Source organism: Equus przewalskii, chromosome 1 (assembly GCF_037783145.1).
Source record: "Equus przewalskii isolate Varuska chromosome 1, EquPr2, whole genome shotgun sequence".
Lineage (NCBI taxonomy): Eukaryota > Metazoa > Chordata > Mammalia > Perissodactyla > Equidae > Equus > Equus przewalskii.
The window spans coordinates 143,773,637-143,845,725 of NC_091831.1; positions in this window are offsets into that span (position 1 = coordinate 143,773,637).

Sequence of the window (72,089 nt, forward strand, 5' to 3'; positions counted from 1 at the left end):
TTAACAATGATAGAATTTGGAAATAAGAGCTGTCTGTTACTCTAGTCTACACACACAGTATGGAAATACAGAGTATAGAGTGCAGAACGCCTTGTGCTCTTCCTAAAGACCTCTTTCGCTTACTGGTTTAGGGTCCATGTGAAGCAGAGGGTGTGCTCTAAGGAAGAGTGCTCACAAAATTTGTAACTGCAAGCTTGACAGAAAAACCCAAAGGCACAAGGAATCTGACACATGTGACAGAAGGCAAGCTATAGGGACACTTTCCGGCAAAGCTGTGTATTGAGAAGGAGGCATGATCCAAGAATTCTACCTGAAATTTCTCAAAGAGGCATCATCAATATTGCAGTCTAAAAGAACCTTTTTTACTTGAGTTTGTGGAAAAGTTGGAAACTACAGAGCACTCTGGTCATAGGCCCTTTGCTTTGAGAGCTTACCTAAGAGAATCATGCAAGCCTACGCCATTCAGCACCATGGCCACCATTCTCTGCTTCCTTCTCAAGGAAACTCAGTCAGTGCTGCCCACCATTATCTGAAGTGGAATTTTCTTTCTTTTTTTTTTTTTTAAAAAAAACCTCCTTACCATTTTTACCTTTTGTGTCAGGACTATTAAAACTTTCCTTTGAGTATTCTTCACATAGTTTTAAGATAAAGAAAGAATAATTCCAGGTTATATTACCCTTTTCCGTGTTTTCTACAAGCGTGCCTGAATGGCTTCTTCCAGGTAGAAAGCTAACACTTAAGTCCCTTTGGGAAAGCAAAGTGTTCCAGTATACAGATAGGAACCCTGCCTTCTCATTCTACATGATTCTCTTACTGCTATCAGGGCACCAGGATTAGGAGGGTCCATTTCATGTGCTCTGGTGATGTGTGATACACCTTTATGGCCTGCCACACAAATGGTAGGAGACACCAGAAAGAGGGGGCAGACTGAGATGGTTGATCAGTTCCATCCCTGGGGCTGTAATCAGCAATCCTCCCTCCAGGCGCAGCAGATGTTGCTGGATCAACCACAGAGACAGGCGCTGGGCCCTTCATCCAGAGGTCTTCCCTCAGAATAAGTCCATGGGCTGAGGCCTTGTACTTGTCCTTAGGCTGCCGTGGAACACCTTACTCTTTTTGTAACGAGCTCCTTTGCAACTTGTTTGGAGCCATGCAAAGCAGGTAGTGTGCTCTAAGGAGAATAAGAGGACATTAAGGGATGTAAATTCTCTCCTGGACAGGAAGAACTCCTGTTCCCCTAGAAGCAGGAGGTCTATCCCTCAAAGCCATTCGGTATGGAGTTGACTCCCTTCTGCCTAGGAGGATATCTGGTAGAAAAGTATACAGAACCTGGAGTTTTTGACAGCCTTGTAAATAATAAAACAAGCAAGAGCTCTGTTTTGAGCTCACAAGGCTGTCAGGAGATTGAAGAGAAATACAGTACCCTAGAAGGTCGTGAGAACTAGGACTGGACACCGGGGAGTGTGTCGGGGAAGATATTGGCCACGCTGGAATAATCACCAATTCCAGAGCATAGGTGTGTCTTGGAAGAACACAAAATAGAGGGATGAAGGCCTTGAAACAACTCTGCAAAAAAGCTTGAATGCTGAACATTCATTTCTATGCTTTAAATTTATCAATAACATCTTGTAAGGCAGTTAGTAGTTTTAAATGAGTGCTCAATAATAGTAACATGGCTTCCATCTACCACCTTTCTCCCATTTTTCCTTTACACCCTGCTTCTAAGTACTTCCATTGTTGTCCTCATCACTAGGGCACCACTGTCCTTTAACCATCGACTAAGCTTATTCTACTTCTCTTCTCTCTTCCTCCTGCCCATACTATGTAGTCCCACACCCTTAGGAAAGGAGGGCAGACCCTGCGGTGGAGGTCTTCCAAAAGAGACAAAGTTACTTGGGAGGAGATTGCCTCCTCCAGAACTATAACAGAAGTTACAGTGGAATGCTGCTGGAAATCGCTGACCCCTGGCTCACTCAGTTGCCCTAGTCAATAGGTCATAATATATCACTTTCTAGTATTGTGGCTCAGTGGGTGCTAAATACTTGAGTTTGGCGTTCAGGAAAAGAATTAGGATTACAAACTTTGGTTTAACTTGATACGGCTTTTCAAAGTAGGACCATTCAAATCCAGGACAAAATAAAAATTATTAGAGTCCAAGGCCTCTTCCTGATAAGATTTGGGTCACATGGCACTCTGGGACTGGATCACAAACTTTCTTGTTTTGTAATGCTGCTATCATGATCTAAAATCTGCCTGTCACAGACAGAGCAAGGACTCACAGTACACTCAATATGGCTCAAGTAATAGGAAAAACTGTCTGTCTCTAGCTTTAGGAATATTCAGTTCCTTCATCCTAATTTTCATTGGGCTTAATCCATCACTAGCTTATTGAGTTCTTACACTTGGGTTTGTTTTTGTGGAGTCTAAATTAAATATCTGGATAAAGGTCACTTATATATAGTAGTTCAAGATCAATACCCTGATCTTTCTTGCCTAAGATCCTATCACTTTCTTCTATACTTCTTGGCCATGTTATCCAAATATACAACAAGCTCCTAGTCAAGTAGGTGCTATTAGGGGCTGTTTGTTTGGCAGTGAGTCTTGCAGATATCACTGCTGAGTCCAAAGTGTGGTGCTCTATATTGAATTGTCCCAAACTAGAAGAGTATCCTTCTCTTTAGGTTTTTAAATGAAAACAGATCTATCAAGGCTTCTATTCTTCACAGACCCTTCGTATTCCAAACAAATGGACTTAAAAGGTACATGGTCACCCCTAGGGTCCCCAGCCAGGGCTATCATTAGGCAGTGCTTTTGAATGAAAGGTTAAGATAGAAACTTTGCCCTTGATTCTTTGACTTGCCTGGCTGGCTGCTAAGAGAGGTTAGATGACTTAAAATAAGACAGCTCCCAGTTGATTTGATACCAAGATACCCCCTTACAGAAGGCAATAATCGATTTATACTGGCATGATCTTTGGCTAACTTTTAGAAGGAGTAGAGTATGGTGGTTAAGAATAGGAGTTCTGGAATCAGATAGTCAGGGTTGAAATTCTAACTCCATGATTTGCAGAAGGTTACACAGCTTAAGTTAACCTTTGTGCCTCAACTTCCTCTTCTTCCAAATAGAGGTAATAGTACCTAGGTTCTAGACCTCTTAAGATTAATGAGATAATTTATATGATGTCTTTTGCCTAGAACAAAATAGTCTTTATGTTGGCTAGGTTCTATTATCATTGAATCCAACAACTATTAAATTTGACAAACCAACAGATTAACATACTTTCTTGTTTTGATCTTACCAAGGCTTGGATATCCAGATTAAACCCAATATCACATAGCTTAAGAGAGTCAGTACATATCCAATCAAATGTGACTGTGGAGAGTGTAGGAATGTGCATTGTCCTGACATGTTACCATTTGGAGTACTTTCTGGTGACAGATATGCAGGAGGGTCAAGCAATGCTCAAATTTCTTTGTAACGTGAGATCAGGTGAAAATATATCATCTTAGGCAGTGGGGTTAGGACCCAGGCTTTCTCTTGTTCCTGAGGAACGCTTTTGCTGGAATTGAAGGTAAAAGAAAATTCTCCATTCAGCTAAGGCATTCCCCTGCCTTAGACAAACTTCAAGGAGCTACTAAGAAAGCCTCATCAGTCACACTGAAATATACTACAGAAGGCCACATGTTTCCATGCTAAGATGTTAGAATTCATTAATAGTTGTCTTTGATGGGTTGAAGTGGAATCATTAACTTGGCTACAGAAATCTAGCTGCCCTAGGAAAAGGTGACATTATTCACAGATAGGATTGAAAATGAAAACTTACTACTAGGTCAAGAAGACAAAGTTGACCAATTAGATGACAGGAAAAAAGCATAGCTATTTTCCTTCCATATAGTAGTTGATACACTTGGCATGTTCTTCTATATATACGTTGTATAACAAACCAATGAACCCAACATCCAAATCAACATTTCACATATTTTTCATATTTCTGTTTTTCATTCCTCCCCACGCCTCTACTCCCATCCTCACATTCCACCTGATAACCATTCCCTGAATTATTTACTTTTTAAATAACTGTCACCTATAAGCCTTAATACACCTAGCTTTTCTTGTTTCCGTAGTTGCTAAAATTGTCATAGTGTGCAGTCGTCTGGGACTTGCTTTTTTTTCACTTGATATTATGTAAGACTAATTTATGTACTTTTGCATCTGTAGTTCATTCATTTTCACTGCTTTGTAACATTCCGCAAATGTTTTTTCTTCTAGCATTTGGTAGTACTTTAGCTAGTTTCCTTATAGAAACAAGGTAATTCTGAGTAGGGAAAAGACTGAATATATTCAGTTCTAAAGGCAAAGCAAGTCCTGCAAAAAAATTTTGCCCTTCTGCTTGACATTTTCACCCCCCAAAAAACCCCACTAGTCTCTCCTAAGGCTCAGGATATTTTTCTCTGCTTAGGCAGCCTAGTCTGGAGCTATGTGATATGAACTGTTGGAATACAGCTTGCAAGATATGTCTCTAATTCTGTGTGGCTCTAACTAGTCTTGGCAAACCTCAAAGACCTAATGTGATCTGTACCATAGTTAATTGGAATATGGGTTGGGAACCTACCAAACCAGAGTGAGTCTGATAGAAGAGTGTGAATAGCCTTGAAGAAGGGAACAGCAGAGAGGAGGCCATAAAATTCTATATTGTTGAGTTTTTCCTGAATACTGCCTCAGAGGTCTGCATTAATTTAAAGCAAGCTAAATAAAAAAACCTATTATGTTAATAGCCACACCAGTTCACCTCAAGGAGTGCTACCATATATGATCTTGTACTTCTCCTTCGTTTACTGAAGCCCATCTTTGAACACTTTCCATGTCACACCTTGGCCACTGGTCAGTAGCCATCATGGTAGCAGAAAAAGTAGTGTATGTATTCAGAAAGTTGTCTGTTTACAGTGGAAAAAACTGACTTGGAGGGGCTGGCCCCGTGGCCGAGCGGTTAAGTTCGCGCACTCCGCTGCAGGCGGCCCAGTGTTTAGTTGGTTCGAATCCTGGGCGCGGACATGACACTGCTCGTCGAACCACGCTGAGGCAGCGTCCCACATGCCACAATTAGAAGAACCCACAACAAAGAATATACAACTATGTACCGGGGGGCTTTGGGGAGAAAAAGGAAAAAATGAAATCTTTAAAAAAAAAAAAAAAAGTTAATTATTAAAAAAAAAAAACTGACTTGGATGGAGAGGAAGGAGTTTGTATGCTAATTGGGCTGAAAAATTCCTTTATGAGAAAATTTTAGTCACCTTGGTACTAAACATGTAAGTTACCTCTGGTAATCTTGCAATAAGAGGTTTTTCCTTTTATGTCTGATTGGTGGGTATTATAAAATAGTGAACAGATAGACTAGTTAATTTAAAGATGACTGATGTTACATGACACCGTATCTTGGATTACCTAGATCTCTAGGGTTAAGAGAAATTTATAATACAATAAACTCCTCCAAATTAGGTGTATGTGACTTCAATACTGGCTCAGTATTTGAGCCAATGTCCATATCAACTGTATAGACCTAATTAACCAACAAGTGAATTGACATGGATACAAAAAACACATATTGATTCTCCCTCTCTCTCTGCCCCTGCCTAATAGTATCTTATTCTTTTGGGGGTAATATTCTGGTCGAAGTCATTTCTGAGGATTCAATTCTAACATTAAGTACCCTCACATGTCAGCCCCAATGTGGATATGCCTGGGGCACCTCAGACTACTGGTTTTATGAGGTTAAATCTAATGGTGACTAAAGACATCTGTTTGCCACATACCACATTACATATTCTTTTAATTGTCTCCTTTTAATCATTTCAACAGCCCATTGAAAGGTGGCATCTTCATTTTATTATGGAGGAAGCTAAAGTTTTATCATCAAAAGACATTTTTGTTAGCTTGATCATAATTGGTAAATTCTAGATTAGGGGTATGCAGACAGGGGACAGAATGAAAGGTAAAAATGGATATGGAAAAGTAGATGATATAAAATCACTGCTTTCTTATTTACCCTGGCATTGGCCCTGAGGTAAGGTAGAAGAATCTAGAATAAATTAGCTCACAAGTTAGACTCTCCATAAGTAGACTGTAAAATGGAGTTTAGGGTATGTGATGTTTATTAGGGATTGACATCTGGGAAAGAAAGAATTGGAGGTAGGATTGAGCAGAGGGAAAATGTTTATTGCAATTCAGGTGCAACAAAGCCTCAGCCTACCTGGTGATGGAGCTCTTAAGCAAGACACCTATCTAGAGACATCCCACATTGGACCAAAATGGCTGTGCTCCACTTGGTCACCAGCTATGGGCATCCCCAGGAAGGGCATGAGCTTGGGCGAGGTGGTTCTCAGCAGCTAAGGCAGATCTTGAAGGAGCTGACTATTGGAGGCTGTCTGGGACCACACTCTCTGTAGGGCAGGAAGCCCTTCTTTGAAGAGGGACATGGATAGCACATCTCCATGTCTACTACAAATGGACTATGGCACAGTGGATCCCCTCTAATTTCCCAAGATCAGGATTATACTATGCAGTTGTCTCAACTAACCATAGTCAACAGATGCCTACAGTGATTGTGCTGTTTGTAAATGTGATAGAGCCTTAAAATTTCACTGAAGTAGGTAACTGGGCAGAAAGAGCCAATATGGGAGAGAAACTGACAGAAGACAATGTCTTTTTTTAGAAGGGCCCTTAGAATCTTAGATGCGTGGTTTCTCCTTTGTAAGATCTCTTGAGCAAAATCAGATCTGTATGTAGATGAAGCCCTTAATGATTCAACCTGAAGACACTGCCCAGCGGTGGATGGAGAATGATATTTGAGGCACCAAGTATCTCTAACACAGCAACAAGAAGCCTGAAAACAGTTATCAAAAGAGGCTATTTCAAGAATTAAAATGTTAAGTGTAAAGAGTTCATGCAAATATAATATAGTTTACTTGTATAATCCACACAACAATGGAAGCATTTACTTTAAAAAATAGTATCTAGCTCTATAATAAGACCCAAGTTTAATTGTCTTTCTACTGGCCATATATACATATGGCTGCAAGGATAACCTGTTAGGCAAAGTATCTTGGGCCCATCCTTGAGGCACCTCATAAACGTGAGCTAAAAAGATAAACCACAACCTGCAGAGTGTCAAAGGCTCTCCAGACTATGATTGACCTTGGGTCACTGATAAAAACAGCAAAACTACAACTGGCAGACATTCTGGATTTCCAAACCTTCCTACTTTCCCCAGACCTACAGAATCCCAGCTAATAGGAAAATGTCAGCTTCAGTCAATGTAGCCTGCTTAGCATATTTTCTCTTTCTAGAGTTTAATTCAACACTACATATGATCAAATGCCATATATCAAGTTCTGTGCCAGGCTCTATAGAGATTTACTTTCTATAATGTAGCAGATAACTAATTCTCTAAGGGTTGCAATGACCAAAAGATGAGAAGCTGAAACTCTTACTAGGTGATTCATCTGACAAGTAGCTGGTTTGTCTTGCTCCAGAGACCTTGATAATTATGACGTATTCTGTGCAAGTATACCCACACCTACTAATATCTGACAGTCTGGATATGTGGAAAAGGAGATGACAACTGCATTCTAAACAGGGATTTTTTCACTAAATAAATACTAGACAAAACCATCTGTCCTCTAATTTTTCTACACTTCCCCATCATCAAGAGAACAAAAGAGGTACCCTTTTGCCAGATATGGTACAACGAATATCTGTGGCTCCTGAAAATGGCCTTAAAAGGCAATGGGGAAAAGAATGGAGCTTATCCCAGACATCAGTGCCTTAAAGCCACATTGGCTCCTTGTTCTGGATGTGTCTTCCCCAGAGCACCAAGTGGAGGCAGTCGAGTGGCTAACAAACCCCTACAAACGTCAACAAGGTTCGCATCTCCTGCTCTGATGGTTCCTCGGTCTATCACTGGTGCCCTGGGGTGAAATATCATAGAAGCCCTCTGTGACTGGGTAGAAAGAGGAAGGTGTGAGGAGGAGAACAGGCTCTCCTTCTCGGCCACTTGCTTCCAGAATTTCCCATAGGCCACATATTACGTGTAATTCAGATTCTGATGTAACCATGCATGAGACCACTCAAGCAGTACAGGCAACTTCACAGGACTTTGAATGTCAGGGTTGGAGGGAAACTTATTCTTTGTCTCTCAAGCCACTAGATCTAGCCAAACAAAATAACAAGTAGGTAACGGCAAAGCTGAGGGGGTTTTCCTCAGCTCCTTTTTTTTTTATTTTTTATTTTTTTTCAGATGTACATCATATTTCGAATTCTATATATGTTACATCATGTTCACCACCCAAACACTAATTATAGTGCATCCTCTCACATGTGAGCCTAATCACCCCTTTTGCCCTCCCCCCTCCCCCTTTCCCCAATGGTAACCACTTAGTCCAATCTCCAATGCTATGTGTTTGGGTTTTTTTTTTGTCGTTTTTATCTCCTACTTATGAGTGAGATCCTATGGTATTCGATTTTCTCCCTCTGACTTATTTCACTCAGTATAATACCCTCAAGGTCCATCCATGTTGTCACAAATGGCCAGATTTCGTCATTTCTTATGGCTGAGTAGTAGTCCATCATGTATAAATACCACATCTTCTTTATCCATTCATCCCTTGATGGGCACCTAGGTTGCTTCCAAGTCTTGGGTACTGTGTATAATGCCACAATGAACAGGGGGATGCAAGTATCTTTATGCCTTTGTTTTCAAGTTCTTTGGATAAATACCCAGCAGTGGAATAGTGGATCATATGGTACATCTATCCTTAATTTTCTGAGGATACTCCATACTGCTTTCCATAGTGGTTGCACCAGTTTGTACTGCCACCAGCAGTGAACAAGGGTTCCCTTCTCTCCACATCCTCTCCAACATTTGTCCTTTCCTGTCTTGTTAATTATAGCCATTCTGACAGGAGTGAGGTGATAGCTCACTGTAGTTTTGATTTTCATTTCCCTGATAGCTAATGATGTTGAGCATCTTTTCATATGCCTGTTGGCCATCTGCATATCTTCTTTGGAGTAATCTCTGTTCAGATCTTTTGCCCATTTTCTAATTGGATTTTTGGGTTTTTTTGTTGTTGAGCTGTATGAGTTCTTTGTATATTTTGGATATTAACCCCTCATCTGATATGTGGTTTGCAAATATTTTCTCCCAATTGTTAGGTTGTCTTTTCATTTTTTTGATGGTTTCCTTTGCCATGCAGAAGGTTTTTAGTTTGATGTAGTCCCATTTGTTCATTTTTTCTTTTGTTTCCCTTGCCCGGTCAGACATGGGACTTGAAAATATGCTGCTCAGACCAATGTCATAGAGCGTACTGCCTATGTTTTCTTCTAGAAGTCTCATGGTTTCGGGTCTTACATTCAAGTCTTTAATCCATTTTGAGTTGATTTTTGTGCATGGTGTAAGGGAATGGTCTACTTTCATTCTTTTGCATGTGGCTTTCCAGTTTTCCCAACACCACTTATTGAAGAGACTCTCCTTTCTCCATCGTATGCTCTTGGCTCCCTTGTCGAATATTAGCTGTCCATAAACTTGTGGGTTTACTTCTGGGCTCTCAATTTTGTTCCATTGATCTGTGTGTCTGTTTTTGCACCAGTACCATGCTGTTTCGGTTACTATGGCTTTGTAGTATAATTTGAAATCGGGGAGTGTGATACCTCCAGCTTTGTTCTTTTTTCTCAGGAATCCTTCGGCTATTTGGGGTCTTTTGTTTTACCATATAAATTTTAGGATTCTTTGTTCTATTTCTGTAAAAAGTGTTGTTGGAACTTTGATAAGGATTGCGTTGAATCTGTAGATTGCTTTAGGAAGTATGGACATTTTAACAATGCTAATTCTTCCAATCCAAGAGCACAGAATATCTTTCCATTTCTTTGTGTCTTCTTCGATTTCTTTCAACAATGTTTTATAGTTTTTGGTGTACAGATCTTTCACCTCTTTGGTTAAGTTTATTCCTAGGTATTTTATTCTTTTTGTTGCAATTGTAAATGGGATTGTATTCTTAATTTCTCTTTCTGCTACTTCGTTGTTAGTGTATAGAAATGCAACGGATTTTTGTACATTGATTTTGTATCCCGCAACTTGACTGTATTCCTTTATTATTTCTAAAAGTTTTTTAGTGGACTCTTTAGGGTTTTCTAGATATAAAATCATGTCATCTGCAAAGAGTGACAGTTTCACTTCTTCTTTTCCAATGTGGATCCCTTTGATTTCTTTTTCTTGCCTGATTCTCTGGCTAGAACTTCCAATACTGTGTTAAATAAGAGTGGTGACAATGGGCATCCTTGTCTTGATCCTGTTCTTAGAGGGATAGCTTTCAGTTTTTCTCCATTGAGAATGATATTTGCTGTGGGTTTGTCATATATGGCCTTTATTATGTTGAGGTATTTTCCTTCTATAACCATTTTATTTAGAGTTTTTATCATAAATGGATGCTGTATCTTGTCAAATGCTTTCTCTGCATCTATTGAGATGATCATGTGATTTTTATTCTTCATTTTGTTAACGTGGTGTATCACATTGATAGATTTGCGTATGTTGAACCATCCCTGCATCCCCGGAATGAAACCCTCTTGATCATGATATATGATCTTTTTAATGTATTGTTGTATTCGATTTGCTAGTATTTTGTTGAGGATTTTGCATCGATGTTCATCAGTGATATTGGCCTGTAATTTTCTTTTTTTGTGTTGTCCTTGTCTGGTTTTGGTATCAGGATAATGTTTGCTTCGTAGAAGGAGTTACGAAGCCTCCCCTCCTCTTCAATTTTTTGGAAGAGTTTGAGAAGGATAGGTATTAAGTCGTCTTTGAATGTTTGGTAGAATTCACCAGGGAAGCCATCTGGTCCTGGACTTTTATTTTTTGGGAGGTTTTTGATTGCTGTTTCGATCTCCTTACTGGTGATCGGTCTATTCAAATTTTCTACATCTTCTTGGTCCGGCTTTGGAAGGTTGTATGTTTCTAAGAATTTATCCATTTCTTCTAGATTATCCAATTTGTTGGCGTATAGCTTTTCATAGTATTCTCTTATTATCTTTTGTATTTCTGAGGTGTCCGTTGTAATCTCTCCTCTTTCGTTTCTGATTTTATTTATTTGAGCCTTCTTTCTTTTTTTCTTGGTGAGTCTAGCTAAGGGTTTGTCAATTTTGTTTATCTTTTGAAAGAACCAGCTCTTGGTTTCATCAATTTTTTCTACTGTTTTTTAAGTCTCTATTTCATTTATTTCTGCTCTGATTTTTATTATTTCCTTCCTTCTGCTGATTTTGGGCTTTGTTTGTTGTTCTTTTTCCAGTACCTTTAGGTGCACTTTTAGATTGTCTATTTTGGATTTTTTTTCTTTGTTGAGGTAGGCCTGAATTGCTATAAACTTCCCTTGTAGAACTGCTTTTGCTGTATCCCACAGATTTTGGCATGTCGTGTTTTCATTTTCATTTGTCTCCAGGAATTTTTTGATATCTTCTTTGATTTCTTCATTGACCCAATCATTGTTCAGTAGCATTTTGTTCAATCTCCACATTTTTGTGGCTTTTCTGGTTTTCTTTCTGTAGTTGATTTCCAGTTTCATACCTTTGTGGTCAGAAAAGATGCATGGTATTATTTCGATCTTCTTAACTTTATTGAGACTTGTTTTATGGCCTAATATGTGATCAATCCTGGAGAATGTTTCATGGACATTTGAAAAGAATGTGTATTCTGTGGTTTTTGGATGGAATGTTCTGTATATATCTACTAGGTCCGTCTGGTCTAATGTGTCCTTTAAGGCGAGTGTTTCCTTATTGATCTTCTGTTGGATGATCTATCCCTTGGTGTAAGTGGTGTGTTAAAGTCCCCTACTATTATTGTGTTACTGTCTATTTCTCCTCTTGTGTCTGTTAATAATTGCTTTATATATTTTGGTGCTCCTATGCTGGATGTGTAGATATTTACAAGTGTTATATTTTCTTGTTGGATGGTTCCCTTTATCATTATGTAGTGCCCGTCTTTGTCTCTTATTACAGTTTTTGATTTAAAGTCTATTTTGTCTGATATGAGTATTGCTACCCCTGCTTTCTTTTCTTTGCCATTTGCATGGAATATCTTTTTCCATCCTTTCACTTTCAGTTTGTGAGTGTCTGTAGGTCTGAAGTGTGTATCTTGTATGCAGCATACACATGAATCTTTTTTTTTTATCCACTTGGCCACCCTATGGCATTTGATTGGAGCATTTAGTCCATTGACGTTTAAAGTAGCTATTGATAAATATGTATTTATTGCCATTTTGTCACTTTTTCTTTTTTGGGGTTGTTTTAGTAGTTCTTCTCAGTTCCTTTCTTTTTCTCTTGCTCTCTTCCCTTGTAGTTTGATGGCTATCTTTAGTAATATGTTTGATTTCTTTTGTCTTACTTTTTTTCCTGCTTGTTATAGGTTTCTGGTTTGTGGTTACCATGAGGAGTGTATTTAATATACTATGCATATAACAGTCTATATTGAGTAGATAGACTCTTTAGCTTGGCCTCTTTCTAAAAGTTCTACTTTTTCACTCCCCTCCTCCCACATTATATGTTTTTCACATCATATATAGTCTTTTTAGTGTGTGTCTATCCATTACCCTCTTATCATTGAAATAGGTGATTTTAGTACATTTGTCTTTTAACCTTCATATTATCTTCACAGGTAGTTGATCTGCTGCCTTTGCTATACTTTTCCCTTACGAGTGATTTTATTGCCTGTTTTTTGTGGTTGTTGTTGTTTTGGGTTTTTTGATAATTTTTTTTATCTCTATTTATGGTCATTGCTTTCCCACTTAAATAAGTCCCTTTAGCATTTCTTGTAGAACTGGTTTCTTAGTGATAAACTCCTTTAATTTTTGCTTGTTTGGGAAGCTCTTTATCTCTCCTTCCATTCTAAATGACAGCCTTGATGGATAGAGTATTCTTGGTTGTAGGTTTTTTCCTTTTAGCACTTTAAATATGTCGTGCCATTCTCTTCTCGCCTGTAGGGTCTCGACTGAGAAGTCTGCTGACAGCCTGATGGGCTTCCCTTTATATGTCACTTGTGGCCTTTCTCTTGCTGCTTTTAGGATTCTCTCTTTGTCTTTAATTTTAGACATTTTGATTATAATATGTCTTGATGTGGGCCTCTTTGGGCTTCTCTTGTTTGGAGCTCTCTATGCTTCCTGAACTTGGATGTCTGTTTCCTTCCTCAGGTTAGGAAAATTTTCCTCTATTATTTCGACAAATAAATTTTCTGCCCCTTTGTCTCTCTCATCTCCTTCTGGGACCCCTATAATCCAAATGTTAGCACGCTTGATATTGTCCCAGAGTTCCCTTACACTGTTCTCATTCTGTCTAATTCTTTTTTCTCTTTTCTGTTCTGCTTGGGTGATTTCCTCTAGTCTTTTGTCTAGCTTGCTGATCCGTTCTTCTGCTTCCTCTACTCTGCTATCGAGTCCCTCTAGTGAATTTCTCATTTCGAGTATTGTATTCTTCATTTCTGATTGTTTTTTTTAATATCTTCCACTTCTTTGCTGATGTGCTCACTGTGTTCATCCATTCTTCTCCACATATCTGTCAGCATCCTCATTATATTTTGTTTGAATTCTTTGTCGAGGAGGTCGCTAGTTTCTGTTTCACTTAGTTCTTTTTCTGGGGTTTTGTACTGTTCCCTTGCTTGGAAAGTATTTCTTTGCCTCATCATTATGCCTCTTTCTCTGTGCTGTTTTCTTTGTACTAGGTGAGTTGGCTATGTCTCCTGATCTTGGAGAAGTGGGCTTATGTATGAGATGCCTTATGAGGCCCAGTAGTGTGCTTCCCTCTCGTCACCAGACGATAAGAACCAGGAGTGACCCCTTTGTGGGCTACTTGTGTTCTTCTGCTGTGGCAGGGTTGCTCCCACTGCAGGTACCCAGCGAGTCTGATCTTTCCTTCCCTGGCCAGCAGTTTGTAAATCCAGTTTGGGGGGGGCCTCAGCACTGTTGGCTACAAAGTCTATCAGCACACTCTTATTGCAATTGTCCTCTTAATTGGGTTGGTACCCAGTGTAGCTAGTTGCTAGGCTCAGGGGTGTAGTTGTGACAGGCCTGAGGCCAACAAGGCTGTTGTCAGTTCTCTTAGGAGTGCAGCTGAGTGGGGCTAGCCCTTGGCATGGGGGCACTCAATTGTTTCAGGCTTTGGAAGGTGGGGCTGATCCTTTTTATGGCTATTTGTGAAGCACAAGTCTTCTGCCACTGATAAGCCTCACCCCACTCTGGACCACATACACTGTCAACACAGTCCTGGTGCGTGCACACTTCTCAACCCCCTGGAGTGTATCCCAACACCACACTGCAGAGGCCCCCACCTCTGCCCCAATGTCCCCCACAGTTCACCTGGTCCTCACACAGGCCCTGCCCCACAGAGGCAGACACCCTTGCCTGCCTGTAGAGGATCAAGGCACTCAGTCAATGTAGGCTGAAAAGTAGCCTGAGGGCTTGCTGTTAGGTGGGGCCAGTCCCTAGGGCAGGTTGCCTGCCCTGGCTGAACTGGATTAAATCTGTGCTCTAGTGGGTGTGGCAGACCCCACAGTCCAAGGGATGCACCTCAATGGCCCCCACTGGTGTCCGTATCAGAACACCTGGACCAGCTCAGAACAATGGCCCCCACCAATGTCTCAGTCTCAGGAGAGGATCCTCCTCTCACCAAGATGCCCCCAGAGCCCACCAGGTGAGTCTTGTTTCACCAAAGGACAGTCAGCCATCTCTCTGGTGATTTTAGGTTGCTGCAGTGAGTGAGTTTGTGCGTGGGCCCTTTAAGATGTGGATCTTTTTGGCTTTCGGCCCATAGCTTTTCTGGGGGTGTCCTCACTGCAGTTAATAGCCTGAAAAGCCAGACAGTAAGACCCTTGTCTCAGTTGGGCTGAGTCCGAAGGATGGTTATAGCAGTATTGCCCCCACTCTGGACCTCACTCCTCCAGGGAGGGCTCGTACCTTAGTGTGGCTCCCGCCTGGCCAGCTGAGAAGCTCCACTGCTCCCAAAGGTGGCTTTTTTCCTCTCCAGCCGGAGTTACTGCCTCTTCTGCCTTTGTCAGGACTGTCCCTTGTTGTAGGGTTCTTTTTATCCAGTTTTCAGTTTTCAATCCAGGGTGATTCTTCCCGAAATTGTAACCTGGTTGTGTTCATGGAAGGAGGCAAGTTCAACATCTGCTCACAGCGCCATCTTGACGAGATCCTTCCTCAGCTCTTAAAGGCTGTAAATGATAGCCTGAATGACAGCTGAATCAGCCACATCAGCAATGTGAGCTTCCTTCCCAGTTCCTTTTCTTCCCAGCTAGAGTTGAAGCAGGACAGGTAGGAGATATAACCCAGAACAACATCCTAATTGTAACTGGGGTCCATTTTCTTCTCATTGCTGCACAGATGTCGAAGTCCCCAACAGTCTATGACATTTTCTAATGACAAGTACCCAGGTGATATGAACAGGTTCTAAGTTTCCTATCTTGTCTCAGGGGAAGGAGACTTTCTAACTGACCCTAAACCTTAGGATGCTGAGAGACTTGGATAGACCTTCAGCCCTTGAAGGTGCTACAGGTTGGGCAGAGGGATATTCCTTTCAACTCAAACAAGCTGCCTTCCTCAGGCATCCATGCCAGATTATTTCAAGGTGTCCTAAGCTCTGTGGGAATAGAACAATGGATATCTTGCCAAATTGGAAAAAAAGATCCAAAGTTTAGCTACAATTCCACAAAATAAAGAGACAAGTTAAAAATGATAGGTGGTAAGAACCCCTCCTGGATCAGAGGAATGTGCATGCTCACTGGACTGAGAATCCAGATGAAGCCCTGAATGTCCTTTACCAAGTTTTGGGAAATGTCATCATAGAGACAAGAACAGTGGGTCTTGAGCAATCCCTATCATTACTGCTTTTACTTACTCCTTTGAGAATTTACATGGGAATTTGCAAGATACCAGTGCCTTTCTTCCTGATTCATTTGTGTCAGTTTATCAGGAAAGCCAAGCAAGTTCCTGCACATTTCCCTAGCAGACAGTGTCCTGCAGGCTTGTTTGAATTGAGCAATCTAAGGGTAGAATTTCAACTCTTCTCTCACTTCTTAGATTTCTGTAATCAATCTTGGAGACATGAGGTACCTTTTATGTTGATTCCACCTTATGAGTATTGCCAAAGCCAAGGCAAATCTATAGTCCCCAGCTTCCTTCTGACAAAGGAAACCGTCATCCAGATTCTGCTCACTCCTACTAATTGCAATGAATTGTTTTTCAATTTTACCAATAATGTGGAAACCAGAAAAACAACTACATTCTCTACAGAAATTCCGTAGCTACTGGAGAACAGATTTCTATTTGCTTCCGATTTTCAGGAGAAGAAGAGCTAAACAAGGAACTAATGTTTAGCTGTTTGAAACTTAAAAAAGCAAGAATTTGAGAGGAGTCATTAGTGCCATTTCTAAGGTCATCAGTAGTCCTAAGGCTATTAGAGAAGGAAACTAAGAACCAATGTTTCACTTCCAGTGATACAGTCCAGGCATTGAGTTCAAGCTATGGCTGGCTAAATAAACTAGTGTGTGATTTGCCTAAACAAATGCATTAGAGTTAAACTTAAAAGGCTAGAGCAGGTCAATATCCACCACTAAATTAATCTCCAAATAACAAGCAATGACTGAGCAAGATGCAGGTAGATCAGGGAAGCTGGTTCAGATGCTTTTAAATGTGGACTTCCAGCAATGGTGCTGTGCATGCATGATTTGGTAAAGCACTGCCAGACTGAGAGAGCAAGAATCCCTAACATTGGTCTGTCAATATTAAAGACAGACTACAGCCATCAGAAAGACAGTGCTGAAGGTAATTTTCTGCGCAGACTGAGAAAGTGGAGATTATGACAAGCCTGACTCATTTTCACTAAATCTTCATTATGCAACTTCTATAGAGACAGGATGCACAGGGCCATCTGAAAATTAATATTGAAATAAGTCTGGGTCACACTGTTCTTTCTAGCAACATACTAAAGTGTCTTTAGAATAATGAAGTTCCAAAGTATCCATATGGCTAGGGTTTCAGTTCTCTGTTCTTGACCATGTAGGTCTTTATGCTCACGAGACCTTGACCTGCTACATTGGCCATTCCTTGCTGTAGCCTTTTAGGGGACGAGTTATAACCCTTTGGTTCTGACAAGCCTCAGGCATCCACTCCAGGGAATAAGCTGGAGTAGAACTGAATATGAAAGACAATGGCATTCCTTGCTAGAGTTTATTTATTTATGTATTTGCTCTTTAGACAAATATTTTTTATTGTAAAGTGCAGTTTTCCCTTATTAGATAGTTTTCTTTAAAAAGTAAAGTAACAAATGCACTTGGTAAAGAGTATAAACAGAACAAAAAATCATACATAGTGAAATTTAAATGTCTTTCCAAGCCACCTCCACAGAAGCAACTACAGGTTCTTGTTTATACTTCCAAGAAATTGTACTACATATACAAACATATTTTCATCTTTGTATACACATATATATATACACATATGCATATACATCATTTTTAAAAACATGCATTAGGATAGACATTGTTTTATGCCATGGATTTTTCTTTTCTATTTAACAATTTATAGTTTATGAAGTTTCTTTCACATCAGTACATATTGATCCTTTAGTTATTGCCAGAATTTAGATTTTTTCCAGTTTTATTGAAATACAATTGACATACAGTACTGTATAAGTTTAAGGTGTACAGCATAATGATTTGACTTACATATATCATGAAATGATTACTACTATATGCTTAATATCCATCATCTTGTATAGATATAAAAAGGAAAAAATATTTTGTTTATGATGAGAATTCTTAAGATTTATTCTTTAATGACTGTCATATATACCATACAGTAGTGGTAGCTATAGTCATCATGCTGTACATTTCATCCCTAGTACTTATTTATCTTTTAACTGGAAGTCTCTCCCCCTACCCTTGCCTCTGATAACCATGAATCTGATCCATTTTCTGTGATTTTGGGGTTTTGTTTTTGTGTTTTTAGATCCACATATAAGTGAAATCATGCGGCATTCATCTTTCTCTGTCTGACATTTCACCTACCATAGTGCCCTCAAGGTCCATCTATGGTGTCACAAATGGCAGGATTTCCTCATTTTTATGGCTGAATAATATTCCATTGTGTGTGTATGTGTATGCGTTTGTGTGTGTATATATATAGAGAGAGAGAGAAAGACAAACACACCACATCTTCTTGATCCAAATATCCATTTCCATGTCTTGGCTGTGGTAAATAATGCTGCAATGAACAGGAGGGTGCAGATATCTCTTTGACATAGTGATTTTGTTTCCTTCAGATATATACCCAGAAGTGGAATTGCTGGTAGTTCTACTTTTAATTTTTTGAGGGATCTCCATACTGTTTTCCGTAGTAGCTGTATCAGTTCACAATCCTACCAACATCCTCATGAGCATTTGTTTTCCCTTATTTTTTTATGCCAGCCATTCTAACAGCCACTGTAGGACAAGGAAGATAGGGAATTTAACAACATACTCCCATCACTCCTTGGTTGATACTCCTGAACTGGTACCTTTGAGTAGACTGAGCAGCATTACATGGCCTCAGAGAAAGTCCTAAAGCAAGAAATCAGAGTTCAACAGGGAACAGGCATGAAATTTTCTATCACAGCTGTGCTTCGATTTGCAGGGAATTTCATTGACCACAATATTCTGCTATAATCCTGCAGAACAAATGTGAAAAAGGGAATCAGACTTAAACATATGTTTGTTAGTTGGGAATATCTAAGCTCCTAGAGGCAACAGGGAATTACTAGAAATTTAAGGTAAAATTCTGATGTGATTTAGGCAAACAGAGTTCTGGCTCATTCCTTTTGTTCCTCTGCAGTGTGGCCACCATGCTCTGAAACTGGCCTAAGCAGGATTTGAAAGGGGCCATCACCATGACACTCTCACAATGGATCCTTCGATTGGGCAGGTGATGGTAGGAGAAACTCCTCTGCTGATTGTTACTAAAATTGTCTGCTAAAACAGAGTTCTCCATCTCCATTTGAATTCAGTACCAATTGCTGAGAACCTGCTATATTCTAGGCCCCACGGTATGTTCTGTATACATAGTATAAGAACTAAGTTACTTCCAGCAGGTGGCAGCCATATGTTGTAGAGGAAGAAGCTGAAGCTGTGTCACCAGGTGATTTCTCCCGGGTGACCCAGATTATCTTGCTTTTAGCACCTTTAATTTATAAAGGTGCTCCTTATTTCCTAGACTCTAAGAATCAAATGGCTTAATATATAATTATTGTCTAGTCTTCAACATAAGTTTGCTTTCAGTGATGGGACATCATAGTTAAACATTAAGAGATCAGAGGACTTTGTTTCTGAAGAAAATGATTTGATTTGTAAAAGGTTTTGAGCCAGCCTTGATGGCCTAGCAGTTAAAAGTTCAGTGCACTCCACTTTGGCGACCTGGGTTCAGTTCCTGGACATGGAACCACACTCCTTGTCTGTCAGTAGCCATGCTGTGGCAGTGGCTCACATAGAAGACCGAGAAGAACTTACGACTATATTCAGCTATGTCCTGGGGCTTTGAGGGGTGGGGGAGGAAGATTGGCAACAGATGTTAGCTTAGGGCAAATCTTCCCCAGCCATAAAAAAAAAAAAAAAAAAAGCAAAGAAGGTTTCAGGCTACATTAAGGTTTGTACAGCAAATGTTCAAGGGACTCCAGCTGATCTAGTAAGCAAGAGAGACAAAATGAAGTTGACCTCAGATATCAATGCTCTAAGTCAAACTAACTCCCAGCTTCTCTACCATGCAATATGGGTATATTCTTTCCAGGTGTTTATGGAGAAAATGATTCCAACTCAGTATCTGAACTCCAATAAGTCTATATCTCCCACTAAGGAGACTTTTGGTGCAGCCCTCAGTTACTTGGGTGAAATGCACTTATAGGCCCACCAGTGATGGGGATGAAGTAGGAAGGTGACAGGCAAGGGGAAAAATTCTTCCTTGGCTCCTTGATAGGAGAATGTTCTTATAGCCCGCCTACTCTGCCTATGAGTGGACTTGTACGATGCCATGCTGGCTGCCAGGTAGAGATTTGAGTGTCAGGGCAGGGGGAGATTTAGTAATTGTTTTCCAAGATGGCAGACCCAGTAGATGCAAAAGGACAATTCTTCATGGAAACATCTTAAGCATGGTGATAACTGGATGAAGATGAGTTTCCTTGATGTGAACTCTATACATGGAGCTCAAATGAAATATGGACAAGTAGAAGGGGTTAAAATATATGTTCAAGAGCCTAGCCCTGATTTGCAGAGATGCCCTCTCCCTCAGGCTATAATATTCTGGTAGCTGGTACCCAGGTAATATAAACAAGCAGAGTTTCCTCACTTTACATGAGACAAACAGAAGTTCCTACTGACAACAAACCCTCTTATCTTAAAACACTGTGATGGGACCCCAGTCTTGATTCATCAATTTCTCCTGGTTTAAGCTGTACATTGGGCAGGTAGATGGTCATTTTAGCACAACCTAGGGGCCTGAAGATGGTATCCTGGCTAACTCATACTAAGAGGAGCTCTCCAAGTGCTGTGGGCACTCAATACAGAAGGATGGGGCATTTCACACAACTTTAGGGCAAGAGGCAAGCTCCAAAACTTAACAGCAGGACTTCAGAGGCCCAGGATATGGACAGGGTAGCAATAGATAGTTGTCTCCAAGTCAGGACTTCATGACTTATATTGATGCTTATGTTTACCTCTAGAGGCAGAGATCTGATACTTCTTCACCCAACTTTCAGTCTTCTCATTTTGGAGGCAAGAGAAATGGACTAAGGATCCTCTGTGATCCCTGGAATTTCTCAGTCTTTTAGGCTGATCTGATAAGAACTGATTTGGGAGGCTTGATTCTATCTAAATTCATGCCTTTGCATAGTTCCAAAGGGGAACAATGAGACTTTTTGTGTTTCTTCAATGGGCAGTACTCTCTAGCAACCTTGTTGACATGGACAGCAGATTTGTGAAGTTGAGGCTTGGATTTCTGTAACCTGCCTTGGAATCACTGGGGGCTTTTAAGCTGATTCACAGCATTAACACTGCCCTAATTAAGGCAAATGTCTATTGCACTGGCTAGAAGGTGAAATCTATGGCTTTAGGTTCCCCACTTCCACTAAGGAATGTCATGCAGCTTTTCCCCAGAAATACTGGTTTTCTTTGCAGAGTCCCAAGAGAATCAGTGAAACTCTCCAGTTTTGTTGCCATAAAAGAAATCCATGTTATCAAGCCTCACCAGGATATTCTTTAGCTCTCCAACCAAGTTATCCTGTCTAATAGCACTGCTTCCTTAGGAGCTGACATGCCTGAACATAGAACAGAGATTCACTGCTGGCAATGCTATCAAGCACTGGATGTGGAGGTCAAGGTGCAGTGGATAAAGAATCCACTAATTTTTTTTTGCAAAAGACTGGTTAACTAAGAAACCAAAATTAAGAAGCTAGAACAGTTGTAATATTTGGAGATAAAGTAAGCGATGGATGTGGAAAAAGCAATTAACAAACAAAGTACAAGTGGATCAAGGCTGGTACAAGCCCTCTTCCTAACAGAAAGTGATGGGGATAGGGCTGCCTGTATGGATTAGTAGAGTACTGCTAGGCTATAAGAAGAGAAATTCTTAAAAGACCACTAGAGTTGATTTTTTTCTTCTATTATCTTGTGTTCAGCATCTTTTCTGTTATCCAATATTAAATGTTGGCTTGGACTGGTAAAACATATAGTAGGCTTCCAAATCTAAAGATTAGGCCAAAAGGAAAACAAAGGGTCAACAGAGGCTAAGCAAGTCCTGACTCAATTCTATTAATTCCTCATCACCTAATTTCTCAAGGATCCAGAGCATTTACAGGTTGGGAAATAGGAACAGACACAGGCTTGTTTGGGTGGCATTGAAAAGTAAGCCTGAGACAGGAACTTCAGTGCAGGTAATAATTTAGGAGATGATGCTAGAGGAAGAAAGCAGGGAGAGTGAAACAGTGAGAGAAGGAAGACTAACGAAGGGTGTCAGCAACTGGTGAAGTCATTTTTTCAGACATTATCTCCCTTTGTCATGATTCCTTCATGACTGAAGAAGGGTTTTCAATTCCCCCAGTAGAAAATCAGTACCCTACTCTAATCTTACTCGAAGTGAGCAATGTATTCCTGCTCTCTCATTTACACTGACCTTGACCCCAAGAGAGGTTCTAAGAGGAGGAAGAAAAGAGGTTCTCTAAGAACTGAGGTTGGTACAGTTGATGCTATATCCTCTCTTCTGTCCCCAAAGAATAGCAGCAGTCTTCTAGGTTCTGTCTCTCACTTCTCAGAGCTAGCAACAGACACCTGCCCTGAGGGTTCTGTGATATTAAAATGTCACTGCCTTGAATTTTATTGAGGTAACTAAATGAGCAGAAGGGTGAGTGTGAGAGAGAAACTGACTTTGAGAATTTGATTTGAGACTCAAATCCAACACCAAGTTCTAGTCAGCGATCTTAGGGAGGCCCCTTCTCTAATATGGTATCCTTCTTCAGACAGATTGCCATTCATTCTATACATTACATCCCTAACACTGGAGTGGTCTAGTTCAGGAAACTCCTAGCTCCTTTGCGTGAATTAGGAAAATGCCCTCTAGCTCAGAATTTAATCTTGGCATTTATGCTTGTGTAATATTCAAGCCAAGAACACCCAGTGGGGGAAGGGGGTCCCTAAGGCATTGACCCAAGCCAGGGCCTCTTAATGTTTTTGAAGTTCTAACTGTGTCAAAAATACCCTGCACAAAATGTAGACCCCATTTTGTAATGCTGTTTCTTCATTCCTTTATTTAAGTGCTTATATTTAGTAATGTTATTTAATAATATAGTTCAGAATAACTGGAGGATGTATAAAAGTCAATCTTGAGTCTCACCACTTACATACGGTACTACAGTATGAACATAAACCTATTGCCTCAGCATCTTCTGAAGCTTGAAGCCCACAGGGGAGCCAGTTAGAAAGGGAAGGTGGATGTAAAGTAGGAGAAATCAAGGGCAAGCTGAACTCACAAGTTAAAGCTGAAACCCCTCAAGGACAAACTGAAATCATTGTCAGTTCTTGTTGCCTTTGACCCTGGTGATGAGGGTGTCCTGCAAAATGCAGGGTCCCTCACAGAACTAAACACACATACTTGGCCCAGGAGTTAGAGAAGAGGAAGAAGAAACCTGGGAAAGGTAGAGCAGTTGTAGGCTCAGCTACCACTTCATGCCAAGGAGAAAAGTCAGCAGACCAATAACAACGTGTGTGAAATACGCAATGGCTGCTGCCTCCCTTCTGCCCTCCAAATATCCCAGGAATCTCCCTTGTGACCCACCCTAACTGGAAACACACAAGAAAATGAATTGTGGAAATATAGTTCAGACAAGCCAAGTTGACACATTATGAAGTCATCAAAGAATTTAACATCTTTATTTGTTTTCTTTTCTAGATCAAGTAGCATTAATGTGTTTTAGTGACAGATTTATCTGAGCTGGGGGTGTTTTCCTCCTTCTCCTCCTCCTCCAGGTCCTTGTCCTCCTCCCCTTCTTCTTTCTCGTCATCCTCCTCTTTCTCCTCCTCCTTCTTCAAAGAGGGGTCAAACTATCCTGCCTCTGATTCATATAATCTGCCTGAAGGAGAAAGTTACTTCTTGAATTCAAAGCTGACCTGTCCCTTCTGTTAGAAATCTCCTGAAGATAATAGACTCGATCTCCCCTCAGAGCCCCATTGATGTATTGAGGATAGTCCTTATCACTTTGCCTTCCTTATTATAAGGAAGCCTATTCCACACTCCTTCCAAATGAACAGTTCAACACACTAACAGAATGTAGCACAAGATCCTCTATCCAGGACTGAAATGATCCTATATGTAAGTCAGGAGTAGAACCCAGGACTTTATTCTCCATTGGAGCTTGGTCGTTCAGTGGTCCTCTTCATAAAATGGATACTCCCTGACCCACAGATACATGCATAAAACTGCCCACTGGCCTAGGCCTCACTCAAAAGTGCTGTCATCAGAGCAGTTTATTTGTGAACCCAGCATCCATGGTCTACATCTGTTCTGATATGGCTTCTGCAGTGCCACAAGATATAGCAATGGTAAGAGTTACTGGGGCCCTAAAAGGCATCCTAGTGTCATCTATTTATCACTATAGCCCTACTTTTCCTTGTTCTACTCACTGTCATCATTTGATTCTTTTCCACTGTCTTAATTTTTTTTTTATGATCTGTGATTCTGATGCCTCAGAAAAGCGGATAAAAATGAAGTGTATATTTCAGGTTTGTGGAACATGGAAAGCAATTTCAGTAGAGTCCATTCACTGTGGAGAAGATGTGTTATAGAAAGATGAACCAGCTCTTCCAGTGCTTGAGAAGATGAATGTGAACTCAAGAATCTGGCGTTGGTCGAATTGTGTCTATCGTGTGGAATAATCTCGACTTTGGTGGGAGAGGGGTGTGGGGGATTTTGGATATGTAGTGTGGAATTCTGGGTCTCAGTAGCCACACTGTAGAGGAGAATGGCAGCCATGTTCATAAAAAAATACATGACCCAAGTAGAATTTGGGCTCTTTCCAACAGCCTAATGAAACAACTCCAGAGGTATATCCCCACCTATAGCAGATGTTGGGGGTGGGGATACGAAGTGGCAAGGGAAATATGTGCTTCTTAAGAGAATACCAGAACATTCTGCTTAAACTAAGGTCTCTATTTAGGCTTCAATACTAACTTCTATTTGTAGTCTTCTCTTTTCACAGAAGTAGAGTTTCAATTTATTTTTCTATAAAATATGAGAGGAAGCCTATTACCAGGTGGCTTATCTGAAGTTATCTGAATTGTCTTGAGTTTTAATAAAGGGTAGAACCATGTTAAATAGCTTCAGAAATATTGCAATTTCTTTCATACTAACACATCCAAATATGTGACTATCTGCCAATCTAAGGCAAATTAGAGGCTGATCTTAGAGGTGATCTTAGATTAGAGGTGATGAGACCCAGTAGCAACATTATAGTGGCCCAAGCCTTCATATATAGTTATTTATTTTCTTTAAGCTGAATACTAAACAGTCTTCTCTGTATTCATCTTCAGCAAGTAATGTAATTACCTGCTTTGACCCTGTAACACTGGCCTAGAAAGTCAGAGGGAAATGGGCCTGATCCCAGATGTCAATTCCATGAAGTCATATATCTCTTCTTTCCTCTAAAGAAATGTTGGGAGACCTTCTCCAGGAACTTGAACAGTGAATAAGCACCGAGGAGGTTGAAGAGGGATTAAACAGCAGTGACAAATAAACCACCCTCAAATGCTCTCCTAAACCTTCGGAGGTCTAGGCCTCCTGCTCAAAGGACTTGTGTTTCAGGCTCTGGTCTCCTGGCGTGTGGTCAATGTCACAGGTTTATTCAGCGCAGCCTGAAGTCAGAAGAAGCCAGGTGGAGAGATGTTCACACTACAACTGATTTTGCAGCCTGACATACCTTGTCTTGATGATGGCAGCAGGACTGCCATCAATCAGAATTCATATTTGCTCTTACCAGGAAGGAAATGAGGTAACTTCTAGGCATGTTAGGCTACAAATGAGCTTCTCTGCAGTACCAAGGAAAAGGGACACCAAGAATACTGCTGTGATTCTTTTCACTAGAGTTCTGAGGAAGTTGAGTTCTCCAGCAGCTAAGAATTACTGCAGGGAATACAGTTGTCAGCACTGTAATTCTCTAGCGGGAAGTCTAGAACCAACCAACCAGAAGATTGCAATGTTTTGACAGTCTTTCCCTGAGCATGCTCATGCTCAATTTCTGATGTGTTGGGCTTTGTCTAACAGTCCTCTCTGTAGGATAGTAGACAGCCCTCAGTCTAAAACACAAAGATCTAGGACAACAATGCAAAAATGCTGCTCAGAGTGTAGACACCATGCAACAGGCAGGGAAAATCCAAAAAGCAGTAAAGAAATCAAAATGAAAAAGCTAGGCTCTTTTAGACTTGTTTTTAAAGACCTGGATTTGAATTACATGCAGGTGGCAGAATAAGCAATGACTCAGGTGCAAGGGAGCAAGGACTGATTCTGGCTTCTGAACTCAGCCATGTGCCAGGGAAATCCTTATATCGAACTTGGTCAGAGTGGTGAGCCTTCCTTCCTGTTATATAGTACAAACAGTGAGTGAATAAATAGAAAAAAAAAAAACCCTAGAGGATTGTGTTTTCTTGAGATTAGGAGAAGCAGAAACCAGATTCTCAGGTTTAAGATTGCTTTACCTCTGGCTCCTGACTGCTGTAACCAGAGGGACCTCAAATACTGAGCAAGGCAGATATGATGACAAATACTGACTAACGCCCATTAACTTTCCACTACATAAATTCTCATAGAACCAGGATATTCACATATAGAAATGGAAATGGATATTGATCTCAAGCTTTCATTTGCTATCCATTAAAATAGCAAATTTTCTACATTATTTCTGCTATCCATACATTAAGGCCTGGCAATACCCAGGTGGGGAAAACAGGTTTCAGTTGCCCGCTGTCTTAGTTTAGCTCCCATCAACAGCAGATCATGAAACAAGGACACAAGTACACTAGTTTATTTGGGAAATAATCTTCAGGAAATACTAGTATAAGCATAAGAGACAGGGAAGAAAAGGAAGCTAATGGTGCATTACCAAGCCAGTTACCACTGTGGAACTCTGGGAGTTAAAAAAATCCCAGTGCCAGTCATGTGGGGATGGCCCAGCTCGGGTATCTCCATTGTGCTCACTCATTGGCTAGGAGCTGCCCTAGAGAAGCCTGGCCTTGCCATGAATACCAGAATACACCCAAATGTTCCTGTTAACCAACTGTGCTCCCCCACCACCAGCAAGTATTGAAGGCACATCTGAGCAAAGCACCTCCATGGCAGCCACATCCTTCATTTAATCAGTGAAGATATGGCAAAGGATGTGTTCGAAGTCTGGGTGACATTCGAATATCAGCATTCCCTTAATTACTCTGGGATTTTTGGAGTGCTAACTAAAATCTTTGCTTTTAGAAGACATTGTTTATCCAAACTATAGGGTTGGCACTATTGGTTTATTTATACTGTGAAAGATGCTGAAGGACTGATAATTTTCTACTGACTATGGCAAGACCTTGCCCCCAACTATTCCTCTCCACTCACCTTGCTAAACTCAAATTGACCCACCATCTGCTAAGCTGCAGCCTCAGCCTTGCGTCTGTCTTGTGATTAACTGAAGTTCAATTTCCTCAGACTTTCTGAGAATCTAAAGAGTGAAAAATTCTGAGCATAAAATTGAACTTTGAACTGCCTCAATCTTTCCCATAAAAACTTTAAGCTACTTGTTTCCTGCAGAGCAGTCATCGTGAGCTGTTCTCATCTTTTATTAAAGATTTAAGCTAACAGATTTGGTGGGTTTTTCTCCTCCCACAATTCTCTGGCATTCTTTTTTAGTCTTCTCAAATAAATATGAGATTGCATTCATTTTCAAAAAGTAGCTGTTTTACCCAGATTTTAATGGATAGCAAATAAAAGTCTTCTCTGATAAATTTCAGAAAGCATTGAGAAATTTGCAAGTGACTTTGCAATATATAAACCTTCATTCCCTCTTTCCCATCCCAAGGATCCTCTTTAGAGGTTCATGAGACTGAAGAACTTCCTAATTTGACTGGTAAGTGAGAAACCAGGGTCTCAAGGAGGGTCACAATCTTCTTGCAAGAGGAATTGCAAAAGCAGACTGTCTTGAATTAAAAAGCTAATTTAGCAGTCTTAAAGTTAGACTCACTATCTTTTTCATAGATAGAGCAACACAATCCACTTATACACTTTCAGACTATTACTGGGTTGATGTTAGACCCCAAATTATCAATTTCCAACATCATGAAAAGTTCCTGGGTGAAGGTCAATTACACATTAAATAATGGAAATCTAGAGTGATGTAAATTTCAGGAGGAAGACATAAAGGCAACATCTGAAGTAAATTCTCCTTGAACTTGGCCATGCGTATTTTGATAATTCCCTCTCCACAATTCCTATCTTGAGAGCCCAGGTAACACAGAGAATCAGGAAGGTGGTATCTAAATGTGGCAGAAGAACAAATTATGGATGGCATAGAAGGACATTTTTACCCCTTTTTATTTGTTCTCCTACCAGTTGGTACCTTAGCATGTCAGGTCTCTCCAATGTGAAGCTGACTCTTTTCTGTCATTCATTTAGTTGAATAAAAGCCTCTCAATGATGGCTATTATCAATTGCTCTTTTATACCTGGATCATTATACCTGGAGAGATTATACCTGTAGAGATTACCTCTACAGAGGCAGAGGTAGAGATCCCAGAGTCTTTTTCAGATTAGTTTGGACAAATAGACAGGGCCTTTCTTTTCTCTGTCAAACTATGACTATATCCTAACTCCTGCTCAAACAAAGCAAGGCCCAGCCTAATGGCAGATAGGAGCATCTGGAAATCATTTCTGCCTCTTGCTTTAGGAATATGCACTCTCTGTCCTGACTTAAACTGCACTTAATTTGACACAGGCTTATTGAAGACTTTATCACAGGCAGAGTTCCATAAACACTTTACAAATTTTCTTTCAACCCTCATGGTAATCAAGACAAATTACAGAATGTCTGAAATGAGGTCACCCATGAAGATTACAAGTATAGTTCCTAGCTGGCCGGTTAGAAATCAGTTATCATAACCCTGTATAGTGCAATATACGACCATCCTATGTATGTAGAAGGAATGAATAAAACAGAGGGGATGGTCATGGAAGTAGGGGATTCAAGGCAGACCCTCTAGTATGGTAGAAGAAATGCTATCTAAAAACCTAAAATCATTTCTCTCAGGAGGAAGGCATGGTTCCAGGAGGTGACAGAGGGATGAAGCGGAGGAGACTCTCCTAAAGCTACCTTCAAAGAAATTTAACTGAAAGTGTGTTTTCTTTGCAAATACAACTCCATGAAAAGCCACCTGCTTCTCATTGCAAACCAAGTTGCCATCGCAAATTCCCAATGCCTTTGATGCAGTTCTAGAGTATCTATATTTCTCAAAATAATGGCAGAATAGCTATGGCCTAAAGAAATATTCTAACTGCAGTGTATGCATTCTGTCAATATTCCATATGACCTGTTACCTGAAAGTTCTTCTAGCTTGTCAAATATCCTTCAGGACATTTCCCTTACTGAACCTCTTAATAGTCAATAGCTGTGGTGAGCTCAGAAATGGGAAGGTATCAATGAAGTCGATCTAGTTGCATGGAAAATTGTATTTTTAGAAATTACTTTGGTGTGTTTTCTATTCTTTTCCTTAAACTAGACTGCCATTCTTCACAATTGCCAGCCCTGATGGTCTAGTGGTTATGACTTGGCGCTCTCACCAGCATGGCCCAGGTTCTTTTCCTGCTTGGGAAATCACACCACTCATCTGTCAACTGTCATACTGAGGCAGCTGCGTGCTGCTGTGATGTTGAAAGCTATGCCACCAGTATTTCAAATACCAGCAGGGTCACCTATGGTGGACAGGTTTCAGCGGAGCTTTCACACTAAGACAAACTGGGAAGAAGGACCTGGCCCACCCACTTCCAAAAATTTGGCTATGAAAACCCTAGGAAGCAGTAGGTAGAGCATTGTCTGATAAAGCATCAGAAGGTGAGAGGATGGCACAAAAATGCTAGGCAGCGTTCCATTCTGCTGTACACAGGGTCGCTAGGAGTCGGAATCGACTTGATGACACTAACAATTCTTCACAGGGAACAATTTGAATATAAAGGAATTCCAGTATTTTAAGAATGTACTCTAATTTCTGTGGAATATCTTCAATAGACAGCTATCCCGGTGCGTGGAATGTAATGAAGCTCTGCTGAGCCGCATTGTTGTTTGGGGCATCCTAAGCGGTTGATATGGATCTGGATGTTCAGTCCCCTAGACACTCCTTGGAATCATTTCTCAAGAGATTTACCAAATTAGGGAACAGAATCTAGGAAAGGTAATAAAGGAATTAAAGAAGGCAAAATTAAAGACTCAAGGTACGTTTCAGAACCAGAAAACACAGGAGCAGAACTGCTCAATGAGTACAGAGGCAATTCATGTATGATGGTGTTGGGAGGCTCACTGGACAGTAAAGTGAGTCCTAGGAAATTATCATATTTTTTAAATTGAGATATACTTGACATATTGTATTAGTTTGAGGTGTACATCATAACGATATGACATATGTGTATATTGTGAAGTGATTTCCACAAGAAGTTTAGTTAACATCCATCACCTCACATAGTAACAAATTATTTTTCTTATGATGAAAACTTTTAAGATCTACATCCTTAGTGACTTTCAAATATACACTAAAGTATTGTTAACTATAGTCACCATGTTTTACATTACATTCCCAATATTTATTTATCACTAGAAGTTTGTACCTTTTGATCCCCTTCACCCATTTTGCCTACCACTGACACCAATCTGTTCTCTGTTTCTGTGAGTTTGGTTGGTTTGTTTGTTTAGATTTCACATATAAGTAAGATTATGCATTATTTGTCTTTCCCTCTCTGACTTATTTCACTAGGCATAATGCCCTCAAATTTCGATCCATGTTGTTGCAAATGGCAGGACTTCCTTCTTTCTCATGGCTGAACAATACACACACACCATGTTTTCTTTATTCATTTGTTCATTGATGGACCCAGGTTGTTTCCAAGTCTTGGTGATTGTAAATAATACTGCAATGGATGTAGAAGTGCAGATATCTTTTCAAGATAGTGATTTTGTTTTCTTTAGATAAATACCCAGAAGCAGGATTGCTAGATCATATGGTAGTTCTATTTTTAATTTTGTGAGGAACCTCATACTATTTTCCATAGTGGCTGCACCAATTTACATGCCCACCAACAGTGCACAAGGGTTCTCTTTTCTCTGCATCCTCACTAACACATTATTTTCTTGTCTTTTTGATAATAACCATTCTAACAGGTGTGAGGTGATATTGCATTGTGGTTTTTATTTGCATTTCTCTGATGATTAGTGATGCACCTTTTCATGTACCTATTGATCAACTGTATGACTTCTTTGGAAAAATGTCTACTCACTTCCAATGCCTATTTTTTAACTGGATTGTTTGGGGGTTTTTTGCTATTGAGTTATAGGAATTCTTTATATATTTTGGATATTAACCCGATATTAGATACATAACTTGAAAATATTTCCTCCCATTCAGTAGGTTGCCTTTTCATTTTGTTGATGGTTTCCTTTGCTGCACAGAAGCATTTTAATTTGATATAGTCCCATTTGTTTTTATCTTTCTTGGTGTTGCCTTTGCTTTTGAGGTCAAAGCCAAAAAAATCATCATCAAGATCAATGTCGAGGAGCTTACTCCATATGTTTTTTTCTAAGAGTTTTAAGATTTCAGGTCTTACATTCAAGTCTTTAATCCATTGTGAGTTGATTTTTGTACATGGTATAAAATAGTGGTCCAGCTTCATTCTTTTCATGTGGCTACCCAGTTTTCCCAACAGCATTTATTGAAGAGATTACTCTTTCTCCATTGCATATTTTGGGATCCTTTGCCATAAATTAATTGACCATATCTATATGTTTATTTCTGGGCTCTCTATTCTGTTCCATTAATCTATGTGTTTGTTTTTATGCCAATACTATACTATTTTGATTACTGCAGCTTTGTAATATATTTTGAACTCAGGGAGTATGATGCCTCTAGCTTTGTTCTTCTTTCTCATAATTACTTTGGCTATTTAGTGTCTTTTGTGGTTCCAGACAAATATAGGATTGTTTTATTTTTGTGCAAGATGCCACTGGAATTTTGATAGGGATTGCATTGAATCTTTAGATGGCTTTGGGTACTATGGACATTTTAACAATATTGAGTCTTCCAATGCATAAGCACAGAATATCTTTCCATTTATTTATGTTGTCTTCAATTTCTTTTGTCAATATCTTACAATTTTTAGTATACAGGTCATTTAGCCCCTTGGTTAAATTTATTCCTAGGTATTTTATTCTACTTGGTGCAGTTGTGAATAGGATTGTTTTCTCAATTTCTCTTTCTGATAGTTAGTGTGTAAAAATGCAACTGATGTTTGTATTAATTTTGCATCCTGCAATTTTACTGAATTCATTTGTTAGTTCTAATAAATTTTTGGTGAAATCTTTAGAGTTTTCTGTATGTAGTATCATGTCAACTTCAAACAGACACAATTTTATTTCTTCCTTTCTGATTTGGATGTCTTTTATTTCTTTTTCTTTCCTGATAGCTCTGGCTAGGACTTCCAGTACTATGTTGAATAAAAGTGACAAGAGTAGGCATCCTTGTCTTATTCCTGATACTAGATGAAAAGCTTTTAGCTTTTCACCTTTGAGTATGATGTTGGTAGTAGGTTTGTCATATATGGCCTTTATTAGGTTGAAGTACATTCCCTCTGTACCAAGTTTTTGAGAGTTTTTATCATGTATAGTTGCTGAATTTTATCGTGTCTTTTCTGTATCTATTGAAATGATACAATTTTTATCCTTCATTTTGTTAATGTGCTGTATCCCATTGATTGATGTGTAGATGTTGAACCATGCTTGCTCCCTGGAATAAATCCCACTTGATCACGGTATATGATCCCTTTAATGGGCTGCTAAATTTAGTTTGCTAATATTTGGTTGAGGATTTTTTACTCTGTTTTCATCATGTTTGTAGTTTTCTGGTAATGTCTTTATCTGACCAGGGTATCATGGTGATGCTGGCCACATAAAATGCGTTTGGAAGTGTTCCTTCCTCCTCTATTTTTTGGGAGAGTTTGAGAAGGATTGGTAGTAATTCTTTCAATGATTAATAGAATTCACCAGTGAAGCCTTCTGCTCCTGGGCTTTTGTTTATTGGGAGGTTTTTGATTACTGATTCAATCTCCTGACTAGTAAACAGTCTGTTTAGATTTTCTATTCTTCAGATAACTCCTATAATATTCATCTTAAAGTCGGTTCTGCAGTGGAGTCAGGCTACATTTGTTTAGTAGACAAGGGAAAACGTAAATCGGAGTATACAATGAACTAAACTGGAAAAGCTGATGCAGTGGTTTAAGGCGGTCATTGACTAGAAAAGTTCAAAGAGTAAGTGAATTACAGTCACATCAGAGTAGTTTTCAGATGTTTTTCTCCCTGTGGTGCCCTACTCAGGATTTTCATCTTTTCCGGCTTGGCAAGATACTATAAGACTCTAGGGGAAGATGCACAAATGGCTTTAAGGTAACAAAAGAATCCTCTAGGTGGTAATGTAGTAGGCTAAAAACTATAGAAGCAAGTGAACAAAGATAAATAAGCTAGAATGGTCAAAAACAGATGCAACGAGAGGTCCATCTGGAAAAACATTGCAGGAATATATTGCAGTCACAGTGAGGGTTGGATCAGTTGTGGTAATGCCCAGTTAATTTCCATTTATATAGTTTTTGATGATCTAGAAAGTGCAAAATATGGGATAGATATTGAAAAGGGAGACTTCTAAGCCACAAATAATAACTTGAAAGAGATTCCAAGACAAGCATGATACTCATCCCAATTGAGCCACAAGTGTTTAAGGGTAGGCAGGGGTCTTCAAGTGTGCTGCAACGAGGAATGGAGTCTGTGGGGCATGAACCACACAGTGCCTATGGTAATCCAAGAGTCCAAGGAAGAGTTGCACTTAGAGGTGGGAATCTTTAACAAGTGAAATCTGTTATTGTCCTGTAAGAAGATAAAGGTGATCTAATTGGCAAGCACGGTAGAAGCAAAACCATTCATGTTTATATTAAATATATAGGTCATATAACTTGGTTTTAATTTCTTATTTATAAAAAAGCATACCATAACAAAATCTATAGAACCAAATTTCCAATCCAGCAATTAGAGAATTTTGAATAATTTATATATGTGTTCCTTCCATAGCCCATCTATTATTCCCATAGGTTTAAAAGTAAAGGCATTTTAAAGGATTTATCACATTTACTTCGGCTATCTTTGTTCAGTATATCATTCATATATAGTCTTAAAAGTTGAAAATAATAAGCAAAGGTCATTTTATTCTGTGCTATATGAAGTTTTAGTGCAGTTATTTTAATTGTTTATAATGTTCCACAGCTATTTATTTGTCTTGTATTAAGTTCTCCAGTCAAATTTCTCTTGTCTGTACAATCTAAAATCTGAGGGCATGTGTTTGACTTTCATTTACAAGTGCAAAGCAGATATTGCTAATCAACGTTGCCCTAATCTTTGACTTGCATTACCCATGTGTGTGTATGTATGACAAATATATTCAAATATTTTTGAAATGATGTAACATTTTTCCTCCTAGGTACCTATCTCCAGTAGGATAGTTGAGTTTGCTTTCAGAATGCCTAAATCTCACTTAAGAAGTATATACTTTCAATTGCACATGATTTTCTACTCTTAATAGTACTAGATGTTGAAACTGATCTTACCATGTGCACTTACTCAATTTGTTCTAAGGAAATGTAGTAGAGATGGGACAGATTAGCTAGCTCTCTATTTATAACCAGGCTCCCAGGGGGATGGCCATGGAAGTTATTGGTAGATTTTGCTGAATACAACCTCAAAGCTTTGTGCTGTCTCTAAGCAGACCCAGAAGATGTGGTGCTGGTATTCATATATGGTCACCTCAGTGCCCTCCTCCCTATCACCTTTAATCTTGACACTATTGCAGTGGTTAAGTGTGCATGTTCCACTTCGGCAGCCTGGGGTTTGCTGGTTCAGATCCCAGGTGTGGACATGGCACCACTCGGCAAGCCATGCTGTGGTAGGCATCCCACACATAAAGTAGAGGAAGATGGGCACGGATGTTAGCTCAGGGCCAGTCTTCCTCAGCAAAAAGAGGAAGATTGGCAGCAGATGTTAGCTCAGGGCTAATCTTCCTCAAAAAAAAAAAAAAAGAACTGTCCAACAAGAAATGCTAAGGGAAGTTCTTTGAGTAGAAGTAAAAGGATGCTAATTAATATCATAAAATCATAAGAAGCTAGCATAATACTCACTGATAAAGGTAAATATATAGTCAAAGCTAGATTTTGTAAAATGGTAATAGTGATGCATAATTCACTTACTACTCAAAAAATTAAAAACAAATGTATAAAAATAACCATAACTAAAATCAGGTTATTGGGCAACAATATTAAAAAAAAATATGTATTCTGTAACATCGGTGACCTAATATGTGGAGGCAGAGAAGTAAAAGTTTAAAATTTAGGAATGCTATTGAAGTTAAGTTGTTCTTAGTTAAAATATGGTGTTATAATTTTGAGATATTTTATGTAAGCCTCATGGTAACCCACAAAGGAAAATCCTGTAGCAATTACACAGAAGACAATGATAAGCCAAAGCAGGAAGGAGGCAGAGCAAAATGGCAGGGTGAGCTGACCCAGGACTCTCTCCCCTCCAAACTACAACAAAGGATTGGAAAAACTGAGTTTCACCTAATAAACCTAATGCCAGACCATCAGAGACCTGCAGCACAAAGAAGACAGAGGACGGAGAGGCTGCAGCTGGCCTCGGAGGAGCTGGAACAGGGTAAGAGAGAACTTCGCTCCCTCCCCTAGAGACTGGGATCGGTGCCGCAGGTGCAGGAAGTAGTGGGGGAGGGGCCGCTCGACCAGGGGATCATCCAGGACTCCCACCACCGGTATAGTGGAAGCCTGCTGATGGGGGAAAGCTTCCATGTGCAGGGACCCCATAAAGCCAGGGCCGTGGGAGACCAGAGAACAGAGCTGATCAGAATCCAGATCCGCGCACGAGAGAAACTTCCCTCCCTCCCAGCAAACTGCGCTGGGTGCCACCATCTTGCCCCAAGGCAGAGAGCTCAGAACGTGCAGCTCTCAACCCCCATCTAGTGGTGACAGGCTGTAACTGCAACCGAATTCTACCATCATGCGCAAAAACCACTCCTCTACCATCCAGCTATTTATAAAAGCTCCAGACCAGAAGGAAAAGAATAAAAACACAGAATTAAGTCCTGAGGACTTGGAAATAGGTAAACTAAGTGAAAATGAGTTCAGAGTAGCTATAATCAAATCAAATGTAATCAAATCAAATCAAGCTATTAATCAAAAAACTCAATGAGGTAGAGAGAAAGAAAAACAAGCCAACGAGTTCTGGAGTTACTTCACAAAAGAGATTGAAATTATAAAGAAGAATCAAACAGAATTACTAGAGATGAAAAACACGATGGACCAGATAAAACAGAATACAGATTCCCTGAATGCCCGTGGAGACACCACAGAGGAGCAAATTAGCATAATCAAAGATAGACAGGCTGAATGGCTCCAGACAGAGGAAGAGAGCTAAGAATTAAAAAGAATGAGGAAAATCTCCGAGAGATAGCGGATTCAATGAGGAGAAACAATTTAAGGATCAGAGGAATTCCCAAGAACATGGAAAAGGAAAATGGAGCAGAAAGTGTGCTTAATGAAATTATAGAAGAGAACTTCCCAAGTCTAGGGATTAAGGGAGAAATGTGTATAAAGGAAGCTTTCAGATCTCCTAGATTTGTCAATGTAAAAAGACCTACTGCAAGGCATATAGTAGTACAAATGGCAAAAATGAAAGAGAAAGAAAGAATACTCAGGACAGCAACACAGAAGAAAATAACCTACAAAGGAACTCCTATCAGACTTTCAGCGGATTTCTCTACAGAAACCTTACAAGCTAGGAGAGAATGCAGTGACATATTCAAAACTTTAAAAGATAAAAATCTTCAGCCAAGAATACTCTATCCAGCAAGAATATCCTTCAGAAATGAGGGAGAAATTAAATCTTCCAGACAAACAAAAGTTAAGGGAATTTGTAACCAAAAGTCCTCCACTACAAGAAATCCTCAAGAAGGCTCTCATACCTAAAAAAAGAAAAAAGAGAGAAAGGGATCACAAACCACAGAGTAGGGAGACTGTCAGTGTCGCAATCCAATGTACACATCAGGATAGATGCGGAGAGGGCTGATGGCCACTCTGAGTTTAGAATACCAACATTTCAATATATATATAGCTTACATCTGTTAAACATACACAGGTGTTCTGGATGAAGTAATCAGCGAATGCCAAGAATTCTTAGTGATTTCTCAAGGAACCCTCCCTCTGCGTCTGTTTTGATATTATCATGTTATTGCTGTGCTTGTATATTTTTATCTGGGAGTAGGCAATGTCTCCTAGGCAACAGCCCCTCCTGCTCCCGATATCGATATCATGTCTCCATCTGTGCCCCCAGGCGACCGGCGCCTGGCTTAAGTTGCCTCTCCCTGGAGTCTTACCCATCATTGGCTAACTGGCCTTCTCACCTCCAGGTCACAGTTTGTTGGAAAGCCTTTTCCAGTGATTATTAACCCTTCTTGCTTCAGGGCAGCTACAGAGACAGATAGATAGAACCAGAATAGGATAGCAAATATTCAACTATAGCATTAATATAAAGGTAAGGAAACTACCAAAGCAAAGATGATCTTATCACTCTAACTACAAACTCATAACACGAGTTGGTATAAGAAATGAAAATAATAATTTAGGAGGGGAAGAGCAAAGGGACTAAATCAGTCTAGGCCAAGTAAGTAAGAGACCACCAGAGAATAGACTATATTATACACGATATTCTAAATACAAACTGCAGGGTAGCCACTAAACTAAAAAACAGAACAGAGCCACAAAACATAAATAAGGAAAAATCTAAGATACCCAGCATAAGAAATTGCAGCATTCAATGGGTAGGCTAAAGCACACAGGATGAGAAACAAAGGTAATGCAGGAAGTCCAGATAACGAGCAACAGATTGACAGCATTAAGTCCACATGCATCAATAATCACTCTCAATGTAAACGGATTGAACTCTCCAATAAAAAGACACAGAGTGACAAAATGGATTAAAGAACAAGATCTAACAATTTGTTGCCTCCAGGAAACACACCTCAGCCCCAAGGACAAACACAGGCTCAGAGTGAAGGGGTGAAGGACAATACTTCAAGCTAATAGCAAGCAAAAGAAAGTAAGTGTTGCAATTCTTATATCAGACAAAGTGGATTTCAAAATAAGACAGGTAAAGAGAGACACACAGGGACAATATATAATGATCAAAGGGACACTTCATCAAGAAGAAATAACGCTGATAAATATCTATGTACCCAACATAGGAGCACCAAAGTTCATAAAGCAACTGTTAACAGACCTAAAGGAAGCTGTTAAAAACAACACAATAATAGTTGTGGACCTCAACACCCCACTCATATCAATGGACAGATCATCCAGACAGAAAATCAACAAGGAAATAGTGGAGCTAAATGAAAAACTAGAACAATTGGACTTAATAGACATATATAGATCATTTCATCCTAAAACAGCAGAATACACATTCTTCTCAAGTGCACATGGAACATTCTCAAGTATAGACCATATGCTGGGAAAAAAGGCAAGCCTCTACAAGTTTAAAAAAATTGAAATAATAATAAGCATCTTCTCCGATCATAATGCTATAAGGCTAGAAATTAATTACAAGAAAAAAGCTGGGAAAGGCACAAAGATGTGGAGACTAAACAACACACTACTGAACAAGCAATGGATCATTGAAGAAATTAAAGAAGAAATCAAAACATACCTGGAAACAAATGAAAAGGATAACATGCCATGCCAACTGATATGGGATACAGCAAAAGCTGTATTAAGAGGAAAATTCATCACAATACAGGCACATCTTAACAAACAAGAAAAATCCCAAATAAGCAATCTTAAACTACACCTAACTGAACTAGAGAAAGAAGAACAAATAAAGCCGAAATCAGAAGAAAGAGAGAAATAATAAAAATCAGAGCAGAAATAAATGCTATTGAAAAGAAAAAGGTGGTAGAAAGGATCAGTGAAACAAAGAGCTGGTTCTTTGAGAAGATAAATAAAATTGACAAACCCCTAGCCAGACATACAAAGAAAAAAAGGGAGAAGCTCAAATAAACAAAATCAGAAATGAAAGAGGAGAAATAACAACAGACTCTGCAGAAATACAGTGGATTATAAGAGAATACTACAAAAAACTATATGCCAACAAAATGGATAACTTGGAGGAAATGGATAAATTCTTGGACTCCTACAATCTCCCAAAGCTCACTCAAGAAGAAGCAGACAATTTGAACAGACCAATCACAAGGAAAGAGACTGAAACAGCAATCAAAACCATCCCAAAGAATAAAACCCCAGGACCAGATGGCTTTCCTGGGGAATTCTACCAAACTTTCAGAGAGGATTTAATACCTATCATTTTCAAGCTATTCCAAAAAATTAGGGAGGATAGAAGACTTCTTAACACATTCTATGAGACGAACATCACACTGATACCAAAGCCTGACAAGGACACCACGAAGAAAGAGAACTACAGGCCAATATCACTGATGAACATAGATGCAAAAATTCTAAACAAAATTTTGGCAACCAGAATTCAGCAATTCATCAAAAGGATCATATATCATGATCAGGTGGGATTCATACCAGGGACACAGGGATGGTTCAACATCCGCAAATCAATCAACGTGATACACCACATCAACAAACTGAGGAATAAAAACCACATGATCATCTCAATAGATGCAGAGAAAGCATTTGACAAGATCCAACAGCCATTTATGATAAAAACTCTGAACAAAATGAGCATAGAAGGGAACTACCTCAACATAATAAAGCCCATATATGACAAACCCACAGCCAACATCATACTCAATGGGCAAAAACTGAGCGCCATCCCCCTGAAAACAGGAACAAGACAAGGATGCCCTCTATCACCACTCTTATTTAACATAGTACTGGAGGTCCTGGCCAGAGCAATCAGGCAAGAAAAAGGAATAAAAGGAATCCAAATAGGGAGGGAAGAAGTGAAACTCTCGCTGTTTGCAGACAACGTGATCATATATGTAGAAAACCCCAAAGAATCCATTGGAAAACTCTTAGAAGTAATCAACAACTACAGCAAAGTTGCAGGGTATAAAATCAATTTGCATAAATCAGTAGCATTTCTATGTTCTAATAACGAACTAACAGAAAAAGAACTCAAGAACACAATACCATTCACAATCACAACAAAAAGAATAAAATACCTCGGGGTAAATTTAACTAAGGAAGTGAAGGACCTATATAATGAAAATTACAAGGCCTTTATGAGAGAATTGGATGACGACATAAGGAGATGGAAAGACATTCCATGTACATGGATTGGAAGAATAAGTATAGTGAAAATGTCCGTTCTATCTAAAGCAATCTACAGATTCAACACTATCCCAATCAGAATCCCAATGACATTCTTTACAGAATTAGAACAAAGAATCCTAAAATTCATATTTGGCAACAAAAGACCCAGAATTGCTAAAGAAATCCTGAGAAAAAAGAACAAAATGGGAGGCATCACAATCCCTGACTTTAAAACATACTACAAAGCTACAGTAATCAAAACAGCATGGTACTGGTACAAAAACAGGTGCACAGATCAATGGAACAGAATTGAAAGCCCTGAAATAAAACCACACATCTATGGACAGCTTATCTTCAACAAAGGAGCTGAGGGCATACAATGGAGGAAAGAAAGTCTTTTCAACAAATGGTGCTGGGAAAACTGGAAAGCCACATGTAAAAGAATGAAAATTGACCATTCTTTTTCACCATTCACCAAAATAAACTCAAAATGGATCAAAGACCTAAAGTTGAGACCTGAAACCATAAGGCTTCTAGAAGAAAACGTAGGCAGTACACTCTTTGACATCACTATTAAAAGGATCTTTTCGGACACCATGTCTTGTCAGAGAAGGGAAACAATATAAAGAATAAACAAATGGGACTTCATCAGACTAAAGAGCTTTTTCAAGGCAAATGAAAACAGGATTGAAACAAAAAAACAACCCACTAACTGGGAAAAAATATTTGCAAGTCATATATCTGACAAAGGCTTAATATCCATAATATATAAAGAACTCTCACAACTCAACAACAAAAACTCAAACAACCCAATCAAAAAATGGGCTGGAGACATGAACAGACATTTCTCCAAAGAAGATATACGGATGGCCAATAGGCACATGAAAAGATGTTCATCATCACTGATCATCAGGGAAATGCAAATCCAAACTACACTAAGATATCACCTTACACCCATTAGAATGACAAAAATATGTAAAACTAATAGTAACAAATGTTGGAGAGGTTGTGGAGAAATAGGAACCCTCATACACTGCTGGTGGGAATGCAAACTGGTGCAGACACTACGGAAAAAAGTATGGAGATTCCTCAAAAAATTAAAAATAGAACTACCATATGACCCAGCCATTCCACTACTGGGTATCTATCCAAAGCACTTGAAGTCAGCAATTCCAAAAGTGCTATGCACCCCAATGTTCATTGCAGCATTATTTACAATAGCCAAGACATGGAAGCAACCTAAGTGCCCATCAACAGATGAATGGATAAAGAAGATGCTGTGTATATATATATATATATATATATATATATATATATATATATATATTTACACACACAATGGAATACTACTCAGCTGTAAAACAGAACAAAATCATTCCATTTGCAATAACACGGATGGACCTCGAGGGAATTATGTTAAGTGAAATAAGCCAGTTAGAGAAGGATAATCTCTGTATGACTCCACTCATATGAGGAATGTAAAAATGTGGACAAAGAGAACAGATTAGTGGCTACCAGGGGAAAGGTGGGGTCGGGGGTGGGCACAAAGGGTGAAGTGTTGCACCTACAACACGACTGACAAACATTAATGTACAACTGAAATTTCACAAGATTGTAACCTATCAACTCAATAAAAAAAAAAGAAGCCAAAGCATCCTGATACCAAAAGACATCATAACACAAAAAAAGACAGCAAGATAAGAAGTGAGGAACAACGTATCTGCAAACGAGTCAAAAAACAATTAACAAAATGGAAATACTAAGTCCTTACCTATCAATAATTACTCTAAACATAAATGGATTAAATTCTCCAATAAAAATATATAAAATAATTGAATGGATAAGAAAGTAAGATCAATTGACATGTTGCCTACAGGAGACTCACTTTAGCCTTAATAACACACACAGACTGTGAGTGAAAGGATGCAAAAAGGATATTTCAAGCAAATGGTAACAAACAAACAAAAACCCCTCTGGGTAGCTATAATTAGATAACATAGACCTTAAACTAAAAATGGTAAAATGAAACAAAGAAGGTTATAAGTTTAGAAAGGGTCAATACCCACCAAGAAGATATACCAGTTGTAAATATTTATGCACCCAACATTGAAGCACCCAAATACATAAGGCAAAAACTAACAGAGCTAAAAAGAGAAATAAACATCAATACAATAATAGTTGGAGACTTTAATACCCTACTCTCAACAATGGATAGATCATTCAGACAGAGAATCAATAAGGAAGGAGCAGATTTAAACAAAGCTATAGATCAAATGTACCTAACAAACATATACAAAACATTATCATAAGAGCAGATTACACATTTTTTTCAAGCACACATGGAACATTTTCTAGGATAGACCATATATTAGGGCACAGAATAAGTCTTACCAAATCCAAGAAGATTGCAATCATACCAAGTATTTTCTCTGACCACAATAGTATGAAACTAGAAATAAGTAACAGGCAGACAACTGGAAACTTTACAAATATATAGAAATTAAATAATACTGTCCTGATCAAAGAGGAAATTAAAGGGGAAATAAAATAACTTGATACAAACAAAAATGAAAACACAACATAGCAAAACTTATGAGATGGGGCAAAAGCTTTTCTAAGAGGGAAGTTCATACCAATAAATGCCTACATTAAGACACAAGAAATATCTCAAATAAACAACCTAACTCTACACTTCAAGGAACTAGAACAAGAAGAATAAATTGAGACCAAAGTTAACAGAAGGAAGGAAATAATAAGCATTAAAGCAGAAATAAAATAGAGAACAGGTAAACAACAGGAAACTTAACAAAACTAAGAGTTGGTTCTTTGAAAGGATAAACAACATTGTTAACTTTTAGCTAGAGTAACCAAAGAAAAAAGAAAGAGGATTCAAATCAACAAAACTATAAATAAAAGAGAAGACATTACAACTGGTACCACAGAAATACAAAGAATCATAAGAGACTACTACACACAACTATATGCTGACAAACTAGAAAACCTAGAAGAGATGGACAAATACTTAGACACACAATCCACCAAGACTGAATCAGAAAGAAATAGAAAATCTGAACTGACCAGTTATTGGTAAGGAAGCTGAATTAGTGATCAAAACTCTCTCAGTGAAGAAAAGCCAATGATCAGATGGCCTCACTGGTGAATTCTATCAAATATTTAAGAATTAATACCAATCCTCTGAGACTCTTCCAAAAAATATAAGAGGAAGGAATTCTCCCCATCTTATTTTATGAGGCCAGTATTATCCTGATACCAAAGCCAGATAAGGACACTACAAGAAAAGAAAAAACTCAGGCCAATATCCCTGATGAATATACATGAAAAACTTCTCCATAAAATACTAGCAAACCAAGTTCAGCACACTAAAAGAATCATACACTAAGTTCAAGTGAGATTTATCCTGGGATGCAAGGATGGCCCAACATAAGCAAATCAATCAATGTGATACATCACATTAATAGAATGAAAGAAAAAATCATATAAACATCTCAATAGATACAGAAAAAGCATTTTGAAGAATTCAACGTTTGTTCATGATAAAAATTCTTAACAAATTAGGTACAAAAGGAATGTACCTCAACATAATAAAAGTGTTGACAAGCCCACAGCTAACATCAACAGTAAAAGGTTGAAAACTTTTTCTCTAAGATCAGGAAGAAGATAAGGGTGCCTGTTTTCACCACTCCTATTCAATATAGTACTGGAAGTCCTGGCCAGAGCTTCTACAAAAAAAAAAGAAGAAGAAGAAAGAAAGAAAGGAAGGAAGGAGGGAAGGAAGGAAGGAAGGAGGGAGGGAGGGAGGGAGAGAGGGAAGGAGGGAAGGAGGAAAGGAAGGAAGGAAGGAAGAAAAGGTGTCAGGATTGCAAAGGAAAAAATAAAATTGTCTCCAATTTTATGTGACAAGATTGCATATTAGAAATCCTAAAGACTCCACCCAAAAACTGTTAGATCTAATTACTGAATTCAGTAAAGTTTCAGGATACAAAATTAACATACAAAAATCAGTAGCGTGGGGCCAGCCCCGTGGCATAGTGGTTAAATTCGTGTGCTCCACTTCGGAGGCCCAGGGTTCGCCAGTTGGGATCCTGGGCACAGACTTAGTACCACTCGTCAAGCCACACTGTGGCAGCATCCCACATAAAATAGAGGAAGATTGGCAACAGATGTTAGTTCAGGGCCAATATTCCTCACACATACACAAAAAAAATCAGTTGTGTGTCCATACAATAATAATGAATATCTGAAGAAAAATAAAGTGATCCCATTTACCATAGCATAAAAAAAAAAACAAAAAAATACTTAGGAATAAATTTAACTGAGGAGGTGAAAGATCTCTACACTGAAAACCATAAGAAATTAATGAAAAAAATTGAAGACGGCACAAATAAATGGAAAGATATCTTGTGTTCATGAATTGAAGGAATATTGTTAAAATGTCCATACTGCCAAAGCCATCTACAGATTCAATGCAATCCATACCAAGAGTCTAATGCCTTCTTAATGAATTAAAAAATATATAAAATTTATGTGGAACCACAACCTCAAATAATCAAAGCAATCCTGAGAAGAAGAAAGCGAGAGGCATCACATTTCCTGATTTCAAGCTATATCATAAATCTGTAATAATCAAAACAGTGTGGTACTTGGATAAAAACTGACACATAGTCCAATGAACAGAATTGAGAGCTCAGAGTAAACTCGTGAAAATATAGTTACCTAATATTTGACAAGGGACCCAAGTATACTGAAAGGAGAAAGGACAGTCTCTTCAGTACATGATGCTGGAAAAATTGGAAATTCACTTGTAAAAGAATGAAACTAGACCCCTATCTTAACCACTCAAAAAATTTAACTTGAAATGGATTAAAGACTTAAACATAAGCCCTAAACCATAAAACTCCTAGAAGGAATCATCAGAAAAATGCTCCTTGACGTGGGTCTTGGCAATGATTTTTTGGGTATAACACCTAAACCACAAGCAATAAAATAAATAAACAAGTGGGACTACATCAAACTAAAAAGCTTCTGCACAGCAAAATAAATGATTAACAAATTAAAAGACAACCTATGAAAATGGAAAAAATATTTGCAAATCATATATCTGATAAGGGGTTAATAGCCAAAATATAGAAAGAACTCATAGAGGTCAATAGCAAAACATAAATAATCCAATTAAACAAACAAAGGACCTAAATAGACATATTTCCAAAGAAGATATACAAATAACCAACAGCTACATGAAAAGGTCTTCAACATCACTAATCATTACATAAATGCAAATCAAAATCACAATAAGTTATCACCTGTGACTGTTAGAGTGGCTGTCACCAAAAAACACAAGAGATAATAAATGCTGGTGAGGATGTGGATAAAACGGAACCCTCGTGCACTGTTGGTGGGATTGCAAATTGTTACAGCCACTATGGGAAACAGGATGGAGGTTCCTCAAAAACTTAAAAGTAGAACTACAATATGATCCAGCTATTCTATTTCTGAGTGTATATGTATGTAAAGGACATGAAATCACTATGTCAAAGAGATGTCTGCACCCTCATGTTCATTGCAGCATTATTTACAATAGCCAAGACATGGCAACAACCTTCATGTCCATCAACAGACGAATGGATAAGGAAAATATATATAGACACATACATACATACACACTCACACATGCACACTCACACACACATACACTGTGGAATACTATTCAGCCATACAAAAAGAAATCCTGCCATTTGTGACACCATGGATGGACCTTGACGGCAATTTGGTAAATGAAATAAGTCAGACAGAGGAAGACAAATACTGTATGATCTCACTTATATGTGGAACCAAACAAACAAACTCATTGAAAAAGAGATCAGATTTGTGGTTTCCAGAGGCTAGGGTGGGAGGTGGGGAAATTGGATGCAGGTGGTCCAAAGTTACAAACTTCTAGTTATAGGAGATATAAGTATTGGGGATGTAACGTACAACATGATACTATAGTTAACACTGATATATGATCTATTTGAAAGTTGCTAAGAGAGTAGATCCTAAAGTTCTCATCACAAGGAAAAAATCATTTTTTCTTTATCTATATGAGATGATAGATGTTAAGTAAACTTATTATGGTAATCATATCACAATAGACATAAGTCAAGTCATTAAGCTGTGCAACTTAAGCATATACAGTGCTATATTTAAATTAGGTCTCAATAAAACTCAAAGAAAAAATAGAATACAATTTAAACACTGTCAAGAAATTAACACACGTATAATTCAATCTAACCACACAGGTCATAGAATATAACTAAAACGGGTATTTTTTAAAGGCGATGCAGTACATTTGAGGAAGAAGTTTAAAGTTACCTTAATGAACTTTATTAACTTTATACTTTTGAATCTATTGTAATGATGTAAATCTATTTGGAAATAGTGTCTAAATTGGGGAGGTTCATGTAGGTGGTGGAAATGTGAACCAATGTGTACTATGCATCAAAACACATCCAGGGAATGAAGATTAAATTGTATCCTACCATAGTTAAGATTTGTAATGTCTGGAGTGGTAGCAAACTTCACTGGGGGAATTCCTTAGCTCTCCAGCATACTGAGCCTTATCTAAGAGAATTCTGTTCAACTGTTCTTTGTTAGGAAGATGAAAAACATCTGGTCCATGACCAACAATGCCAGCAACTGCTCTAGGTATAGAATTCCACTTGTAAGTGGCAAAGAAATGGACCCATGTCAAAGACTACTAAATCTAGAAAACAAAATGAGAGGAGTAGAGAAGATTAAATAAAAAGGTTGGAGATGACATGGAACAAGAAGTGACTGAATTGCAGATGACTCAAGGGCTGTCCCCTCTTGGCTTGTTAGGGTACTGCTACTCTGTAAAGATAAACATTTAAAAGCAAAGTCATCTTCCAATTGACTTCTCTTTATTCCTCACACTGCTGTTGTTGAGTATCTTATCTGTAGTCCAGCACTAAATTTTGGCTTGAACTTGTAACATAAAATTGAATTGCTAGAAATGAAGATTGCCAGAATAGCCAGGAAGTCAGAAGTAAGGAAAGGAGCAACACAGAAGAGTCACAGATTACACAAGGCCCGGTTTAATTTTACTCACTCATCAGTAAATTCTCATGGATGCAGGGCAGTCACAGGCATTATGAATGGAATGGAGACCATCTAATTTGGGTGGCATTGAAAAGCAATCTTGAGATAGGGACTTGGATGCAGGGCACTGTTTTGGAAAATGGTCCCAAGATCTAGAGGAGGTGGACGGAGCATAAAACAAGCATAGGGAGAGAAAGACAATGAAGGGTGGCTATGTGGGCAACCAGAGCTCAGGCTGTCTTGGAATCTTCAATGTTAAGGGCATTAGGACCCACTGACCAATCTTGTTTTGAGGGACAAAAAGCTTCAGGTGCCAGACAAGCTCATTCCAATCAACCATGGTGTAAATCAGCCATAAGTTTCTATTTTCTAATTGCTACCTTAACTTACCATTTGCATACAGAAATAAAAAGCTTCCTTTTGTGTGTAAAATCATTGGAAAAGAATTATACCCATATTTTTGCTTAGTCTGTACACACAAAATGATGCAGTATTTTGCAAAATTGCAGGTCTGTAACGTGTTTAGATTAGAAAGGTATGTTTTCAGTTGTGTTCATTTGTTTATCACAGCAAAACCTGGACTTTCAGGTGGCAGCTCTGAACATCTGCTGCTCAGAATCGAAAGGCAGCAGAGCAACCTCCCTCAAATGAACATAGTTCTCCCAATGAACTCTCATGATTCTTCCTCAGGCCCACTCTATTCTTTGCCAAGTTCCACTACCTTTTCTCTGAAAGCTGAAAACTTTCCTCTAATATCTCTTTAATGGATAGAGACTTCTAGAAAATGAAGTAGCACATAAAGTAGTGTGTGGCCCACCACTAGATTATTGTTGCCTACCCCTGATCCCTACATTCTTGTTCTTCTTCCCCTTGTCCATCCCTAAACATGGCTCTCACTGCCTGTCCTACCTACTGTCTTCACATGGGATGGTACTCAGGAGTTATGGCCATCTGTTCTCAGCTACTCCTACTGTCAGAGAAGGCTCTTTATAGCTTCCACTTCCAAAGTACCTTCACAATTGGCCCTCTGGAAAATGGGAAACTGGGGCATTTATGCACCAACTTCTACCTTCCACTGGTAAGGGCTATCCTTTGTGGACTTAAGTTCCCTTTTCTTCTGGGCTGCTACTGTGTTTGGGCTGAGTGGCATTCCAGAGCTCCATGAAAAGAAAAGCTTAGGAACGTGACAGATACTTGAAACATGAAACCATAGTCAAGCATGAGAATTTTTTACCACAGTACAATTGCTATCATTGATAGGCAAAGGAGACACTGCTCAGAGTTCCAGTAGAATCTGCTATGAAAATAAACAAATAAATCAGCTACTTACGTACTTTTTTTTACAACTTAGGGTAAAATAATGCTGGTAACCAGTTGTTGAGATACCTACCATGTCAAAGGTTTTACAGATTTCTCTGATTATACAGCTCTCATGGAACAAAGATTGGATGAAGTCTCAGCTGCCTGGATTAGCTCCTCCTTGCTGTAGCTCCTTGTAGACACTTGGGCCTTTCTTCAACTCACCCAACCCACTTGCTTCAGGCATCTATGCTGGTGAGTCACGTGTCCCCACAAACTATGCTGGAACAAAGTACAAAGGTACAAAAGTACATAAAGATAGACTTCCAGGATGATAGAGTGAGGACCTTGGTGAACTCTCCCACAAAAACCATGAAAATAACTGGAAAAACAACTAAAATCAACCATTTCAGAACTCTGGAAATTAATCAAAATCAGACATTGAACTGAAAGTCATCTATCCCAGAGAAACTAGCGAACCTTGGTAAAACTGTGGGATTTTTAAAAATTTTATCTTTTAAAATGTTTATCTTTTAAAAACTTTTAATTTGAGGTTATTCCCATTGCCCCCCCCTAACACCTCAGTGGGGCAGCTGCTGTAAAAAAGCCAACAGCCTCAAAGTTAATGGAGATGACTAATTGCTTTTGCAGTTGCTTTAAATACGCCATCCCTAGAGCACAACCAATATTTTCTCCTAACTTGAAGCTGAGTGGGAACTCTCTATTCTCAGGGTATCGTGTCTATTTGACTTCATCTCAGGGGGAAAAAACCCTGTAACCCTAGGGCACTATCAAAAATATCATCTTCTGGCAATATCATTCCCACCTAAGACTGTGATTTCAGTTACAGAAAATAAGAGCCTAGCCAAGAATTTAAGAGGAAGTTCTGGAAAACTACATGGCCATAGGAAACTTTGAAAAGCTTAGATAGCTTCCTCAGGATCTGAATGGTGTAGTGTTATTGACCTCTAACTGATCTTGACATCCTGTGCAAGGGGGAAATAAAAGACTAAAAGTTGAAGACATGCCTTATCACATAGATCCCTTTGTCGTATGGCGGGAGAACAGAAGTAAGGCATATAAGAAAATTTTCTTACCAGTTATTGGCTGATAACCATTGGCTGATAAATTATACTGACCCAGGGGTGACCAGTAGAAAGCCAGATTTAAAATAAAACAAGAACTAACTTCCAGTTAGTCATACGTTAATAATCTGAGGAGCAGAGGAGAAAAGTTTGAAGAAATTTAACAAACGCTAAGAGACATATGGGACACCATCAAGTATAACAACCTATACAAATAGGAATCCCAAATGAGAAGAGAAAGAAGGGGACAGGAAAAAAATATTTGAAGGAATAATGGCTGTAAACATTAATATACACATCGAAGAAGCTCAACGAACTCCCAATAAAATAACACAATTATTTCCATACCTAGACACATTATAACCAAAGTGACAAAAGTCAAAGACAAAACATTGAAAGCAGCAAGAGACAGATGATGTACAAAGCATACCTGAAGAGAATAATATTTATTTTCTCATCAAAGAATATAGAGACAAAAAACCAGTGAGATGACATCTTCAAAGGGTTGAAAGAAAAAGAATGTCAATCAATTCTATATCCAAAAAACCAATCCTTCAAAAATGAAAAATTAGTACATTCCTAGATGAAAACTAGGAGGATTCATCACTAGCAGACTTATCCTACAGGGAATGCTGTGTTATTGTGGATCAAAGCAACCCTAGAGCATTTTTAGTATAAGGAGAGGCTTGGGTTCAGCTGCCAACTCAATTGGGGATCTTACAGTAAGGATCTCAGTCAGACCAAGGAGTCTTACATGTGAAGTGATAACCTTATTTAGGTCTATGAAAAGATGGAGGTAGACTTAGAGGCAACGGAAATTGCAAATCTGTCCCTGGGGCTCCTGCATGTCTGTAAAAATGCTAACTGCTAATAAGTTACTGTTCCTTCTCGGCCAGGGATGTGCCTTCACCTGATTTGGACTGATACACATCCCAAGAGTATCCCATTAGATTGTTCACACAGCCTTGGTGCAACAGAAGCAGATGGATCTCACTATGATTAATTGGCAATTATATCAAGCACACCTTTGGAGCGGAAGATGGGGTCATGCTAGAAAGGATTTCCTTTCTCCTTGAATATACCTGTGCCTTCTAGAACGTGGCAAAGTCATCTAAGTTCTCCTGGTACAAAGCAAAAGCCTTGTTTTCATACTTATTTGTAGTGTACTGTGACTTCCCACAGGTTTACTTTTGGTTCATCCCATTGTACAACTGTCTTCAATTAGCCCTCCATATATGAGACATGCTATCTTAAATGGATTTATCACAGAGTTAAGTCCTGACAGGCAAGTAGTTTGGTAAATCAGGATATGTAAGTAGACCTGGAGGACAAAAGCTATGGATGGGTGAGCTTGATCTAGTACAGAGGACCCGGTGTGGCTCACACACCACAGCTGCTCCTTCCAGCTCATTTGGACATGTGCAGATCTCAGGACAAATTCTTCACTACCAAAGAAGAGTAGAGGGTCGTGATCGTCTGGAATCTCCACCGTTAATCCCTTTATTCCTCTGCTTACTGATTGCTGCATAGTGGGCTCAGTAGTTATGAATTTGACCCTTCTTTACTCTCCTATAACTAGGAACTTACAATGTAACCACAATGCCTAGAAGGGATATAAACCAAGTTATGTCACCCTTCTGCCGAGGAGGGTAGATCAATGTGCAAACAATTATTAATATAGCACTTTAGCAATTTAGAGATTACCCATTTTCTCTATTGTTGTTTATGGCAGAGTATGATACTATGATAAAGGATCACATTATAACTAGTAAGAAGGTGAGATTCACATTTGTTTGATGAACATTCAAGTCATTCCATAAGCAGTGACCTCTACATCATAAGAAAAACAGTGGAGTTTTGAACACAAAGTATTTTTCAAGATATGGGTAATAGAGTCCTAATTCAAAACCTATCCTCTTCTGAAATGCTCTTATCATGTTCTAACTGATGCTTGACTGAATCAAGCAGAACCCGTACTTCTACCATGATCCAGTGACACATCTATTTACACAGAATGGAAATTGAGAAATTTTCTGCCTCTTATTTTTGAATGCTCTGAATTTCTTTCTCCTGACCTATAGTGTTGATTTGGTATTGAATTGAATACTCCACGAGCCAGTCATTCTATAGATGGTATCTTTTTTAACTTCACAACTCTCAATGTTTGATGGCACCTGATTTTTGTCACAACACCTAATGACTCCTCACTTATAAAGTCCAGTATTTTGGTTTTATTTGTCCCACTGACCATACGGGTGACCTATCTAGCTCTGGATCTCTGAGTTTCTTCCTGTTATTTCCCACTTCATTATCCAAATATATAACAATCTCCCAGTTTGGAGTCATGTTAAAAGTATTAATTAGATATTGAGACATGGTGGTGGCCCAATAAATGCCAAGATGCATGACTGTGTAGTCAAATGTTCCCTACCTGATCAAATGACTCTTCACCTTCATATTTCCAAAAGCTATAAGTTCCCTAGAAACTATTTCATAAGATTTGTACCTCAAAAATTCACAAATATGTGGAGGTTAAACAACATTCTACTGAACAACTAATGAGTCAAAGAAGAAATCAAAAGAGAAATAAAAAGATACCTTGAGAAAAATGAAAATGGAACTGCACATGCCAGAAGTATAGGAAGCAGCAAGAGCAGTTCTAAAAGGGAAGCTCACAGCAATAAATGCCTACATCAAGAAACAAGAAAGATCTCAAATAAACTAGCTAACTTTAAACCTGAGGGAACTAGAAAAAGAACAAACTAAGCCCAAAATTAGTAGAAGAAGGAAATAACAAAGATCAGAGTGGAAATAAATGAAATAGAGACCACAAAGACAATAGAAAAAAACAATGACTAAGAGCTATTTTTCTCAAAAGATAAACAAAAGTGGCACCTTTACTTAGACTCATCAACAAAAAAAGAGGACAAATACAAAGGATCATAAGAGACTACTGTGAACAATTACACACCAACAAATTGGACACCCTAGAAGATATGGATAAATTCCTATAAACATACAACCCACTAAGACTAAACCATGAAGAAATAGAAAATCTGAACAGATAAATTACTAGTAAGGAGATTAGGTCAGTAATCAAAAACCTCCCACAAAACAAAAGTCAAGGACCAGATGTCTTCATTGGTGAATTCTACCAAACATTTAAAGGATTAATACAAAAGCTTCTCAAACTCCTCCAAAAACGGAAGAGGAGGAAACACTTCCAAACTCATTTTGGCTAGCATTACTCTAATACCAAAACCAGACAAGGACACTGCAAGAAAATAATATTATAGGCAACATTCCCAATGAATATAGATGCAAAAATCCTCAACATCATATTATCAAAACAAATTCAACAATCCGTTAAAAGGATCATACACCATGGTTAAGTGAAATTTATCCCAGGGATTCAAGGATGGTTCAACATCCACAAATCAGTCAATCTGATACACCACATTAACAAAATGAAGGATAAAATTCATGTGATCATCAACAGATGCAGAAGACGCATTTGACAAAATTCAACATCCATTTAAGAAAAAAACCTCAAAGTTGGAATACAGGGAACATAACTCAATACAATAAAGGCCATAGATGACAAGCCCACAGCTAATGTCATCCTCAACAGTGAAAAGCTGAAAGCTTTTCCTTTAAGATCAAGAACAAGACAAAGATGCCCACTCTCACTGCTCTTATTCAACATGACTTTGGATGTCCTAGCCAGAGCTATTAGGCAATAACAGAAATAAAAGTGATCCAAATTGAAAAGGAAGAAGTGCAACTGTCACTATTTGGAGATGACATGATATTATATATAGAAAACCCTAAAGACACCAAAAAATTGTTAGAAGTAGTGAACAAATTGAGTAAAGTTTCAGAATAAAAAACAATATACAAAATCAGTTTCATGTCTTTACACAAATAACAAACTATCAGAGAAATTAAGAGAACAATCTGATTTCTGGGAAGATGGCAGCATAGGGGGCCTCTGAACTCACCTCCACCTACAGACAAAACAAATTTACAACCACCTCTGAGAGAGAAGTGGAAACTAGATACAAAGAACCCCCACAACAAGGGACAACACTGACTGAGGTGGGAGAGGCAGAAATACCTTTCTACTGAGGAAAAAAACACATTCCGGCATTGGTGCTTCACTGCTGAGAGCAAGCTTTTCCTCAAGGAGCAGGGGATCTAAGCAGGAGAGTTAGGCCACAATAAACAGCTTTTGAAATCATCACAAGCAATATGGATGTCATAATACTTGGATTTGCTGTCTATTAAAACCAATAGGGAATATTCCCAGAAAAGCTATCAAAAATAAGAGAAAAAACCTCTACTCTGAAAGGGCCCATGCACAAATTCACCTGTTCCAGAAACCCAGACAAAATCACCAGAAAGAAAGGTGCATAGTCCTTTGGCAAAAGAGACTCACTTGATAAGCTCTTAGTGCATCTCAGAGAGGCAGGAGGCAGCTGAGACCACTATGCCAGGGACTGAGACACTAATGGCAGCCATTATTGTGACCAAGTAAAAGCATGCTGACACAGATTCTGACAGATGCTATTAAACTTCTTCACTTGGCCTGTTGGCACAGACGGTTGCCCTGCCCATCAGAACACTGATTTAATCCAGCTCACACAGGGCAGGCCCTGTCAAACAGCAAGGTTGGGACTTGCCCTAGGGACTGGCCCTATCCACCAGCAAGCCTGTGGGGAACTTGTGGGCCCACATAGGCAGGGTGTGGGGGACCTCTTCAGCAGGGTGAGTGGGTCTTCCTCCAAAGGGCAGGGCATATGCGAAGGGTAGGCCTATGTTGGCAGAGTGTGTGGGATCTCTACTATGGGGTGAGTGGGCCCACTTTGGCAGGGCAGGGCGTGTGTGTAGGGCAGGACTATGTGGGCCCATGGGCAGTGAAGCTTGTTGGCTGCAGCAGACTTGTGCCACTGGTCTTCTCAAACAGCCACATGGGGGTCTGCCCCACTTTCCAACAGCTGAAATGATTGTGTGCTACCACTCCTGGGACCAGGCCTACCCAGCTGCACTCCTGATGGAGCAGACAACAGCCTCACAGCCCAGAGGACTCCAGCAATTATGAGCCCCTGAGCCTAGCAACCAGCAATATTGGGAGCCTGACTCACTTAACAGCAAAACAGCAGCAGGTGTGTGCTATCAGACTTTGCAGCCAGCTGTTCGGGGGCTCCCCCACCCATAAAGTGACTAAAGTGACCATAGCAGCTGCATAAAGCTGAGACTTACAACCAGCCAGCTGGGGTGCCAGCCTAGCCTACCCATGCACTTGCAGCAAGAGCAACCCTGCCACAACAGAAGGTCACATATCGCCCACACAGGGGACACTGCTGGAAAATTTGGAAGTGGTAACAAGAGGGAAGCACATTGTTTGGCTTTATAAGGCATCTCTTACATAAGGCCACATCTCCAAGATTGGTAGATATAGCTTATCTATCTAATATATAGATATAAGTACAGAGAAATAGGAAAAATGAGGATACAAAGGAATATGTTCCAAATAAGGAAAAGAACAAATCCTCAGAAAAAGAACTAAATGAAACAGAGATAAACAATCTACCTGATAAAGAGTATAAACTAATAGTCATAAGGATGCTCACTGACCTTCAGAGAAGACTAGATGAACACAGTGATAACTTCAACAAAAAATTGGAAAATATAAAAAATAGCCAATCCAAACTGAATAACACAATAATGGAAATGAAATTTTCACTACAGGGAATCAGCAGAGTAAATGACATAGAACAGATTAGCAAGATGAATGAAAGACTAGAGGAAATCACCCCCAGCTGAACATAAAAAAGAATAAAAAGCATGAGGACAGTCTAAAGGACTTCTGGGACAACATCAAGTGTACTAACATCTCTGTTATAGGTGTCCCAGAAGGCAAGAGAGAGACAAAGGGGCAGAGAACCTATTTGAAGAAATAATAGCTGAAAACTTTACTGACCTAAGGAGGGAAACAGAAAGCCAGGTACAGGAAGCACAGAAAGCACCAAAAAAGATGAACCCAAAGAGACCCACACGAAGACACATTATAATTAAAATGTCAAGACTTAAAGACAAAGACAGAATCCTAAAAGCTGCAAGAGACAGGCAAAAAGTTTCAGACAAAGGATACTCCATAAGGCTTTCAGCTGACTTCTCAACAGAAACCTTACGGGCTTGAAGGGAGTGGGAGGATATATTCAAAGTGCTGAAAGGAAAAAATCTACATCCAAGAATACTCCACTTGGCAAAGTTATCATTCATAATGGAAGGAGAGATGAAGAGTTGTCCAGACAAGCAAATCTAAAGGAGTTTATCACCAATAAACTGGCCTTACAAGAAATGTTATTTAAGTGGAAAAGAAAAGACCACACATAGGAATAAGAAAATTATCAAAGAAAAAAATCACTGGTAAAGGCAAATATACTGTAAAGGTAGCAGATCAACCACCTATGAAGTTAATATGAAATTCAAAAGACAAAAGTACTAAAATTATCTATTCCAATGATAAGAGGTTAAGGGATACACCCAAAAAAAGGGGTTAAATATGATATCAAAACCATAAAATGGTGAAGGGAGTAAAAGTCTAGGGCTTTTAGTAAGAGGTCAAACTTAAGAGACAATCAACTTAATATAGATGCTATTTACATAGGCTATTATATCTGAACCTTGTGGTAATCACAAACCAGAAACCTATGATAAATACACAAAAAATTAATAGAAAGGAACCCAACCATAATACTAAAGAAAGCCATCAAATCAAAGGGAAGAGAGCAAGAAAAGAAAGGAACAGAGAAGAACTACTAAGACACCCAGTTAAAAGTAACAAAATGGTTGAGGCCGGCCCTGTGGCCGAGTGGTTAAGTTTGCACTCTCCGCTGCAGTGGCCCAGGGTTTCACAGGTTCAGGTCCTGGGCACGGACATGGCACCACTCATCAGGCCACACTGAGGTGGCATCCCACATGCCACAACCAGAAGGATCCATAACTAAAATATACAACTATGTACTAGGGGGATTTGGGAAGGAAAAAAAAAGCAGAAAGAAAAAAAGAAGAAGAAGAAGATTGGCAACAGTTGTTAGCTCAGGTGCCAATCTTAAAAAAAAAAAAGTAACAAAATGGCAATGAGTATATACCTATCAATAGCAACTTAAAATTTCAATGGACTACATGCTCCATTCAAAAGACATGGGGTGCCTGAATGGATAAAAAAACAAGACCCATATATATGCTGCATACAAGAGACACATTTAAGACCCAAAGACACTCAAAAACTGAAAGTGAAGGGATGGAAAAGATACTCCATGCAAACAGAAAGTGAAAATAAAGCTGGGGTAGCAATACTTATGTCAGACAAAAGAGACTTTAAAACAAAGACTAACGAGACAAAGAAGGGCACTACGTACTGATAAACAGAAAAATCCAACAAGAGGATATAACACTTGTAAATACCTGTGCACCCAACATAGGAGCACCTAAATATATAAAGCAATTATTAACAGACATAGAAGAAATAGACAGTAACACAATAATAGTAGGAGACTTTAACAGTCCACTTGCATGAATGGATAGATCATCCAAACAGAAGATCAATAAGGAAAGAGTAACCTTAAATGACACATTAGACCAGATGCACTTAGTAAATATATACAGAATATTCCATCCAAAAATCTCAGAATATACCTCCTTTTTAAATGCATATGGAACATTCTCCAGGAGTGATCACATATTAAGCCACAAGTCTCAATAAAGTTAAGAAGATGAAATAATACCAAGCCTCTTTTCTGACCACAAGGGTGTGAAACTAGAAATCAACTATAGGAAGAAAATCAGAAAAGCCACAAATATGTGGAGATTAAACAAAATGCTACTGAGCAACTATTGGATCAACAAAGAAATCAAAGGAGAAATCAAAAAATACCTGGAGACATATGAAAAGGAAAATATGACCTGCCAAAATTTATGGGATACAGCAAAAGTGATACCAAGACAGAAGTATATAGCAATACAGGCCTACCTCAAGGAACAAGAAAAACCTCAAATAAACAATCTAACAGTGTACCTAAAGGAACTAGAAAAAGAACAAAAAACAAAGCCCCAAATCAGTAGAAGGAAGGAAATAATAAAAATCAGTGGAAATAAATGAAACTGAAAAAGTAAATGAAACCAAGAGATAGTTATTTGAAAAGATAAAAGAAGTTGACAAACTTTTAGCTAGACTCACCAAGAAAAAAGAGAGAAGGCTCAAATAGATAAAATCAGAAATGAAACAGGAGAAATTGCTATGGACACCTCAGAAATACAAAGGATTATAAGAAAATACTATGAAAAGCTATACCCCCCCAAAATTGGATAATCTAGAAGAAATGGATAGATTCTTAGAATCATACTACTTTCCAAAACTGAATCAAGAAGAGATACAGAATTTGAATAGAGCTATCACCAGCAAGGAGATCAAAATACTAATCAAAAACGTCCCAAAAAACAAAAGTCCAGGACGAGATAGCTTCCGTGGTGAATTCTACCAAACATTCAAAGAAAGCTTAACAGCAATTCTTCTCAAATTCTTCCAAAACATTGGCGAAGAAGGGGAGCTTCCTAACTCATTCTATGAAGCCAACATTACCCTGATACCAAAACCAGACAAGGACAACATAAAAAAAGAAAATTTCGGCCATAGCACTGATGAACATCAATGCAAAAAATCTTCAACGATATACTAGCAAATCGAATACAATCATACATTAAAAAGATCATACTCCATGATCAAGTGAGATTTATTCCAGAGATACAGGGATGGTCCCACATCCACAAATCAATCAACATGATACACCACATTAACAAAATGAAGAATAAAAATCATGTAATCATCTCAATAGATGCAGAAAAAGCATTCATCAAGACATAGAATCCATTTATGATAAAAGCTCTGAATAAAATGGGTGTAGAAGGAATGTACCTCAACATAGTAAAGGCCATGTATGACATACTCACAGCTAATGTCATGCTCAACAGTGAAAAACTGAAAGCTATTCCCATAAGAACAGGAACCAGACAAGAACAAGAACCAACCACTTTCACCACTCCTATTCGACATAGTATTGGAAGTCCTATCCAGCGCAATCAGGCAAGAAAAAGAAATAGAAGGGATCTAAATTGGAAAGGAAGAAGTAAAACTGTCATTATTTGCAGATGATGTGATTTTATATATGGAAAACTCTAAAGAATCCACCAAAAAATTTTTATAAATAATAAATGAATACAGTAAATTTGCAGGATACTAAATCACATGCAAAAATCAGTTGTGTTTCTATACACTAACAATGAAGTAGCAGAAAGAGAAAATAAGAATACAATCCCATTTAAAATTGCAACAAATAGAATAAAATACCCAGGAATAAATTTAATGAAAGACCTGTACACTGAAAACTATAAAACGTTGCTGAAAGAAATTGAAGAAGACACAAAGAAATGGAAAGATATTCAATTCTCTCGGATTGGAAGAATTAACATAGTTAAAATGTCCATGATTCCTAAAGCAATCTACAGAGTCAATGCAATCTCTATGAAAGTTCCAATGACATTTTTCACAGAAATAGAGCAAAAAAATCCTAAAATTTATATGAAACAACAAAAGACTCTGAATAGCTAATGCAATCCTGAGTGAAAAAGAACAAAGCTGGAGGAATCACAATCCCCGATCTCAAAATATACTACAAAGCTATACTAATCAAAGCAGCATGGTACTGGCACAAAAATAGACACACAGATCAATACAACAGAATCAAGAGCCCAGAAATAAACCCACACATCAATGGACAGCTAATTTTTGACAAAGGAGCCAAGAACATACAATGGAGAAAGGAAAGTCTCTTCAATAAACAGTGTTGGGAAAACTAGACAGCCACATACAAAAGAATGAAAGTAGACCATTACCTCACACCATACACAAAAATTTTCAAAGCTGTGCAGAAGATTTTAAAATTTGTTTATTTTTTCTTATGTTTCCCTTGCCTGGTGAGTCATGGTATTTGAAAAGAATCTGCTAAGACTGATGTCAAAAAGTGTACTGGCTGTTTTCTTCTAGAAGTTTCACGTTCTAGGAACCACCAAGGAAACACAAAGGAAACCACCAAGAAAACGTAAAGACAACCCACCAAATGGGAGAAGATATTTTCAAACCACATATCTGATAAGGGGTTAATATCCAAAATATGTAAGGAACTCATACATCTCAACAAGAAAGAAACAAATAATCCAATTAAAAAATGGGTAAAAGATCTGAATAGACATTTTTCCAAAGAAAATATACAGATGGCCAATAGGCACATGAAAAGTTGTTCAACATCATTAATTACTAGGGAAGTGCAAATCAAAACTATACTGAGATAACAACTCAGATGTGTCAGAATGGCTATAATTAACAAGACAAGAAACAACAAGTGTTGCAGAGGATGTGGAGAAAAGGGAACTCTCATACACTGCTGGTAGGAGTGCAAACTGGTGCAGCCACTATGGAAAACAGTACGGAGATTCCTCAAAAATTAAGAATAGAACACCCATACGATCCAGCTATTCCTCTGCTGGGTATTTACCCAAAGAACATGAAAACATGAATGCGTAAAGTATATGCACCCCTATGTTCATTGTAGAATTATTCACAATAGCCAAGAGTTGGAAACAACCTAAGTGCCCATCAAGGGATGAAGGGGTAAAGAAGAGTGGTATATACACAATGCAATACTACTCAGCCATAAAAAAGATGAAATCTTACCACTTGTGACAACATGGATGGACCTTGAGGGTATTATGCTAGGTGAAGTAAGCAGATGGAGAAAGTCAAATACCGTATGCTCTCACTCATAAGTAGAAGATTAAAACAACATCAACAACAGCAGCAAACAAACACATATATACAGAGATTAGATTCATGATTACCAGAGGGGAAGAGGGGAGGGAGAAGGGTGAAAGGGCTGTCAAGGAACGTGTGTATGGTGATAGATGGTTATTAGTCTTTGGGCTGTGAACATGATCTAATCTACACAGAAACTGAAATACAATAATGTACACTTGAAATTCATATAATGTTATAAACCAATGTTGCCTCAATTTAAAAAAGCAAACAATCTCACTTATGATTACATCAAAAAAGAATAAAATAACCAGAATAAATTTATCAAGGAGATGAAAGACCTGTACACTGAAAAGTATAAGAAATTCATGAAAGCAATTGAAGAAAACCCAAATAAATGAAGAGACATTCCATGCTTATGGATTGGAATAATATTTTTTAAATGACCATACTGTCTAAAGCCATCTACAGATTTAATGCAGTCCCTAAGAAAATTCAAATTGTATTCCAATGACGGAAACAGAATAACCCTAAAATTTGTACAAAACCATAAAAGACCTGAATACCCAAAGCTATCTTGAGAAAGAAGAACAAAGCTGGAGACATCCCACTTCCTGATCAAACTATATTACAAAGGTATAGTAATCAAACAGTATGATGTTGGCATAAAAGCAGACACTTAGATCAATGGAACAGAATAGAGAGCCAAGAAATAAACCCACACATATATGGTCAATTAATTTATGACAAAGGCGCCAAGAATACACAATGGAAAAGTCTCTTCAACAAATGGTGTTGGGAAAATTGGACAGCCACATGCAAAAGAATGAAACTGGGCCACTATCTTACACTATACACAAAATCAACTCAAAATGATTAAAGGCTTGAACATAAGACCTGAAACCATAAAATTCCTAGAAGAACACATAGCAGTAAGCTCCCAGACATAGGTCTTGATGATGACTTTTTGAATTTGACAACAAAAGCAAAAACATACGAGTGAAACTACATCACACTAAAAAGCTCTGCACAGCAAAGGAAACCATCAACAAAATGAAAAAGCAAGCTACCAAAGGGAGAAAATAACTGGCAAATCGTGTATCTGATAAGAGGCTAATATCTAAAAATATAAAAGGAACTCATATAGCTTAATAGCAAAAAAAAACAAATAACATGACCAGAAACTGGGCAGAGAAACTAAATAGACATTTTTTGAAAGAAGACATATAGTCAACAGGTACATGAAAAGGTGCTCAACCTCACTAATCATCAGGGAAATGCAAATACAAACTACCATGAGATGTCACCTCACACCTGTTAGAATGGCTATTATTAAAAAGACAAGAAATAACAAACATTGGCGAGGATGTGGAGAAAAGGGAACATTTGTGCACTGCTGGTGGGAGTGTAAACTGGTGTAGCCAGAAGGGAAAAAAGTATGGAGTTTCCTCAAAAAATTAAAAATAGAACTACTATCTGATCTAGTAATTCCACTGTTAGGTATTTATCCAAAGGAAATGAAAACAATAACTTGGAAAGATATCCATACCCCCGTGTTAGTTATAGTATTATATATAATAGCCAAGACATGGAAACACCCTAAGGGTCCATTGATAGATGGATGGATGAAGAAAATGTGGTATATATATATACAATGTAGTATTATTCATCTGTAACAATAAGGTAATCTTGTCATTTGCAATAACATAGATGGACCTTGAGGGCATTATACTAAGTGAAAGAAGTCAGACAGAGAAAGACAAATATCATATGATCTCACTTCTATGTGGAATCAAAAAAAGATAAAAAAGAATTGATCTTCCTAAAAGTGATATAGTAGCTCAAAAGTGAGGCAGTCAGCACCCTGCTTCTGTCTCGCAGTGACTGTTCTCAGATTATTTCAACTATACTTATGGCAAAGACTCAAACATGATTGGAGAACTCCCTCCCAAGAGTGTACTGATTATTTATCTCCTAATAGCCGATAATTTAAAAAGTGACTAAGACAAAAATCTTACTAGTTATCTCCTAACTGCATATATGATCAAGAATATGATAGATTTAATTGTAAGAAACAGTCTTCAGATGATACACATTGTTATGTCATATCCTTGGAATAGTTACAAAAGTAACTTAGTTGCTATGTCTTTACTGTATTCTAGATCTGTCCAATGACGAGATATAACAAGGTTTCTACTTTAATATATTTGTATCAAGTTCTTTCATTTCTAACAATGTCTCATTTGCTTTTTATGTATATGTTTCATAATATGGGTTCATGACTTCGAGAATCATGTTATATCTTTAGTGTATTTTATCCTAGGTGTTGCTATTATTAACATTGCCACGACTGCTTTGTTTTTATTTGCATGCCAGTAATCTCTTCGCCCATGCCTTTATTTTTAACTTGTATCACCTAGGTTTAAATATTTCTTGTAGAAAATATATAGTTAGGTTTTTTTCTTAAGTCAGTCTCACAGTCTATTTTTTAAAAGGATAATTCAGTTCAGTATATTTAGTATAATGAATACTTAACTCATTGTCTTTCATCTTTATATTCTTTTTTCCAATATTTTTCTGATTCCATCAATTTGCTACTCCCTATATATTTTTCAAGTTAATTAATGCTTACCATTCCTTTCTTTATTCTCACAAACTAATATGAAAATACAATAATCTAGTAGAGCAAAAAGTTGCCTCCCCAGTCTCAGTAGGCTAAGACCTAGAGAATACTTTCACTTCTTTCCCTCGCCCTTTCTTTTGACTGCCTCTCTCCAGGAGAATTTTGAATGCTTTTACATTACCTTTTCGTTATAGGCATCTCCCTCCAACCCCTCTGACAACTTCTAGATTTTGCTGAGATAGCTTAGTAATTTTAATTATAATCTATAGGAATTATCCTTATAGTTTGTCCTTATTTGGTGTTTATGCTGAGTATTCCCAGGTAGCCTAATATTCATTTAGATTTCATTATATTTCAAGGTTTATTATTCACCATTGTTTCCTTTCTGCATCTTCCCCTGCATTGGTCTTCTTGCTTGGTGGTTTGAAGATTTTCTCAAATGTATTCCTCAGATGTAGTAAATGTGTGATATAAGTAGATATGCCTGAATTCTGAGATTATATCTTGCTTTTTTCTTTCTGAGATAAAAGGACTGAAGCCAAAGGTTCTGTATGGAGCAAAGATAGGCTACTGTCAGTCTGGAAGCTGGGAGAAAGCGATATTGCATCTACAATGTTGCCACCTGTTTGGCTTTTTTTCTTTGTTTATTATTTGGTTTTTCTGTTTGGAACCTGTTGAGACTTTCTTCTGTTCTTGGAGTTGAGAAAAGTTTTATTAAGATGTGTTTAAGTAGATCTTTTCTCATCAGTCCATCCTGGAATTTAGTGGGTCCTTTCAATATTCAAACTCAGTTTGCTCTTGGTTTCATGGAAAATTTATTCTATTTAATTATTGTCTTTCTTCCATATCAATGATACATATCTACCTACCCCCAATTGGAACTTCTGTTACATGTACATTAGTTTCCTACATCTATCTTCCAAGTTTCTAATTTTCCCTCATGATAACTATCTCTTTGTACTTTTATCTTGTGCTTTAAAAAAATATCTTTTATCTAAGTATCAATTTAGTGACCTAGAAGATCAGTAATCATTTCATTCATTCATCCACTTAAGAGTTTAGATAGAAAATCATGCCATTAAACTCTAGGGAACGTCATTGTTGCTCTTGAATTTTCTTGATTAAAAATCATAGAACTTAAGTTGTTATCTGTCACCTCTGGTAGCATTATTTCACTAGGGTTTTGTTCTGTTTGGTATATCAGGCCATACGGCAGCATGGATGTTCATTCTAACTTTGCTTAAAGAAAAGAATTGCATCAGTTGTAAGGAGTTCCTTTAGGATCCACTGCAGTATTCAACCCAAGGCCACACTTTTCCTGAGCAGCCCCCAACCAATGACTGTGAGATACTAGACCCAAGACATTTCTGCCTAACGTGGGACTTTCTACAGCCAATGTTAGTCTTGGCCAACACAACGGGGAACCCCAGGGCATTCTCAGAGTTGTATCATATTTTGAGGCTCTTCCTTTCCCAATTTTCTTTCATTTGCCCTCTCCTTTCACAGATATAAGACTTTAATCATGGCCTGAAGTCTTTCTCTGCCTACTTCTGCTCTCTCTTTCCTTTACATTTCACAATAACTCTCTTGTACTTCTAACTCCTTCTTAGTATTTACTTCCCAAAGGACCAGACCAACACAGTTGGTAATTGGAGTGGTCTGAGAAAGCAGGAGATAAGATGGAGTTTTGAGAATAGATCATTCATTACTAGCCTGGTAAGGATGACCCCCATCTTGAGTGGGACGTGGGACATGGATGGGCATAAAGTGGCAGCCCCATAACTAAAGATTTGACCAATAGTCACTTAGGAAAATATTATGGTTGGCAGAACATCCTGGTTGGTGCTGGGATTCAGACTTTTGTCTTTGTATGCATTGTTCCCCCAATCATTTTGGATTGACTATATGCATCTTCAAAGATGACTTGATACCCTACAGAGAGATAATGAGAAAATGAGGGTGATTAACAAAGAATTAAAAGCTAAATGTGAGAGCAGAAGTCCCTCTTATAATTTTCAGAGAGACTCTTACCTACTACAGTGGAAGAGTAGACATAGCCAAGAAAGAGACTCAGGACCTGACAGTTACGGTTGCTGAGCTTCAAAGATGGTTGAACTCTCAGCCAGGGAGATATGATATGTTAAGGCTAGAGCCCTGGTTGGGTAACCCTAGAAACCTGATATGGGCTAGGCATACCCGGATGGACACCTCCTATAAATTGTGGCTCTGCAGATTTCCCTAAACCCTCAGAGCCTTCAGAGCTAGTGCAGCTCTCCTTTTTGGAGCTAGTCCCACTCCCATTCCCATTCTGTGGAAAGGCATTGTATAGTCCTCTCCTATACTAGGTGGCAGCAGCTCTCATCAGAAACTTCCCCCAGGCATACAATTAGGGTTATCTCTTTATAACAGGGTCAGGGATATCTGGCTCACAGGGAAGAAAGAGACGATAACCATGGGAAGTCGTAAGAAGTACTCAGCATGTGCTGGCCAGAGAAGTACCTGTAGGGCTGTGTTTTGAGGGTTCTTTGACTGGAATATAAATCTAGATAAGCAATAATTCATGGACTTGAGTACATAAGATTTAAAACCCTTCCCCCTCCTCTCAGGGGAGGTGGCAAACTCACTGCTAAAGTGGCACTAAAAAGCCTGGAGAAAATGATGACCCATGCTGAGCAAAGTTGAAATGCCTGAGTTGCCATGGTAGATTATGGGGTGGCTCATTATACTATGGCAAGGATGAATCCTGAAAATGACTGTATACTATCGCAAACTCAGCCAAGCAGAAACCATAACTGGGGCTGCTGTGCTGGAGGTAGGATCTTTGTGAGAGTAGATTGATGAGTAAATTATATACAGCCATTGATTAGGTGAATGTATTTTTTTTTTCTATCCAATTCAGGAAAGAATATTAAAAATAGCCCTGATAAAAATTTTATTCACATGGAATGAATGAGAAAATGCATTATAAACTATGATAACTCTTCATTGCCATCATAATATAGTCACAAGAGATCTAGACCTTGTAAATATGTGAAGAACATCACACTGATCCATTACATCTATGAAAACATGCTGATGAGGCAGGATGTATAAAAGGTGGCTAATATGCTGGAGGCTTTGATAAGAACCATGTTCTCTGAAAGGCAAGGGAGGAATCATTCCAAGGTTCAGGAATCCATAATTTTAATGAAGTTTCTAGGGATGTACTGACCAGGAATGTACCTGGACATCTCTGAAGTAAAACACAAATTGCTGCATCGTGCATACCTTGCCATGCAGAAGGAAGTACAATGCCTGGTCAGCTTCTCTAGTCTGGGGATAGAGAAATCCCTCACCTGAGATACTGGTCTGATTTATAAACTAGGTGACACAAAAGGCTATCAGTTTTAAGAGGGACCTAGAGCAGAAATGTGGTTTTGGCAGGTCCAGACTGTGAGGCAAGCAGCTTTACCTCTTTGGTCAGATGATTCAACAGTCTGATGGTGTCAATGGTGAGCAGTGTTTCATTGCAGAGTTTATGGAAAGTCCCTGGGATTCGGAAGTAAGGCCAAGCCATCTGCAACAGAGAATTATAAACCTTTGAGAAACAGTTTCTGGTGTGTTGCTAGGGCCTGGTAGAGGTGGAATGCTTGACCATGGAATAATAAGTGACCATTTGTCTCATCTGTTACAAACTGGGTAATATCTGGCTCATTAAGTCACAACGGATTATTGCATGGCTTATCCAACGCCATAAGATGGAGATGATACATTTGGAACTGAGCCCAAGCAGGAAGCGTGCTGGTATAGCTTACTTTTTCCCTCAAGTCCTGACCCATACCAAGTGTTTATGAGGATATGGAGCAACTTTCACTCTCAAACACTGCCCAAGGGAAGGTAAAATTGTACAACTATGTTGGTAAACAGTTTGGCAGTTTCTTTAAAAAGTTGAACATACTTTTATTATGTAATCCAGCCATTCCATACCTAAATATCCATCCAAGATAAATGAAAGCATATGTCCATAAAAAAATTTGTAGACAAATATTCATATCAGCTTTATTTGTAATAGCCAAACCTGGAACGACCCAAATATCCATCAACAGATGATCGGATAAACAAACTGGAATATCTATGCAATTAATACTATTCAGCAATACAAAGGAATGAACTATTGATTCGACAACATGGATGAATCTCAAGATAATTATGCTGAATGACAGAAGACATATGTTTTTAAAGAGTGCATACCGTATGATTCTGTTCTAGAAAATTCGAACTAGTATATAATAACAAAGTAAGTCAGTGGGAGGCAGGGGTTATGAAGTGGCATGAGGAAACTTTCAGCAATGATGGATTTGTTCATTATCTTCATTGCAGTGACAGTTTCACAGGTATATACATATGTCAAAACATACCAAATTGTGTACATTAAATGTTAAATTTGTTTACTGTGTATCAATTATACCTCAATAAAGCTAAGTTTTTTAACATAGCAGAAATCCAGGAAGAGGTGGTAACATGCCAGGAGAAGCTTTTTCTAAACTCTAGTGTTGCCAGGTTGACCACGTTTGAAGGCAACGACCATGTGTGGGTGCTGTTCTTATGAGACTCATGAAGAACTAGATGAATAATGAGTAGTCAAAGGAAATGAGGCTGTCCCATTCTCTCTGGCCCACCATGCCAGACTGGTAAAATACCCCTCCTTGGCATAGTAAAGCCTCCTATAGTTCTTTACAAATCACTCCTCTTTCTCCTAGTGAGAATATGCATCGAAGCTGAGAAAGCAAGGGAACAAGGCAGGAAGTTATGGCCCATCTGGTTCCCCTACCTCAAGCAGTCTTGGGTTATTTCTACTGCCAGGCACCCAGATAATCAGACACTGGTGACCACAGAGTTTCCATACAACTGTCCCAGTCTTTAAGGCCAGAGGGTCCAGGTCTCAGTCTTGCCATATTGGTCTTTCTTTGCCAAGTTAGAAAGCAATCTAATAGAATGATAAGGTACATGTAGCGATAGACGCCGATTCCTCTTTGAGGATGAAGGTTTCAGAAATCTTGAAGTAAGTGTCCTAGCCTTGGTCATCTTCTAATTTGTGTATAGCACATATAGCCTTTTCTAACCAGGGGAGGGATGTAATGGAAAGGTATATTTAGTACCTGGAATGGCATTCAGAAATAATGAGAATTTATCCGAGCCAGTGCAATCCTGTCAACTGTGATACTGTTATATGGGATCTTAAGGTAGCATCTCACTGAGAAAGACACATCAGGAACTTGTTTGTTCTAGGTTTGGGTAACTGGACATTGACCAATGAATGGTTTGGTCAATGGGAGGTACTCCCTATGCTCTTTGAAGAAGAATTTGAACTTGGAATTCACAAGACAAGAACTGAGAAGGGAAAAATCACTGGCTTAGCACTATTACCAATACTGGGTAATTCCTAAGTGCATTATATTCTCATCACATTTTATTTTTGGCATCTCTATTTTTTAAGTGAGGAACCTAAAACTCATTTCTATCACTTATCCCAGAGGTATTGGGAATGTTGTAGACACCAAGATCAGAACCCAGGCCTAGCTTGACTCCAAGGCCTATGAGCCTTTTTGCTATACTAGGCTGCGCGGTGTTTGAGGTAAAACAACCTTCCAAGCCATGTTTGAGAGGTCAATTTATTAAATGTTACAACATTCTGGCAGCACCGTTGAAGCCAGTCTCCAACACGATATTGAAATATACAAAGAATATGGCTTAATATTCATATGCCCAAAGGAGGTAGTGAGTTCACTGAAAATCCAACCTCTTAAAAAACCTGGACCCCTTGAAACCAACCCTGTAGGCAGGATGAGAGGGAGTAGGGACAAATCACAGACTGGTCTTTGCCTTATGACAACAATAATAACAACAAAGTCATGACGTCCTTATTTGTCTAACTCGTTTGAATGAGAGAAGCTGTCACAGGGCAGATAAACCATGTTTTAATTCCAATGCTGGCCTAGGAGGGAAAAAATTGCTTATCCAAAACTATTGGCATGGGGTCAACAGTCCAGTTTGACCTGCAGTATTCTTTCTACCTACTATCCCAAAGACTACATAACATAAACAACGCATATGTGAAACAACAAGCTCTGTGACCACCTGATGAGACCCACTGACCACCTATTAACAGACCCCATCAGTGCTGCCCACAAAGTGTGTTTGCAAACTATAAGGCCTAGGAATTTAGATTTCTAAAGTCTGCCATGGCCTGATTCTACAGGAGTCCAGAAATGTTTCTGGTGGCAGGTGCTAAAGCAAGATAAAGTCACCCCTTGATATGCCCCTTCCCAATGCTATGTGACAATGGGACTAAGTCTCAGCTCAGATGTATTGGTTCTTTGTTGGGGATGTAAGTGCAGACATGGAGATTTTCTTTTCAGCTTAGCCAAATTGCCTGCTTAGCATCCACACCAGCTCATCTCAAGGGCCTGATCATTCTCTGCTGGAACTGGATATAAAAGCTGCTGCATCCCATGCCTAGCTGCAAGCCACATGCCAGTGCTGCGGAAATCCAGGAGAGAGCATCATGGGGGCAAGAATATTGAAAGGATTTGTAGATTGACAAAATATCCTTGCCTGATTCTTAACTACCCACTTCTTAGCTACATGACAGATAAATGATCAGAGAGAAGATATTATCTGGATGAAATATAGATATGGGGGACAGAACAGATGTTCAGGAAGATACCATAACAAAGGAACAGGAGTAATAAGCAAGCAGACATATTTCAATCTATGACAATATAAAAATTAACAGCCTGAGAGCAAAACTTCCTCCTTTTTTCTTTTGCCAGCACACCAGACAGTATCCTGTAAATGCTCTTGCCTAAAGGGAAGGGAAGGAGGAAGTTTATAGAAAGGTTTATTATTTCTTTACAGGGATGAACTGAACCTTTTCCCTAAGAAGAAAGAATCGAAGGGGAAAAAGGCCCTTGTCAGTGAACAGAAGAGTATAGTCTACCCTGTGGAGCCATGGAAAGATGCCAGAGAGATGGGCAGTGTGAAGGTGGCAGATTTCAGTAAGTGTTGCTATGGACCATGGCTTTCCATTTAAGGTCTCTCAAGGGAAGAGTAATTACAAAGGATGGAATTCCTTCTCATTACTTTTGGATCCAGAATTGTGCCTCTGTAATGTGTCACTGTCTTAAGATTTGAGCTGCGTTAATCTCCAACTTAAGATGGGTTTCCTTTATCTGCAATCTGAAAGAGCTTCCCAAGAATGGCCTACAGCGTTCATTCTACTCTTTATTACTAAGAGTGATTTTTTAAATTTACAGCTTCATTTCCTTCTCTCATAAATGTAGCCATTTTTAAACCATCTTTCTTCTCTTTTCTTACTCTTCCAGAAAGTTTATTTTTTCTCAAAAGTCTAATATGTAATGAAAAGAATCATAGGAAATGCTTCAAATGTTTAAAGTGGCACAAGATAGAAGCCATCGACGTTCTTTTATAGAGAGACATTACATAGTCCCTGACTTGATGGTTTTTAGTGCAAAGAAGGAAAAATGAGGAACAATTGCTAATGACAAGAATGGGAGATATGAGTGATAGTAAAGCATGTTCGGCATCCTATGGGGGCACATAGTGGGGATTAATCTAGTCTAGAGAGTCGTACTCCTCTCTACCTCCCTGGGAAGGCCTTTATTACATTGAGAATTACTAAGTGAGTGAGTTAGGTGCGTTATTGTCAAACTAGTACATTGCTTTTTAAAAAAATTATTCAATATTTAATAATTTAGGGAAGAAACAGGCTTTCTTCATAAAGATATAGAGATAGATTTTTTTCCCCAGAATAGTCTATATCATTAGTAACCTAAATATCTGAGTTCTATGGGTTTCATAATCAGTGCTAATTTGTCACTTAGACAAAACAGTCAAACTGATCTTGTATATCCTTTAGGGAAATACCTCTTTCCCTATACCCTTCACTGAATCTCATTTTTAACTTTTGCCTGATAAATCTCGAATCAATGAGAAATGATGAACTATTCATTAGCAACAGCTCTCATAAGAAGACTGTAAGGGTCACTGGAGACATAAGACTAGAACCTTGGAAAAGTCCACCTAATTTTGTATAATAAATAGGTCACCTGAGTCATCTTGGATAAAACAGATCTAAGCCCTTACGTTTTCCATAATTGTACATCTTTTTCAACATTCTTCTGTTGATGTTTCCATTAGCACTTTAGCCTGAGGAAAGTGAGAATATAATCTGGCTTTGACTGTGTGGCTTTCACTGTCCGAAATTGCTGTGCCAGGGGTGACTAAGATTCCTAATCCAATTTCGTTGAACTTTAAGGTGGCATCCACAGTTCACCTCCTTCCTAGTAGCCATCCATATCAGGAGAAAAGCATCACTGGTTTTTACTTCAAAGACTGAGCTCCCCTTTCTCTAAGCAGCCATTGCTATTAATCCACAATAGTAAGGCAGTGGCCACTCTTGACTTCCATCTCATCCCATTGATTACATATTATCAACAACTTCAAGAAATGCACTAGATAGCATGGCATTCTTCTTTACCCTCTAGTGCTAATACAAGCTTTTCATTACTTTTATCTCTGGTCACTTAAGTGAAGTTTTGTTAGAGGTGGGGAAAGAGTTTCACCCCAGAGCTCATCTTCCTCAAGAGCCTCAGAAGGCTAGTTTGGGATAAATGTACAAGTCAGGTTCAGCTTGACATGTTCCTTTTCTTCTGTTTTCTAGATGCCTGCTGGGAGCTTTTAAAGAGCTTTGAGCAAATTCAACCGTTCATCCGTACAAAAGCACAAAAGATCAGTTCTCCTCTTTACCACCCACAATGGTGCAGTTAGGGAAGTAGAGAACGCACTCAACCCCATCTAGACTCATGGCCCACACTCTGTGAG